We start from the raw sequence: 72,089 nt of genomic DNA on the forward strand, positions 1-72,089 counted from the left end.
TGGTTGGTTATGCCCTTCAAGTTGAAAAATGGCTCTGCTACTTTTATGAGGCTAATGGATGACATCTTGCATCCCTTCACCAACTTGTTCGTGGTGGTTTATCTGGATGACATCCTCATCTTCAACAAGAGTTGGGAAGAACACTTACAACACATTCGACAGGTCCTTCAAACCCTTCGACAACATAAACTGTGTACTAAATTGGAGAAATGTACCTTTGGCATGAGCCAGGTCCAATACTTGGGTTACATCATAGATGAGTATGGTGTGCATGTGGACCTGACCAAGATCCAAGTCATTCAGGATTGGATAGCCGTGACCACTCTGACGGAGTTTCACAGCTTTTTGGGCCTTGCAAATTTCTATTGGAGGTTTGTGTTGGGATTATCCCATATCACTTGGCCTTTGAGTTAGATTACTAAGGGTGGGGCGAAAGTAAAGTTTTCTTGGTCTGAATCCCAATAGAAGTCATTCGTTGAGTTGAAGCACTGCCTCTTCTCTGCACCAGTACTCACACTGCTAGACCTACAACAACCATTTGAAATCGAGACAAATGCCTTAGACTATGCAATTAGTGAAATCCTCACCCTGCACAGGAATCGAGTGGTCTATCATAGTGAGCCATTTTCCGATACAATTTTGAAAGTACCCCACCTATGATAAAGAGATGTATTCCATTGTGCAGGTTTGCTGATAATGGAAGAAATACTTTCTAGGGAAGGAGATGGTCATCCACAATGATCACTGACCTCTTCAGTTTATATAGACACAAGGGAAGTTGCAGAATGATCATCATTAGAAGTGGTCTACAAATCTACAACAATTCCACTTCAACATTGATACCAAAAATGTAGCACCAATTATGTTGCAGATTGCCCCAGTCGGCCCCCCGTTGCAACACTGCCTATTGTTCTCAATTCTTGTGGTCACGAGTCCTTTGAATGGCTAAAACTATACAAAAATGAACCATAGTTTGCCTCGACATACCAAATGCTAGTAATTGGCAAGCAAGTTCTTGATTTCCACCTCCAGGATGCATTATTATGCTACTTGGGCCACCTTTGCGTTCCTTCAAGTGAGCGTGCCAAGATGATTTTGGAGGCGCACTACAATTGGGTCAGTGTGGAGAAAATTTTGGTTGTCCTAAAAAGTACTTTTATTGACCCAAACTCCGACTGGATGTTGGGAATATATCAGATCCGGCTCTGCCTGCGTCATCGCCAGGCCAACCATCAAGAAGCAAGGCTTGTACACTCCTTTGCCTACTCCCAGCCAGCTGTCGGAATCAATCTCCATGGACTATATGTCTAGCCTCCCTTATACCAAGCATGGTAATGACTGTGTATTTGTGGTCGTGGACATATTTTCTAAGATGGCTATATTGGAAACCTGCAAGAAGAGTATCACAACTGAGGACACTGCCAAAGTATTATTTGAATGAGTATGGGCACATTTTGGGATCCCTTAGACCATTATATTAGACTGGGATAGCGGGTCCCTGAGCACATTCTGGTTAAGCCTCTGGGCATTATTGGACACCAAGCTCACCAAATCGATTGCCTTCCATTCTCAGACTGATGGCCAAACGAAGGTCTTCAATATGATGATAGACTTGCACATACTCTGCATGTACAACTCCAAGCATCCTCGAACCTGGGATGAGAGTCTTCCATATGTACAACATAGTCATAATGGAGCTCTCCATAGCTCGACTGATCGCAGTCCCTTTCAAGTGGGTCTAGTATTTCAACCATTGTGTCTGATTGATGTTATCATGCCTCATGGGACTATGCAAAAGTAATCCACACATGTACTGTCTAAGGTTGATAAAGAGACCCGATTTATTGAATGCATCCAACACATTTGCTAGCAGGTTCACGATATCCTGGAGAGGTCAAATCCAAGTACAAGCGACGACATGATCAACATTGGGTGTCACACAAGTTTCAGGTGGCCGACAAAGTCTAATTACATTTGTAGAAAGAACGCCTTACAGAATCCCATCAGAAGCTATGGTCCTTACACCATTACCAAAGTTGTGGGAGACAATTCTTTTGAGCTTAGCATTCCCCCATTCCTTGGCATGCACCCAGTGTTCAATGTGGATCGCCTTCGACCATACTTCCCACCATTGTTGGACCCATCAAACATTGCAAAACAACTCGCACCAAGAGAGTTAAACCCAGACTGCATGGAACAGGCCACAAATAATTGGATTATGGACATACAGGTCAAGAACACTCGCCAACAAAAGATCCAACTAGATTGGGTTGTTAAAGTTGGCCAACTTCTGCACCAAGGCAAATGGCTCACTAATGACCAAGTTCAACAAAAGTTTCCCCATCTCGTGGAGGCACTCAACGCAATGGGGACCATTGCTTCCTAAGGGCGGAGGACTAATCCTGGGTGGATATTGGTGGCCACTGCCCTATTCCACTTGGACTCCCAATATTGTCTCTTTCAATTTCCTTAATTGTAGCACAGTTTACTATTTTTGGCAGTTTTTAGGGTCGTGAACTTCCGAAGTTGTTTTGAAGCCATAAACGACGTTTTTAGGGAAAATGGAGAGATCGGAAAAGTAATAATTAAGGTGTCCTACTTTTTTTCGGCCTACTCTTTGATATCTTCAAAATGAGGTATTGTGATAGCCAAACAAAGATCGTATGCCAAAGTTATGACCCTGGGAAATTGATGTACCAATTTATCCAAACGGGGCCCACAATTTTGGTGCTTCATCTCTAGGGTTAGGTTTCTGGATGTTTAGGGTTTTACATTGTTTCTCAATAATAAATAGGCCTTAGATCCTAATTATAACACTGTTCAGAGGCATGTAGCCACCACATCTATTCTTAGAGATAAGCTACCATCGCCCGAGCTAGCCTTATTTCCATTATGTTTGTAAGCATATTTTAGTAATTGATATTAATGAAATGAAATTTTATTTCTGCTGCATATTTGTATTTATGGTTATATCTTTAATTTGGTGCGTTCCTGTTAAAATTCAGATCATAACACCAACACCTAACTGAGTTATTAAACCCTCTAGCTATACGAGAGTGGAAATGGGAGGTGATCTATTTAGAATTTATCACTAGATTACCACGAACTTGGAAGCAACATGACTCCATTATGGTAGTGATAGACAAAATATGAAGGAAATTTTCAAACTTCATGGTGTGCCAAAGACGATTATATCATATGGAGATCCGAAATTAACTTTAAACTTTTGGAGGTTGTTGTTTACTGGGATGTGTACTCAACTAAAATTTAGCATTGCATACCATCCATTGACTGATGGGAAAATATAAAAGGTTTATCAAATTCTTGAGGACATGTTACGCACATATGTGATGAACTAGCGTACAAAATGGGAAGACTATCTACATTTTTTTGAGTTTGCCTATAACAATAGTTATCAAGTGTCACTCAAGATGAGTCCCTTTGAAACTGTGTATGGGAGGAAGTGTCATGTTCCTCTGAGTTGGAGTTAACCTGAGGATAGGCTAATGTTAGGGCCAGATTTGTTATAGTAAATGGAACAAATAATGAGAAAAATCATACAAAATTTGAAAGAGGCGCAATATAGATAGAAAACGTACGTTGTCTTCAAAAGAACTCATAAAAAATTCCAAGTGGGTGAACATGTTTATTTGAAAACATGAAAAAAAGGAGTTCTTTGATGTTGGGAATTTATTCTAAACTAGATCCTAAGTTTTGTGGGCCATTCGAGATACTAGCTAGGGTAGGGCCAGTGGTCTATTGGGTGGCATTACCAACACATATTAGAATTCATAACGTATTTTGTGCGTCTCTATTAAACAAATATATACCTGAGCCTACTCATATAATTGATTAGCATGTTGTATAGGTCAAACCAGAAGGAGAATTCTAGGTTGATCCTCTAAAAATTCTTGATCGAAGGGAAACCACTCTCTGGAATATGACAATTTGCCAGGTTAAAGTGTAATGGAAGCACTTTAGGTCCAAGGAGGCCACCTGGGAAATATAATATGAAATAATGTATGCTTTTTCTATGTTTCTTCCAAATAAGAATGAAATCTGAAGCACTGAGGACAATGTCCCTTTTCAAGGGGAGGGGAGATGTGATACCCCTAGACAATTACTTTATGACTTTGCATTATTTATTGGCTAGAAAGAAAAATACTAATGATATGATACATTGATGTAAGTATTTATATTAATTAATATAATAACTTATTTTGATGTGTTAACATCCTTGAAAATGTTTTAAAGTTTGTCATGTGATATCTAACTCTTAAATGTCAGGAAAATAGTTAGAAAACAATTATACCTAAAAGGGAAAGAATGACCAAAAGAAGTAAAAAAAGTCGTTTCTTTTTCCAGAATTCACGATAATTTGGAAAGAGGTAGATCACCAAAAAAAATTCATGACTAGAGATAAATGTAATGAGGTGTAGTTTGTACAGGAGCATTGTGGGAGGGAAAGACAATTTGCTTCTGAGAATAGAACTAGTAGGAGAGAAACACTGGTTGAATCCATTTGCTAAAAGGGTTTAAGAGGTGAATTACCTGGAAATGATTCAAGTTGTTTTCCTGACAGAGAAGGGTGGCACTCGGGGGGTACTAGTTGTAAAATCTAGTTCATAGGTTGGGAGGAACGTGGAAGCCTTTGGCACATTTTCCAAGAATTATAGATAAGTAGATGAATGTTTAATTTTATATTGTCTAGTTAAATTTTTAGAAAGAAAAATATTAACAAAGAGTCTAAAGATTAGATTCAGAATTAGTTTTATAGTAACCAATTTATAGTGTTTATTGATGTGGTATGTGCAAGAAAAAGGATACATGTGTATGTAACTAACCATTCTGGAAAATGTTCTTTCTTTTTGTTCTAACCTATCATATATAATAGGGATGCTTATAAGTGTAGGGTGGTCCTCATGTTTTCTAGGCATATAGTAAGTGGGTAAAATAGGTATTTACCCTAATATTTCTGTTAAGAATGAGAAATATTATGGAGGACACAAAGGTAGATTTTAGTTAGGGGTATTAACCAGGAGATGAGGATAAGGGTTTATAAACTAAACCATGTCTGTATATTTCTTCCAATAGTGGAACAAGTCTTGAAGTAAACATTAAAAAAAGGGTTGGTTTTCTTATGAGTAAAACATACATATATACATAGATATTAGAGTATGCCAAGAAAAGAGTGCATTCTGGTTAGAAGTCCCAGGTCATGAATATGGAAAACCCTGTTCAATTAACTTATGAATATCAGTCGTAAACATTGAGGAGGTTAGGGCTTAGAGGAAACCGAATAGTTCCCATGACAGGATCCACAAGGTCTATAGCCTAGCATGACTATTAGGAAATAATAAAAAATAAAAACTCTATTTATAGTATTGATAAAGTATGTAAACCATTTAAAAAACCTTTAAAGTAAACACATACATAAAGCAAATGAGAAAAGACAGTAATTGTGTATGGCATCAATGGCTATAGAAAAAAATAAAATTAATTGTAAATATCATAGTATTGAGGGGCATAAAGTCCCTGTAGAATAAGGCCTAATATATGTTAGACATGAATATTTTGTTTTTTATTACATTAATAAGATTATTTATGTTCAACCAAGGAATTATGGAAAGGTGGAAATGTTAGATGAGGATTTACCTATCTGGTAGTTAATGGACAATTACTCCTCTCCCTAGGGATAAATATCTCAGTTGGGAAAAGAGAGCCAAAAAGGTTGGGAGGAACCTGAGGTCATCAAGAAACAAAAGAAGAGAACTAATTACCTCAGACAAGATGTTATTGAGGTAAGGCAGAACACTGCCATGGAGGAATTCTTGAGCTAGTTAGGGTAGTAGAATTTATATACAAACCTACGAGTTTGTGAAAGTTCTGAGTATAAATTCTTGACCTAGTTAGTGCTAGTGAAATTTCTGTGTAGAACTATGTGTTCTCTATCCAAAGACTATTTTGAAGTGAAATTGGCTCAAGGAGAGCTCTAATGTAATGTTTTGGGAGAAGCAGTGTTCCTTCCCTAGTGATTCTATTAGAAAGACAGATAAATTTTGTTATGTGATTCTATTATATTTTCTTTCCTCGATAATTATTTTGGATGTGAATCTTATGAAGTATTCTTTATTTGGACTGGTTATGTTCTATTAGAAGAATGCGACAATATATTCTCACAGAAATTGGTAAATCTTTGTAAGTGAATGCATTGTTCCCCACATAGGAGCAAGGGAGATTTATAAATAATATAATTAAGAAGGATTCAAGAATAATATAGTCAGAATCCATGAAATAAAAGGATTTAATAATAGCCTACATACGGTTATAGTTCCTATCTTTATTGTGGACCATATTAGTTCTTTGGGCCAAGCTGGATAATCTCTAGCAACCTAAGGACAGTTCTGGATCCCTATTAACGATTGATGGTGAGACGGGCCTGATAATGGGCACCATGATCTGCGTAAGAAATAAATGATTAATTACTATGACATATAATTACATAGCTTAACCATATAATTATTAAAAGAATAGACTATATAAATATAGGTCACGGATAAGCCTTAACAAGAAAATTCGGTTGAGAATCTGCATGAACCATTATGTTGATTTGAGCCAGATCAGATGCACAGCAAATTCAACTAAATACTCAGCAAATAAATCAAGCACATAAGACACAGAGGTTTAACGTGGTTCACCCAACCAATCTGGGCTACATCCACACAACATAGGCATCGGCAATCTTTATTAGTCAAATAGGAGATTACATAAATCAAATCCTCACAAACTCTCTCACCTCAAAAACAATCCGTATGGATACCTGTTTTATAGCAAGGAGAATCTAACTGCCTCATAAATCCTCTCAACTCAAGTTTAGGATGCATTAACTCCCTCCCAACAACCTAGAGCTAATCTAGCAACCGATTCCTATTGTTTTCACACATTAGAGATTTTTGCCTAATTTATGAAACAAAAAATCTCAACAATCTGCACCTTGACAACAATTAGCCTGATGCCCTGTTTCTTTATTACTTTATCTTTTCTGCAAGCCAAGAGAAGCCAAACACCAGCGTAGCTTCTCTAACAAAACTGGTTTCATGAACATGTCTACACAATTCTCCTTTGTATGCACCTTTTCAAGAGAGACTCCCCTATTAGTGATAATGTGTCTTACAAAATGGTACTTGATCGGTATATGCTTTGATTTACTATGATAGGCCAGATTCTTAGCCAAATGTATTGCAATTTGACTGTCACAAAATAACTTGATGTTGTCCTGCAACCTACCAAATTCACCAAACAAACCTTTCAACCAAACCGCTTCTTTGCAAGCATGAGAAGCAGCAATGTATTCTGCTTTAGTAGTGGACAAAGCGACAATGTTCTGTAGCTTTGACATCCAGCTGATAGCTCCACCTGCAAGAGTAAAGACATACCCTAAAGTTGACCTTCTCTTATCCAAATCACCTGCAAAATTGGAATCAACATATCCGCAAACAAATTCACTACTCTTATTGTAAGTAATACAATAACTACTTGTGCCTCTCAAATACCGAAGCACCCATTTCACTGCTGACCAGTGTTCTTTACCCGGATTTGCCATGTACCTGCTGACAACCCCAACTGCATGTGAAATATCTGGTCGCGTACACACCATCGCATACATTAAACATCCTACTACATTAGCATATGGAATTCGAGACATATAATCCTTTTCTTCATCTGAATTAGGATATAAACTCGAAGAAAGCTTGAAATGGGAAGCGAGAGGGACTGACACAGCTTCACATTATTCATACCAAATCTCAAAAGTATTTTCTCAATATACTTCTGTTGCGATAGCCATAGCTTACCATTGCTCTTGTCTCTGAAAATCTCCATGCCCAAAATCTGTCTTGCTGCTCCTAGATCTTTCATATCAAACATCCTTGCCATCTGAGCCTTCAACCTGTTGATTTCTTCTATGCTTTTGCTTGCTAAAAGCATATCGTCAACATACAATACCAAGATAATGAATATGCCATTATTTAACTATTTAAAATAAACACAATGATCATATTCACTTCTAACATATTTCTGACTCAACATGAAAGAATCAAACTTCTTATACCACTGCCGAGGCGACTGCTTCAAGCCATATAATGACTTCTTGAGCCTGCAGACAAATTTCTCATTGCAATGCTGAACAAACCCTTCCGGTTGTTCCATATATATTTCCTCATCTAAGTCTCCATGTAGAAATGCAGTCTTAACATCTAATTGCTGCAACTCTAAATCAAGCAAAGCCACTAATGATAATACAATTCTAATTGAAACAATTTTAACCACTGGTGAAAAAATCTCATGAAAGTCAATACCGGCTTTCTAAGAAAACCCTTTTGCAACCAGCCGCGCTTTGTACCTATCTTTCGTATCATTCACACCCCGTTTCAGCTTGAAAACCCATTTACACCCCACAGTTTTCTTGTCTTTCGGAAGCTCAACCAGATCCCATGTGCCGTTCTTACCCAAGGCCATCATTTCGTCCTTCATGGCTGCTTTCCACTTGTCACTTTTCGAACCTTCTATTGCTTCCTGATAGCATAGAGGTTCATCGTCATTAGCAGTAAATGCAACAGAAGTGACATAATCATCATACCTTCTCGGTGGCCGTTTGATTCTTGTCGACCTCCTTAAGGATGTTTCTGGCGCTTCCTCGATTGGCTGACTACCATCTGTAGGAACTTCTTGATGATCAGTATCTGAGACCTGTTCATGATCTAAACCTGAACCCTATTCATGTTCTGATTCTGAAACCTGTTCATGACTAGTATCTGAACTATGGTCATCATGACTATCATTAGAAATGCTATCAAACTAAATGTGCTGAAACTCAGATACATCATCCTATTTCAATCTACTATCTACATCTAACTGTACAAGAGAGGATTCATTAAACTTTACATCTCTGTTGATGATGATTTTGCGGGTAGTAGGATCCCACAATCTATATCCCTTTGTTCCAACACCATACCCAACAAAGATATACCTTTTAGACTTTGGATCTAATTTAGTTCGCTGATGTTTAGGCACTAGAGGATATGCATCACAACCAAACACTCTGAGTTTAGAATAGTCACAAGGGTGTCCTTTCCATACCTCTTGCGGTATCTTGCAGCCTATCGCCGTTGATGGAGATCGGTTTATCACATAACAAGCTGTTGCCACCGCTTCCGTCCACAACTCCTTTTGCAACCCAGCGTTACTCAACATACTCCTTGCTCTCTCTAGAAGAGTCCTATTCATGCGTTCAACAACTCCATTCTGCTGAGGAGTATAAACCGTGGTCTTATGTCTCTCGATCCCTGCATCCTTGCAATAACTGTCAAACTCCTTGGAAGTAAACTCACCACCATTGTCAGTTCTTAAACATTTTATTGTTCTACCAGTGTTGTTTTCTACCAATTCTCTAAACTGCTTGAAAAATGAAAAAACATCAGACTTTCTTTTCAACATGTAGACCCACACCTTCCTAGAAAAGTCATCAATGAATGATACAAAATAAGACGAACCACCATATGAGGTTGTAGGGGCTGGTCCCCAAACATCTGAATGGATATAATCAAGTATGCCTTTACTAGTATGTTTGCCTGTTTTAAAGTTTTGTTTACTTTGTTTTCCAAACAGTCAATGCTTACAGAAATCTAACTTTCCAGACTTTAGATTTGGAAGTAACTTTCGATCAGCCAAAATTTTCAACCCTCTTTCACTCATATGCCCCAATATTTGATGCCATAAGTGAATGGAACTACTGTCATGTTCAGACACCGTAGACACAAAATCGAACCTTGTACCTCCTTCTAACTGAAAAAGATTTCCTGCTTTCTTAGCTTTCATAACTAGTAAAATGCCTTTGTAAATTTTTATTACTCAACCTTGAATTACAGTTTTATATCCATTTGAATCAAGTGCTCCTAATGAAATCAAAATTTTCCTTAAATCTGGTACATGCCTCACATCAGTTAATATTCTTGTTGTCCCATCAAACATTTGTAGTTGTATGCTCCCAATCCCCACAATATTACATGTTACATCATTACCCATGTACACAACTCCATCATTAATTGATTTATATGTCGTAAACCAGTCTTTATGAATACACATGTGGTTTGATGCACCAGAATCTAACAACCAATGTTTACCATGATTTGACACATTAACTGATAATACTTCATCACTCATACCTGAACTAGATGTCGAACCTGTATCTGTCGTATTTGCCTCCTTCTTTTCTGTCGAAGAATCTGCTTTAGAAGTTTTCTGCTATCGCTTCCAACAGTCCTTCTTTAAATGCCCTAATTTGCCACAAAACCAACACTTTAGCTTACTCTTCTTCCCTTTTGACTTTGAACGTGAGTCGCTCGGCCTCCTGGAGTGTCTTTCTTTCGAACGACCTCTAACCATCATAGCTTCTGATGTAGAGGTTTCAGAATGCGACCTTCTCCTTGTTTCTTCCGATAATAAGGATGCAACTACATCATCAACCTCAATAGTTTATGATGAACTAAGACTTATAGAAGTAACAAAATGATCCCATGATTCAGGCAACGAGCACAATAAAGTAATAGCTTTATCCTCGGATTGAATATTTACTTCTATACTTTGTAATTGCACAAGAAGAGTATTAAAAGCATTTAAATGATCAAAAATCGATGTACCTTCCTTCATTCGCAAACTGTACAACTGTCGCTTCAGGAGAATCCTATTGGTTAAGGATTTGGTCATGTACAGTTTCTCCAGTTTCGTCGACAAACCAGCAGCTGTTGTCTCCGACACGATATTAAACAGGACATCATCAGCTATACACAGTCGAATAGCACTTATCGCTCTTTCATCCATCTCGGCCAACTCATTATCTGTGATGTTGTAAGGTTGTTTGGATTTTCCCAACAACGCCTTTGCCACACCATGTTGGACAAGCAAATCGTACATTTTCACCTTCCAGATCTCGAAATTATTCTTGCCATTAAACTTCTCAATTTCAAACCGGGCACTCTGAGTTTTCGCCATTTGTATCAACCAAAAAACCACAATAATCTCCAAAACCAATGTTTAAATACCAGCAATTAACAAAAAAACTTCCTATGCCTTATATGCCTTTGCTTTTAAAAACAAACAAATATCGGCCCTTTGTACTTCACATAAAAAATTTCTGCCATATGCACTTCTCATAATTTAAAAAATACGTTTAAAAAAAAAAACTCAATGCTCACAAAGTTCTGGGATATCGACCAACCTCAACAAACTAATTCAATAACACATACGCACCAGGTATATATATCACAACACATAAATCTTCACGCACCAGATATACATACCACTGAGATATATAGTATGACAGAGGCCGGTAACATATGAACTGCACCACCCAACGTAACGATGAAAGTAGCTTCTGAGGGAAACTCTGTTGTCATACGCCATGATTTACAGAATCTTCCATAGGCAATGCACCAGGTAAGTGTACACATCAGCAGTTCTGCGCACCAGAAATTCAACAAATAGACCAGCAATCTCCACGCAGGCTTTACTCAGCGCACCAGCAGTCACTCGGTCAATTATTTCTCAGGCAAGTTCACGATACCCCATTACAAATCGATGCTGCAGAGGGTAAAAGACAAGCTAAAAACACGACGGTGCTCGCCCGATTACAAATCGATGCTCCACGCACGCACCAGCAGGTTTTAATCCTCAGCGCCTCCAGCACGCACCTCAGCAATACACTTCACCTCCAGCATGGCTGTTGAAGAAAGTTAAAAAAAAAAACAAAAAACTCCGCGCTGTCATATATACGCAGGTAGGCGATCGCCCCCAACTACGCAGCAATCATGCGCTCCTTCACGCATCAGCATTCCAACAATGCTCTGATACCACTTGTTGGAGATCAGATGCACAGCAAATTCAACTAAATACTCAGCAAATAAATCAAGCACATAAGACACAGAGGTTTAACGTGGTTCACCCAACCAATCTGGGCTACGTCCACACAACATAGGCATCGGCAATCTTTATTAATCAAATAGGAGATTACATAAATCAAATCCTCACAAACTCTCTCACCTCAAAAACAATCTGTATGGATACCTGTTTTATAGCAAGGAGAATCTAACTGCCTCATAAATCCTCTCAACTCAAATTTAGGATGCATTAACTCCCTCCCAACAACCTGGAGCTAATCTAGCAACCAATTCCTATTGTTGTCACACATTAGAGATTTTTGCCTAATTTATGAAACAGAAAATCTCAACAGTTTTTTTAAAGAAATGGGTTCAGATAGTTTTGGGCCAAGGTCGACATGGGTTAGCTAGCCCAGAACCGTCCCATCCTCCAAGGAAACAATTTAACTGTGAAAGACAAATTTGTGTCGTTAATAGAAAATCCTGGAAAATAGTCTTCCGTAATTATAATCTATGCTACAAATAAACCAATAGGAGTTACAACTTTGGAAAACACAAAACAAAAATATAAGTATGTATATAGCTATTTGTTACCACAAGAATTTAGAACAGACAACTGGAGACTGGTAATACAAAAACAAAAGTAGAAGGTGCACAATAATGGAAAATCCTCCAAGATTTATCACTTTCAATGAAAGCTGACCAAGAAAGTTTTCACAAATCTATAATATGTATATAAACCATTAAATAAAGGTTTTAGAAGAAACCCCAATGTAAATTAAAATAAAATCCAACCTTAATAAAGAGTATTCATTCGGTTTAAACATGTTCAAAGCCAGAAGACCAAGTCTGGAAGTCTATTAGATACTTCAAAACAAACAAGTTTCAATTATCAAGATAGTCCATAAAAAAATCCTATATAGTTTCCATCCATTAGACCAATAAGTAACTCCACACCAAATTCTAATATCAATCAATTATTTCTAGTAAATGTTGAAATAAAGATAGGGTGTGGTCGTTGAAAGGGAACCTATGGAATTGAAATAAAATAAGGAATTAATAAAGAAGCCTCATAAAGTAGTGGGGCCATGATCATAAAAAAACTAGTTGTGAATCAAACTTGGAGGTGGAAAGGGAACCAATATTAGTAAGAGCTTTATATAAATAAAAGAAAACAATTAATAATTCCAGCAACTATAAGAATCGCTGAGTGAGTACTTTTAGGGTAAATTATGGATGAAGTTTCTAGAAACGTTTTGTAAAATAAATTGAGAAACTAAAAATATATCTCACTCCAAAAGAAAAGAGTAATAATTAGGGAAAATTTTAAGGTTGGAAGTTTATCTTAAAGTTTAGTAACTTTGGCAAATCTTGCTAGTCCCTTATATCCAGATTTTAAAATGTTTGATGATAATTTGTAAAATGGTTTAGATTTATAATTATTTTATATTAGACAATATACAATATTGGTGATTTTTAAGGTAAAATAATTTTATACTATAAAACTTTGAGAATTCATTTTTAGAAAAAATGGAAATTGGCAAATATTTTTTTGGAAAATGCATCGAATATTAGCCCCTAAAATTTTCCCCGGTATTAATTTTAGGTCAATGAAATTTACTTGCAAATAATGTCTGTTACGAAGCATTGAACTCCATCCTCATCCCTTGTTGTAGTTTGCAAAATTTAGCCAAGGAGAAAAAAAATTCAATGTATGCTTGAAGAATCCTATGGGTAAACAATAAGTGACCATAGTCATTTAGCAGAGGAATGGAAAGATTGAAAAAAGAAAAAGAAAAAAACACTTTCTCTAAGGGAAGAATAGGCTCAAATACTACCAACAAAAGCTTGATTTGCATCGTTGATCCTCTAGTTTGTGAGGGTTCGGATGAATAGAGTGAAGCGAGAGAGAGGAAGGAGGTGGTTACCCTATAACAAATCTAATGTAACCCTAACCGTCTGATAAAAAAACCTTAATATCTCGACGATGGAACTTATGACATATGTGAGCGATGGAGTCAACTTTGCTAACATAAGTGTGCGTAACAACTAGCCTTCAAGAAGTTTTGTAATAAAATTCATTTCAACATTATAGTTGACTGATGAACAAACACTAATTAGTGAAACATAGTTAAGCTAAGTTGAGAACCTTAATACAACATCTACATATTCATTAATAATCCTTTTCGCATTAGATTATACATCTATATTAAAATATGTGATCACAAATCGTTGTTATAAGCATTTTTTCCTTAGGATTTTCAAATACCAGACAAGATAATGGTAAACCCCAAATATAACTAATATGTTGGATTAAAGATAGGTCTCGGCTCAATTATATAATATGACAGTTGTTTGGTTACACCAACATGTGAATAAATTAACAAGGGATATGGATGACCTAAATACATTTGGTGTGCCAACCAATACATAGTATAATCAAGTGCTTAAATGATTATATGAACGATTAGAATACAATTAACCATTATTATTCTTTTTCCACAATTTAATATGACGAGGAATGCGCAAGAAAATGGGGAAGTATAATATAAAAAGGACCAAGGAAAGGCCTTGGTCAATAACATTCATTTGGTATAATAATATAAACCATGGGGTGATGCCAAGTGCCAAGTAAATGTAACATTATGTAATCGCCTCCGCCCACATTTACCCATTTTCACTTGTTTTCTCAGGGTAAACATGAGCTGAGATTTAATATGATAAGAAGAAACCTCCTATATGAACTTAAGGAAATGGAGTGACAGCTTAATACCTTGTTGACTTCCCTCAGGTGTTACAGGACCTCCAAAAGCTTATACCCAACGCCTCCAGGTGTCCAATCCCTTAGCTAACTCTCTTTTTCATTGACCTTAGCTCTTAGCCTCTCCCTTGATAAGGCGTCCAAGCAACTGTAACCCTCTAGTTGCACCCACAGGCCTGGTTCCCAATGACCATGGAATTTTCTAGTCAGTTCTGTGTTAGCAACCCCAAATTCTAAGCCAATTTTTCAGGGCTAGGACTCAAGCCTCTTCCCAAATCTCATTGAAACTTCCAAAAATGATGAATAACATAGAAATAAAGCTTCTAAACCAAGAAATTGAGCAAGGAATTGACCTGACCCCTCCCAATGAGGACAAGTGTTCTATCAAACACATGGTAAGCATGCAACCTACAGGTCATGAATGCGTATCTGAACATAGGTATATAAAAATTATTTAAGGTTTAAGAAGAAGGACCAATTCCTTCTCACAATAGTTGTCATAACATCAATTAGGTCAGGCATTCATTAATTAAAATGGGATAAGATCCATATTAAATATGTCATATAACCATGCTTATAACCACCATATAACCAGGTAGATAACAGTGGTAAAACAACCATTAAATCCAAATAATACAAGTACAATTACTCATTAAAGAAAAAATAAACTTATCTCTTATTAACCATATGAAAAAGTCAACTATGTGAGGGAATTTCACGTACCACCCAACCATAGATTAGACTAAACAAAATATTCCATTTAGTCAATCACCCCCATGCAACACTCTAAGCATGAACGTGGGATCTCATGGGATAAGCTAATCTATAAACAACAAAGCGAATCCAGAGGTTAAACCACCTCCACCCCCACCATGTCGTGATCTCACCTAAACAATCTTGAAGATTACCAAACCAAATCGACATTGGATGCCTCAGAATTCCTTCACCATCCCTTGAGGAAATTTCCTATCTCCACCCACCTGTTGAGGGTTTCCTAAGAAAACCATCTCCACTCCCAACCCTTGGGATTTTCCTGAGACCACCTCAACCAGATCCAAAACCTTCCAGCAATCCAAAGCTCAACCAAGAAAGAATTGCATCACACCATGATTATATGGAAATGGAAATGGAAGGCTAGAAAAATTATTGAAACCTAACAAAACCCATGCTAATGAAAACAAGAGAACCAAATACAAACATGCACAAACCATGAATGCCAAAACTAGCTAGGAAATCATACATGCAACATGTTACCTACAAATATTCCCACTGAAGCTTCATGATCCAATCTTTCCTTGCTTGATCCTTTCCTTCCTTTTCTCTCATTGTCCATCCTTTGCTTTCTTGATTTCCTTCTCCTCTTGGTGCTCTTCTCCTCTTTGAAAGCAATTCCAAAACTCAACTCAAAAAAGTCCCCAAACTAATGCTCTGATGTATTTTTATTATTAATACCTATAAATTCTTCATTTTCCTTATTTTTCCTTCAATTTCCTCCACACATGCAACCTATGAACTTTCACACCCCTTCTCCTATTTTACTTTATTTTCATAAATAAAATGCCAATTACCGCTTCTTTGCATTTTCAAAGCCTTTGCCAATTTTTCCTTAGCCATAATACACAACAAGTAATGCCCACTAGTATGTTTTTCCCAGCATTCATCTTGGAATACGCGTCCCATGCCTTTGGTCTTATTTTGCCTTTATTAACTTTATTACATGAACGTTTAACCCGGGGTTGTTATAGACCCCTCCCCTTAGGGGAACCCCGTCCTCGGTGTTCTATGACACCTATAACCAACAAAACCGCTGAAAACCAAAACATAATGCCCATGGAGCTTTATAACCCAACTCGTTATAATATTTACAATGAACAACCTACTCAGAAGAAAAGCCATCATGAAAAGCATGATAAAATGAAAACCATATCGCTTATTGGAGATTTATAACACAACTCAATGTGGTATTTACAATAGTAACCATACATAAATATGTACAAATGTCAAAAACTCATTCACAATCATCGACAAATAATGAAGGATACGTAGCCTGCATTTGATCATCCATCTCCCATGTAGCTTCATTGGGCCCAAAGTGCTTCCACTGCACTTTAACCTACCTGATTTCTTTGTTATGGAGCATGAGATATTTTCATTGCAATATGCACTAAGGTTCTGAATGGAATTCTCCTTTCAGTTCCACCTGCAATACATACCAATAAATAACATGATTAACATATTTCATAGATCTTTTAAGTAATGAAACATTGAAAACATCATGGACTTTCACTGTCAGAGGAAGTGCAAGTCTATAAGCCATTGGTCCAATCCTCTCAAGGATATCGAAAGGCTCACAATACCGTGGTGCCAACTTGGCACATGATCCAATCCTCAAGGAGATCTTCTTGGGCTTGATGCACAAATACACATGATCCCAACCTAAAACTCCTTAAATTCACTATGCGGGTCTTCATAACTCTTCTATTAGTCCTATCCTTCCTTTAGATTCTTATTTATAACCTGCATTTCTTGTTCCATTTCTACCAACATATCTAGTCCAATTGTTGGAAGTGATGCTTCCATGTGTTGTTGTGAATTGTCATTGTCAGTCCCTAGGTGTCATTCTAGAAGTAGTCATTTCCCTATATGTGTGAGTTGTCTATGAGTGATAGATCCACCTTCTTCTGATATTATCATCTAGAAGTTGGTGATCTAATCCTTATATATGTAATTGTCTTATGTGATCAATAAACAAAGTGTTTGATTTGTTGTGTGTATAATTTGATCTCAATGTAAAGTTGAAGATTTTTTAAACAATTTTACAAGTGTAAATTATATGTGTTTTGGGTAGAGGATCAATTTAATAAACACATAAAATATGATTTTTATCTCATTTTTGTAGAAAATAAAGAATACATCAGTACCATAACATCATACACAAGACAAAAAATCATAAAGGAGTTCACCCCTCCTGGGATACATCTCTTGGTCCAGCTTCCAATGTTGGGCCTCTTTCATTATGCTCAAAAATATGTGTTTAAATCAAGTTACAATGGTGATAATACTAAAAACGTGTCTCCAAACCCCCATTTTGGTTCTTTTTGCACCTCATTTGGCCAAAAACTGAGAAAGTTATGCTTCTTTCTTCATTTTCCCAAATTTTCTAGCTAAGCATCCTCCAATTTGGCCTCAACCTAGCTTGAGCACCCCAAACACGGAATTAGCACATAAACCTAGCCTACATTCTTGCTAAATGGGAAAATTTGTAGGACCGTTAAGGGATCCATTAATCCCCCAATCCTGAAATTCCTGCTTGCATGGCGGCCATATGACCATGAAAAGTGTTGAAATTTGGGGGTAGTGTCTAGCCCTTGTCTCCACATGCGCCCCTAGTCTTATGGTGCATGTGATGACCATGGGTTGGCCCCTCCTTCGTGCATGTTGATGGTCACATTGAGGCCCCATAGGGCTTGAGGCTGGCCCTCGTCTCTTTTGCGCTCACAACTATGGCTGTGAGCATACGACTATGGAAAGGGACATGAGGGCTAAGCTAGGCCCTAGCCCTTGCCCCCCCGCTTGTTGTCCTATGGCGTAGGGGTGGCCAGGGGTTAGGGCTTATCCCAACTCCTTCCCCAATGGCTTGTTTATACACTTTAAATAAAACCATTCAACCTTATTTAAATAAGGAACACGGTGGCATGGAGGTGCTAACCTTAGTTAATATGTGTGAGGTCTTGGTTTCGAACCCCATATAGGCAGCTTAGCCTCATAAATAAATTTTGGTCAGCCATGAGGAGGCCACATGGTAGCCACTAGTTGGTCCATGTGGCATTCCCTCATTGGGCCACCATAACAAGCAAACAACCAATAAAAATTAACCATGCCTCAACCAATCAGCTAATGCCAAGTGTCTACCATCGATTGGCTGATCAAGGACCTAGTCATCCTGCCAAGTCATGACACAATTAGCGTACAGACTGTTGATTGGGCATCTATGCAACCCAAATTTCATTTTTTTTTAATTGTTTCCCAAAACAAATAGAACGTGGTTTTGGGAGCACCCGATGTCAGATTTTAGTGGAACGAGTTGTGTTGGATTCAAGTCACCGAGATATATCTAGTTGTTCAAGTTTCAAGCTCTATCACACACTTTGAATTTTGAGTACTATTTTAATCCATTGGATCACTCCTCCCCATTGGAAGCTTTTGGAACTCCTAAAGCTCTTTATCAATCAACAAATAGATGAGGGTACAATTCCCTCACCTTTCCAGGCTCAATCCACTAAACTTTGCTTGAATTTTTTATTTGGAGCTTTTCATATAAATACATCATTTTCCTTGATTTTGGAGTCCTTTTTTTGTTGCCATAGATGATATCTTGCTGAAATTTCCCAGAATATGTAGAACAACAAACTGCCTTTGAAGGAATAAACACATTACCTCCTCAGTCTCCAATAAAATGAAACTTAAACAATCTCAAATTCTTATCACCTTGAACATTGTCATCATGATGTTGTTTACAATGTTTAGCCTTTTACTTGGCTCGAATCTTAACCAATTGTGATTGCCATTGCCATGCACCATCCCTTTTCAAAGCCAAGACATTATGAAACTCACAAGAAGAAATTTTGGAACCAATGTCCTCTTTGTCAATTTCATTTTCATTTTCTCTTTGACCTATGCATGCTTTAACACGGGCATCTTATTCACATCAATGTTCAACAATGATGGATCCTGCCGCAAATTTACTTCATTTTGTTTACCTCTTTTAGGAGGCAACATGTTAGACTCCTGAAACATCTTATCACATGAATTAGAAACATCAATGAAATAAGATTTCAAACTTGATTCATATCCTTGAAAGGCTTTAGATTCTTCAACACCTTCATGTTTGATCATTAACAATGCAAAGTTTTGACTAGCATTAACAATCCTCTTAAGTTGTCCCACATTTATAAGAGATGTATTCAACTTCTTGCTATGTGATCTAACAATGTACTCAATCCCATTCTTGAAAACATGATATTTTTTCTCATGGCAATGAAAAATAGCTCTCCTATCATATATATATGGGCTTCCCAAAACAATACCACATATATCAATTGGAATTACATCAAGCTCTACCTCATCTAGAAAGTTTGCAGTGATTGCAAATTTCAGTTTACATCTTTTTTTCACATGCAATTTTTCATTGTCACATATCCAACCTAAAGGATAAGGTTTAGGATGAGGAATGGTTTCTAAATTCAACTTCTTGAAATTGTCTTATGAGATAAGATTTTCTTGTGAACCACTATCAAATAGAGTATCTATCTTGGTATGTTTTGAAATAACTCTAATGTGGAAAATATCTATTCTTGTTTTTTCATATTGGAATTATGTCCATATCATCAACAACATTTGATTGATTGAAAATCTCAGCATTAATATTATTCTAAGTATTTTTAAGAATAGTATCCTCTTGGAAAACCTCAACAGTAAACAAGGTTGTCCCTGTAGTCTTTGGAACCTGCTCTGTCTTTCTGTTGACTGCAACTTGTTCCGCTTGTATATCAGCCAAGACATCTGTAACCTGAGCTTCTTCTTTTGACAAAACATAACTCAACTCCTCCCATACTTCATCTAATTTGTTCTCCTCTTTGATTTCTCTTGTATGCTCAATAACTATAGTAGTTGTTTCGGAGTCTTGGGAAGCAACTGGAGCTTTTGAGGAGGTAGATGATGTGTTTGAAGTTTCTGATTTTTTTCGGAATTTCTTTAACAAGGACTTAGAAAAATGGGCTATTCTTCACTAGCGATATTGATTGAATCTAATAAATTCGTCAGGACTTAGACGGTTTGCTGCTATTTTTTCTACCGTATAATATTTTGGAACCATTTCAAACAAGTCATCAAATTTTTCAAGCTTGTTAAAAAGCGGTTTGAGATTAGCCTATTGTTGGGTGTAGCTTTTGTACCTATCTTCTATACTTTCTTTCCCCATTTTTGACCTTTTTCCCTCCAAACCTACAAAACTTTGCATATTAACTGCCTATTTCTTTATTATGGACAACATATTTTGCCATCATGTTATTTTTCCATTTTTGCTAGATATAATGATGAAATATTCCTTTTTATAACTAACTGGGGAAAACATCAGAGAATTATTTTGGTTCCTTTCCTCTTTTTCAGGAGCTACTCATGAGAACAAGGTTACGAAATGAACAATTGCACCAATTGATCTATGAGCATGATGAAACAGATTTTTGTTACACTCCATGTGCTGTCACAAACTTTGTTGCTACATCACGTTGCTGTCATAGACTTTGCTATTACAGATTTTCGTTGTTATATTTCGGGTGTCGTTACAAGTCATTTCTATTACCAAATGTTGTTGTGACATCCGAAACTGTTGTTTTACTGCAGGATACTATTACACCACAACTATCAAGCCGTGGGTACTATTCCATGTGACAGTTGTTGGAGAGTTATGAATTATCTATTTAGAAAGTGACAGATATAAGCGGTTATGATTCCAATTGATGTATTTGAACAGAACTTGTATTTAGGAATTTGTTATAACAATTTCTATTTTATTGATCATCATGAGAATCGTAAGATTCTCATGACTGATCTGTTCCTGATTTTGGGTATGTAATTTCTATAAGAGAAACTCAATCCCTCGGGCATGGGGAATGTCACGGAGAGCACTGCTAGTCTGATCCTATAATCCTTAATTATTTTTAATATCAAGACACTGTGGTGATGTTGTTACTATTATGAGTTGAATTCTTAACTAAGTTTGTGTTCATTCCTACACCCTGTTAAGGAGGAAGGCCCTCCTCTTTAGCAGGGACTACAGTGGTAGAGTAGTTGTATATTATTATTCTTTTTTCAGTATACGCATGATATTTGTTTTCTCTATATAATTTGTAGAATAGATCTGCTTCAATTCTAGATTTATGATACGTTGTTACATATATTTAGTTAGAAGTATGGTAGTTGACCAGCTGGTGTACTTATCAATACAGTGTGTGGCACACCTTTGTTCTGGTAGATGCAAAGTGTGATTCCATTCTTGTAGAGTGTTTTTTATTTCTGCATGAATGTTAATTTCTGCAATTGATTCAATGACATTCTTTACTGTTTTCCATTTTCATCCTTGGCTGTGGTGTATTGGCACAAATAACGTAGACTCCTTTGAAATAAGCAAACCTCGCCTAGGTAGAAAATTAAATGGTTTCATTCTTAGTCAACTAAAGGTGATTAATATAGCACAACATTTTGGTGTCATTTCTGGGGAAGGCAGTTGACGATATAGTCAGCCAAGCTATTTATTTGATGATAGAGTGTTCCTAGTCCACAGTTGCTGGGCGGTAAGACGAGAGGTAAGAACCTGCACATCGCTCTAACATACATGGGCGGGCTCACCACTATGATCACTAGGGAACTTAGGGTGTGGAATTTTGGTATTTTATGAAAACATGTCTTCAGCTCTTCAGTTGTTGGGAAGTAAGATGAGAGGTAAGAACCTGCACATCAATTTAACATATCTGGGCGGGCTTACAGTTGTTGAAATGGAGACACTTAGGGTATGAATCAATACACTTAGAGTCCATGTGAGGGATTGTAGGAATAATAGAGATACCAAAACACCCCCCACACTAATTAGTCGCAGGTAAAATAGGTCATAAAGAGGAAAAGAAGAGTGTAGATTTGGGGAGGAAAATAATTTTTGGGGAACTAATTTTAAAAGCAGAAAAAGAACAGTTCATTTCACACAGGGATACTAGGAAAACAGGTCCAAAGAAAGTTGCTACCATATCAAGTCCTGGAGTGTCTAGTCCCTCAGTCTCTGGATGTCATCATCTTGCAATCAGTATATCCACTCCTTAGATTGGGAATCCAAACCAAGAAAAATAGTGGGGAGATAGTGAACAAGGCTTGAGGCAAGAAGGCCAAGGGGAGATTGGTGGGGGACATCAAGGGACTAAACCAGAAAGGCATCTATTCAGCTACCATTATCTAGATTCAGGCAACCTGGTGAAACAACTGACCCTTGGGAATCTTGATCCATTAGTTCCTAACCCCTCACCTATAAGACAGTCCCCTGAGCAGTCTAAAGGAGATTCATCACACCAGGAATTAGGAGGATCAACCATGGGGGATGAAAATGCTCATATAGATGGAACTATTACTACTTTTGGGTTTCCGATATAAGAGACAAGAGCCGAAGCTCCTATGAAAAATGTTCCTTTATGGTCTCTTCCATATTTTCAAGGTATGGTTGTAGAAGACCTTGATACTTTTATGCTCGAATTTGATGTTCTATGTAGAAGTTATGATTACACCTCAGATGATCAAAAGCTGAAACTATTTCCTGCTACTATAAAAGGAGTAGGATTGAGATGGTTTATGGGACTGGGTGTTGGTATTGTTTGGACATGGAACGGGATGAAAGATACATGTCTTTATAAATATGAAGACTATTACCGAACCAGGTATTTGAGGGAAGAGATATTAAGGATAACACAGAAGGAGGATGAAATCTTGGAAGATTATGTGGAACGATTCCATTATAATCTACAAAGGTATAAATTTAATAATCTATATCGAGAAGTTTTGAAGACCATATTCATAAGGGGCATGAGAGATGACTGCCTAGAACACATGAATTTGCTAGGAAAAGGTGACATATCACAAGAAATGTTTGATGAAATAATAAGACTCTATCTGAGGAGTTCAAGAGGATCGACTAAAGGAAGAAGCTTAATACGGGAACCTTCAATCCGAATATAGAAATATGCAAGTGGAGGAGTAACCAGAGAAGAGATCAGGAATTTATTTGAAATTTTTAAAACCGACCCTGTCAGTACTTTATCTGTTCAAATAGCGACGACACAAATCAAGAAGACACAAGGGGAAGATGAAACAACTTTAGCTGTGTTCTATCTGAAGTGGAGAAAGAAACATCCTCTAAGGGATTGTGAAATGAACAACATCAACTTGTGCAATATTTTTGAACTAGAACATCCTACATGTCATTGTCCAGAGCTTCCCAGACTGAAGGTGGTGCTTAGAGAGTCGAGTGAAGAAGTTCAACCTTCCTATTTCATCGAACCTAGGAGACCATGGAAACCACAAACCCTAGGTATGTGTCAAGGTTTCTCTACTTTTAATTCATGGAATAATGCATATAACGCTCAGAAATATCCATGGAAATACTCTAATCCTTCTCCAACATAGTTTCCTTCACCCTAGAACCAATGGTCTCCCTCTCCATCTATTCAGTATCGTCCATCTCAACCATATCCTTGGAGTCAAAACTGGAGGGGGAATGCCCAAAGTCCAGCCCCCTCTGCATTGCCGATGCAGCAACAATTACAATTTCCTCCTCTCCACACTCTTGTTCCTACACCATCTGTGCAACCCCAATTACCTGTGCAATCTAACCATAACACAAATAATAAGGCAACCCAGAGCATAGAGGCTATGACTACCTTCCAGAATTATCTTATCACTCTCGCTGGAATTAATGAAATTCAAATACGGTCCAGTAAGGTGATTAAACCAAACCACTCCCTTATCCTCACCGAGGAGGAATTTGAGTCTTCCATAGAAGGTATGGTAGATCTTGAGGTGATTGTTACACCTGTAACAGCCGATGCAGGATGGATTGTTACACCTATAATAGCCAACCTGAGAAGAACTGTTTCTCCTATAACAACCAACTTGAGTAAAGTTGATACACATTTAACAACCGATTCGGTTGTTATGGCTCAGGATCCTCCGTATCCCCAAAGATTAATCAAGGCTAGAAAAACTTCACAAACTGAATCCGATTTTCTTAGGGAGTTTCAAAACTTGCATGTCCGAATTCCTCTGCTGGAAGATCTTAAAGAAGTTCCTATCTATGCTAAAATAGTACGAGACTTGTGCATTAAGAAACCTAGAAGAAAGCATAAGGACCTTGCTACTATACATGTGATGGGAAATTGTCCGAATTGATGACTGATCAGCCTCTCTTAACCAAGTATAATGATTTAGGTAACCCTACGATTATTGTTTATATTGATGACCAACCCATAACTAATACATTGATTGATCTAGGGGTGACCATTAACATAATGAAAAAGGACCTTTTTACCACCTTGGGGCTACATGGGCTTAGACATACGCATATCATGCTTGAATTAGCAGATAGGTCCTGTGTTAAACCCGAGTGGGTATTGGAGGACTAGAAATCACGGTAGCTTCCTAGAGGTATCTGACTAACTTTCTTATCTTGCAAACCAAATCGAACCTGGGGGAACATCCTTTGATTTTAGGGAGATCTTGGCTGGCCACTGTAGATGCATTTATAGGGTGTATATCTAGATCTATGATGATTTCAGATGGTCAGGCTACAAATAACCTTAATATTTACCCTCAACAAAACCAAATATGGATTTGAGCAATTCCTGGTGGGATTAATTTGAGCCCGAAATAGATATTTCCCTACCGCTCCTTACCCTTAGAAAAGCCCAGTATTTTAAGGATGAGACAAAGGATCATATCATTAATGGATTTATTAATAATATACTTTCTGTCACTTCTATTGAAGATTCAAGGGAGGAAGATGAGGTAGATGATATAAACTTTGAACAAATGAGAACCACTTTGCATACTCAAAGCAGTCCAATTGAAATAGACCCAGGGAAGTATTTGAATATCAATCCCGACTCGACTGGTGAGCAAAATAAATTGTTATTATAGTTGTTACGGAAATGCAAAAAGGCATTTGCATGGGACTACAAAGATATGAAAGGGATTCATCCTAGCCTATGCACTCACCACATTTATTTGAAAGATAGTTGCAATCCAATTAGACAACCACAACGCTGCATGAACCTTGCACTGAAGGAGGTAGTGAAAGAATAATTGCAGAAAATCCTAAATGCTAAATTCATTTATCCGATATCTGACAGTCAGTGGGTATCTTCGCTTGTCATCTTTCCTAAGAAGAATGGAAAGTGGAGAGTCTATGTGGATTATAGAGAACTTAACAAATCGTGGGTGCCTCCGCTTGTCATCTTTCCTAAGAAGAATGGCAAGTGGAGAGTCTATGTGGATTATAGAGAACTTAACAAATCCACTCAAAAGGACCATTTTCCTCTACCATTTATAGATCAGGTCCTTGACACCCTCTCTGGGAAGAAGTTTTTTTTTCATTCTTAGATGGGTTTAGTGGTTACAATTAGATACAGATTTCCCCATAGGATCAGGATAAAATGACCTTTACTTGCCCTTAGGGAACTTTCGCATACATAGTTCTCCCTTTTGGACTCTGCAATGCACCAACAACTTTCCAGAGGGAAATATATGGAATCTTCTTGGATCTATTGAATGACTGTCTTGAAATCTTGATGGACAACTTTGCACCTTATGGTGATGCCTTTGAAACAACATTACTTAATCTAGAAAAGATATTGGAACATTGTGTATAGACTAATATTGCTTTGAGCACCGAAAAGTGTCATATGATGATGAATGAAGGGATCATGCTGGGACACTTCATTTTTGCTGACGAGATCAAGGTAGACCCTGCTAAGATAGAGGTAATATTGAAAATCCAAACACCCAGGACCCAAAAAGAGATACATAGGTTCTTGGGGCATGCAGGGTATTATAGGAGGTTTATAGATAATTTTTCAAAAATTGCATCGCCTCTATTCTCCTTACTTATGAAAGATGTGGAATTTGTGTGGGAAAGAAAGTGTGAGAAGGCCTTTTTGAAGTTGAAATATTGTGTATTAGCAACCCCTATTTTGCATGGACCGAATTCGAAATTTTCATTTCACATAGCTACATATGCATCTAACATTGCTCTGGGTGTTGTTTTGGGCTAGCTGGAGGATAGGAAACCCTACACTATTTATTACATAAGAAAGAACTTAACTCCAACTGAGCTCAATTATACAGTGACCGAGAAATAATTCCTAGCAGTAGTGCATGCCATCAACAAGTTTCGACATTACATCACTGGGTATCAAGTATTTGTACACACTGACCAATTTGCCATTCATTTTTTAATGAATAAGACAATTACCAATGGTAGGATTACACACTGGTTATTGCTGTTACATGAATTTGATATCACAATCTTAGAGAAACCTGGAAAATATAATTTAGTATCTTATTTTCTTTGTAGGTTAACTATTGATGATGATTTCATTCCTACTCAGGATTCTTTTCCTGATGAGTATCTTTTTGCTATTTCTACTCACTCACCATAGTATGCAGACATAGCCAATTATCTTGCTGTAGGAAAGTTCCCACAATACTTATCCTCCAAGGAAAAGAAAAAGATCATACAACAAAGTGCTACTTATTCTTGGATAGAGAGGAATCTCTATCACATTGGACCATATTTTCAGATCAGACATTGTGTCAGGGAAGATGAGATTTTTGATATCCTTAAAGCTTGTCACGAGGAACCTTGTGGAGGGAACTTCGCAGACAAGCAGACAGGATACAAAGTCCTCTCAATAGGATATTATTGGCCAACAATATTTCAGGATGCTAAGAAGTTCGTGAAAGGGTGTGATAGCTTCTAGAGGATGGACCAACCACTGCAATAAGATGAGATGTCGTCACAACCTCAAATAGTCTTAGAGCCATTTGAGAAATGGGCCATAGATTTTGTGGGACCAATTAATCCTTCATCTCGACAAAAGTCCTACATCTTGGTCTGCATTGACTATGTCATAAAATGGGTCGAGGGAAAAGCACTAACCAGAGCCACGGAGAACGTTGTTTCAGACTTCTTGTTTGAAGACATCTTTGTCTATTTTGGGATACCTAGGGAGATAGTGACAGATGGAGGGCCCCAATTTACATCTCACTTGATCCAGAAGTTGGTTGAAAAGTATAAAATCCATCATAGAATCACTTCACCTTATCACCCACAAGAAAATGGCCAAGTGGAAAGCACCAACAAAGTCATTGAGGGGATTCTTACTAAGACTGTGGCTAGCCACCAAAGGAATTGGGCTGATAAACTTCCATAAGTGTTGTCGGCATATAAAACTACATGGAGGAATATTATGGGATTCTCACCATATGAACTTGTGTAGGGTAAAAATCCCTTATTCCCTTTAGAGTTCGAAATCAAGACATTGAGAATATCATTGCAGGTAAATCTGGATCTGGATACAACACAAAAACAATGGTTGAACCAGCTCAATGAATTGGAGGAGAAATGGGATGCTGCTATCCAGCAACAAAGAGCTAAGTGGCATGACATGTTTATCAAAAAGAAGAAATTTCATAAAGGAGATTGGGCTCTCTTATATGATTCGAGATTCAAGGATTTCAAGGGTAAGCTCTGCACCAGATGGCTAGGTCCCTATGAAGTTGATGCAGTCTTTGAAAATGGGACTGTGAATTTGGTTACCATTGATAGTGCAAGGACACCATTACTTGCTAATGGCCACTGTCTTCGGTTATATCATAAACCTACTTCAAGGCATTCATTTGTTAACATTTTCATGGATTTTGACCTTCAGATTACAGGAGCAAGGGAAAACTCCCCTGTGCTACAAAATTTTTAAATTTTCCAATAAGTGTAATCACTGAAAACCAACCTCGGTTGGTAGCTATTACACCTATTTCAATACTAATAATAATAATAATAATAATCTGACTGTGAAAACCTATTTTTAGGGTCGCAGACACACAATTTTTTGTGACAGTTGAAAACCACTTTGTGGCGGTTGTTACACACTTTCATTAAACAATTTGTCATTTCATACATATCTTACAATAATGTTGTTACAAGCCTATTTTTAGTTCCTTGTTTCTATTATTATTATTATTATTATTATTTATTTATTTATTTTTATTTTTATTTTTTATTTTTATCTTTGTGGAAACTAATAATAAATTTCTGGAAAGGAGTACATCAGTTGTCTTGGTTGTTACATCTGTAACAACCAACAACTTACAAACTGTGATCCAAGTGGATCTATCTGTTGCAATATACATCATTCATCACCATGATTCAGGAATAATTTCTATGATCGCCAGAATTAATTACGCGCACCTCTTCACCAATTTCTTCTCTCCACGTCATACCAAATACGTCATGGAACGGTAATATCGTTGTCCTCTTTTATCTAGAAATTATGGCAATTTAATATGATATCTTTTTTATGGCCAAGGACGATCATCACACTTAAGCCAAGGGGAGGGCAAATTACATCATAACCTGTGCATGATCTGCGAATTTTAAAACTGGAATTAAAGAATGACGATTTTGTAATAATTATCATTTATAACCACCATTGTAAACTTTTATGACCGATCATGTTGAAAAGGGAATTGTACCTCAGAACAAATCCTACATAACTCATCATTAATAGGGAAGTAATATTGCGCAGTATGAACCTTGATTTGAAATCCATTCCTTTAGCCTCACTGCATCACCCTACCATCACCCACTACTAAAGTGTTGTATTCTCATTCGGAAATTTGAGACAGAAGCGGAGGAGAACATTTTGCAGAGCTAGAACAACTGAGCATTGTGTCATTACTTTGCAATTTCTCAAAGAAAAGAAGAGAGAAGAACAACGTGTTGTAACAACGCAAAGATGGGTGGGCAAGGAGTTCGACATGAACCAGAGTCAACCAAGGCATTGGAAAATTGTCCTGAAGCATGCCAAATCTTCAAGGATTCAGGTTAGTTTGGATTTTTCCAAAGGCTAGAGGGATTAGATGAAGCAATTGCTATGGAATTTGCCAAGAATTTGAACGAGCATGAAATGAAGTTCAGGGGGTTGCAACTGGAAGTCACAGAGGAGGTAATTACTCCTGTGACAACATTTCCAACAGAAGGAAAGAGGTGGTTCAACAAAAGTATCAATTACCCCTCTTTGAAGGAGGACTTTCTCCAAGGGGAAGAACAATTGAAAAAGAAAATAAGATGAATTAATAGGTTATCGCTTCCCCATCCATGGGAAGATGTTTCCTTTTACCTCATTAAGTACATCACCTGTGAGGGAAGGGAGACAAATGTATTTAATTATCACTCTTGTTATTGAATCACCTCCAACATCAATAGATGATAAACCTACGGTATTCTCTACTCGGGAACATCGGGCATATGGCTGCGGTGGTGAAAGTAGTTGCACATCCGTTGAATCACAAACCACAATCTTATTAAGCTAATTTTGTTAGATGCCCTGAGTCAACAGGGAAAGAGTTGGGATGAGTTCATGAGGAAGAAGGCTAGAACTTCCTAAAGAAAGCAAGTCGATACTTCTGAGGAAGCTCCAGAGGAAACTTAGGAATAGGCCCAGCCTTCGAAAGTAAGGGGTTAAAAGAGACAAGTTGACAATCCGATAGGTGATAAGCAGCCGAAGAAGAGAGTGAAGGTTAGTGGATGTCCAAAACCCCCATCCACATATGAGAAGAGCGAGGAAGTGACAAAGCAAAAAGAAGAAGAGTAGGCTTGGCCAGAGGGACCCTGCTGATCCAGATTTAAACAGGAATGCAACAAATTACAGATATAACCATAAATACAGAGATGCAATAGAAATAACACTTCCTTTCATTAATATCAAATACTGAAATATGCTTACAAACATAATGGAAACAAGACTAGTCAGACGGTGGTAGCTTATCTCTCAGAAGAGATGTGGCAACTACATGCCTCTGAACTGTGTTAAAATGAGCCTCAAAGGCCTATTTATTATTGAGAAACAATGGAAAACCCTAAACATACAAAAACCACCCTAGGAGATGAAGCGCCAAACTATGGGCCCCGTTTGGATAAAGTAGTACATCAACTTCTTGGGGTTGTAACTTTGGCATACGACCTCTGTTTGACATGCAAAATACCTCGCTAGAAAGATCTATCCGAGGACTACAACTTTTTAATGACCAACATCAATCTATGATCCATGTTGGTTCCAGTTTTCCCAAAAAAACATCGTTTAGGGCCTCAAAACGGCTCCAGAAGTTTAGGACCCAAAAAACTGCCAAAAATAGTAAGTTGTGCTACAAATAAGGAAACTGAAAAATTGAAAGAAACAATGGTGGGGGTCCAAGTGGAATAGGTGGGTGGCCACCAATATCCACCTAGATCACCCCCTCACCAGGCAAGGACGAGACCCAATTCTTGTTGCTTAAAATTGAAAACTTAGAGAGAGAAAATGAAAAGTTAAGACAACAGTTAGTAGAGAGTAAGGTGGAAGAAAGGGTCTTAGGGTTAGATACCTTGGTGGAAGCCATAACAGGGTTAGGGAGGAAAATGTCTTAGGTCTTGTGTGCATGGCCTATGCTAAAGAACTAGCAGCAACAGGGTACAGAGTCTGTGCAGTGAGCACCTTTTCTAGGGAAACACAAACTGAGTCCTGGGAAGTTGACACACAAGAACCCTTTGAAGAAGTTGCTGATACACAAGAACCAATAGCTGAAATGGAGCATCCCACAAAGATTAACTTGGAATATGATACACAAGAACTTGTGGATGACACTGTTGTTACACAATAACTAGGAGTGGAAGCAAAAGCTAACCAAGGAGAAAAAGAAGAAGTTGTTACACAAGAACCCATTAATGGCGTTGCTGTGACACAAGAACCAATAGCTGAAATGAAGTGGCTCCACCCTCAGAAGGTTTTTATACCTTCAGTTTATATTTCATGTGAGAGAACACAAGGTCCTGATGAAGGATGGTATTCAGAAAGAGTTTTATTGATATCATAATTACAAAAATGGAAATAACAGGTACTCACTTTGCAAGAAGGAGCGATCTCACTTAGGGAACATTTGAAAATGATGAATTCACTTTGGGAGAAGTGGGAAGAGAAGGAGATTGTGAAAGGATGGGAAGAATGGAGAAGTAAAGAAGCTATGAAGAAGAAAGAAGAACAACTCCAACTACTATAGTGACAGGTTCTAGACCTAATAGACGATAAGAAAAAGCTTTATGAGCTTGCCCTGAACCTTTTAGGGTGCAAGAGGCCTTCCCCATTATATCCATTTTTCCGATGGGAATGATATTATTTATTTCAATTAAGAGCAGTTCTTGAAAACAAACCATATCTGGGTACTTCTACCCGCGCTTTCCTAGAATTTTTTTGTGCCTGTAACTTTGATGAACAAATCTTACTCTGTGAGTTTTTTTTACATAATATGATTTATGAATATGCTAGTATAAAGATGGTGGCAACTATTTTCTCTTACATGGGGGATTTGCAGTTGCATGCCTTTATTTCTCTTATGAAAAATCAAATTGAATGTCACTTAGCCATGAAGTCGGCTGAAACTAATGAGGAAAAAGTAGCATTATGGATTAGGGAAGAACCAGGAATGGCCACTCAATTGAGATGTGAGTTCAAATTATTCTTAAGTACTTTGGACGTTAGGGAGTAGGAAACCTGCCTACAGAAGGAGGTTTGTGGGATTTTTCCTTAATCTTTATGAACAAATGAAAATCTGAGCACTAACAGGGTGCCTCAAGCACACAAAATCTAGCAGTGTTGGATTACAAGAAGGGGATCCTTTCGGGTTCCAGAATTTTGTGACCGTTGTTACACGAGTACCAGAATATGCCCAGGTGGTGAAAACACTAGGAGCCTTCTGGATCGGGCTTAGGTTCAGATACCCTCTGATTTGGTTTCCAGTGTAGGAATACTAGTCCTATTACCACTTGTGTGATTATGAAGAGGAGTCTTGGCCATGACAGTTGATGGCTACTTAGGGATACAGGTGTGCTAATGAAGACACTACCAGTGCTTATAACTTTACATATTTGCATCAGAGATATAACAGTGGCAACTGAGGTTTTGCATAAGGACATGCAATTGCTTCAGTTGGGGGGAGATGTTGGGTGTATCTTTTGTACCTATCTTCTATACTTTCTTTCCATGTTTTTTACCCTTTTCCCTCTGAACCTATAGAACTATGCATATTATCCGCCTCTTTCTTTTTTATGAACAACATATTTTTCCATCATGTTATTTTTCCATTTTTTCTAGATATAATGATGCAATATTCCTTTTTATGTCTAACTGGGGAAAACGTCGGAGAAGTCTTTTGGTTCCTTTCCTCTTTTTCAGGTGCTACCCGTGACAAAAAGGTTATGAAATGAACAATTGTGTCAATTGATCTATGAGCATGATGAAACAGATTGTTGTTACACTTTGTGTTGTCACAAACTTTGATGTTACAACACATTGTTGTCATAGACTTTGCTATTACACCCCGTTGTTATTACAAATTGTTGTTGTTATACTCCGGGTGTTGTTACACCAAAGTTATTAGGCTGTGGGTACTATTCCATGCGATAACTGTTGGAGGATTACTCATTATCTATTTATAAGGTGACATATCTAAGAAGTTATGATTCCAACTAATGTATTTGAACATAACTTGTATTTAGGAAATTATTATAACAATTTCTATTTTATTGATCAACATGAGAATTGTAAGATTCTCATTATTGATATGTTCCTCATTTTTGGGTATGTAATTTCTATAAGAGAAACTCAATCCCTCGGGCACGGGGGATGCCACGGAGAGCATTGCTACTTTGATCCTGTAATTCTTAATTATTTTTAATATCAAGACATTGAGGTGATGATGTTACTGTTCCGAGTTTAATTCTTAACTAAGTTCATGTTCATTCCTGTGCCCTAGTAGGGAGGAAGGGCCCTCCTCTTTAGCAGGGACTACAATGGTAGAGTACTTGTATATTATTATTTCTTTCTTTTAGTATATGCATGGTTTTTACTGTCGCTGTATAATTTGTAGAATAGATCTGCTTCAATTCCATATTTATGATACGTTGTTACATAGATTTGGTTAGAAGTATGGTAGTTGACCACATGGTGTTTTTATTAGTACAGTGTGTGGCGTGCCTTTATTCTGGTAGAAACAAAGTGTGATTCTATTCCTATAGAGTGTTTTTTTTATTTTTGCATGAATGTTAATTTCTGCAATTGATTCAGTGGCATTCTCTACTATTTTCCATTTTCATCCTTGGATGTGGTGTATCAACACAGATAGTGTAGACTCCTTTGAAATAAATAGACCTACCCTGGGTCGACAATTAAATGGTTGCAATCTTAGTCAATTAAAGGTGATTAATACAACACAACACCTATGTTGTAACATATTTTGCTACACCTTGCAGGTCATATGGTCTATTTAATATGGTTGGAAAATTAAAGGCTCTTAATTGGTCAATCTCAATTGAAGAATGCTTGGAATTTTCTTAGGCATATATAGCACAAGAAATAGGAAAACATGGCCAGGTGAATTTCTTGGCATATTTAAGTACTTTAGTTAAGCCCTTACCAACTATTTGATAAGCGACTTCTTTGGCCAACAACTTATCTGGGACAAAAGGGGAAAAACATGAGGATGGGCAAGGCTACCAAAAACACGAATGTAGGTAAATGATTCTTCCCCAAACCACTTTCCTATAGGCTTTAGGTCTTTATTGGCTTCTGTAGTAAGTATAAGGGATTTTCGACCAAAGACTCCTTGATGTATGGGGAACATGACTTCATGACATAATTTGTAGAAGTGAGCATGGTATTTCGATTCCCAAAGGATATCAAGATAAACATAAATAGGGCTAGGAAATTGGTCTGTCCATTTCCATCCAAGAGATGGAAAATCATAAGAGAAACAAATTGCGTCCATGACATAGGCACTCAAAAAGAAAGGAGGAGTTGTTCTTTAGAGAACATTGTGCTTTTGTCTATAATTGTGAATTTGGGTGGTCAAATTTTTGGATAATATAGTCATCCAATCCATGATATATCCATCAGTAGATGCTTCTATCAATGACACCCATTCTTCAGAGAATTTATGTGTATTTGGATAACCATAGAGGTGACATAACATAGCAACAATATGAGAGAAAGGTCGAACAATGGATGATAATGAATACATACCCATGTCCTCTTGCTTATGTTTGTTCAGGTTCCTTCTCCATTCTCTGATAAGGTCTGCAAGGTTCGGATTCTCTTGCATGAATTTTCGGAAGAATTGTGTATAATACCTCTTCTGAGGCAGAGGTAGATGATACATTTTCCTTAAATCCTCAGCTTTAAAAGGCCCAACAATTACCTTCCTTAGTGTTATAAATGTTTTGTCTGTAGTGTCCAACTGGTCGACAACCCATTTCACCATATCTGTGTATGGTAGGATTTTAGGGAGAGCAACAATTCTATGATGAAATGAATTGGCCACATCATTCCATGCATTGTCGTTACTCCGAGGAGAATCATCAACAATAGCAGTTTGTTTCACAATTACTCTTGGATTTTCATCCTCGAATAGTTTGTATATCACTTCTCGGGACGCAGAACCTACGTTTGGAGTGCATGTAGTATCCTTAAACAATGGAGACATTTCAGACAATTCTTCAGGTGGAAAGACTGGTTCTTGTTGTGTTAGGAACTTCCTCCTTACCTTGATTATTCTTGACATGTCCTTTAACTTCTCTTTATTAGAATTTACCTACAAGTAAACCAACCAAGATAAGCATCAAGAGATTCGAAGGATGAAAATGGTCATATCAATTCAATGTGAGCTATATGGAAATCCCTTCAAATTAACTAAAACTTATTACCAGTTAATAAAAACCTCAAAATCAGAACTACACAGAGTGGTCATTAAATTTCCAAACATTTTTTCACATTATACTGACACTTTTCATGAGATTGGAAAATATTTTATCGGTGTGGTATTGGGAGACATTACATAGCTCAACAATCTGCGAAAGACCAGAATTTAGCAAATCGTGATATCGACATTCATCAATTGACGGAATGCAATATCGGCTCTTGATGGGAGGCAATATCGGCTTAGCATTTAGCAATTCAACCTATTGAAATTTCGCATTTCGCAATATCGCAATTTCACATTTCGCAATTTCACAATCGGTGTTTGTATTTGGCTTATCGGCTTATCACGATTTCACAAGTTCGCATTTTGGCTTTTCATAGTTTTAGATTTGCAATTGTTCTTTGAAATTGCTGATACTATGTGTATTATTTAATAAGACCTATTATTTTATAGTCTTTTCATTAATTTCAAGATTGGTTTAGACTTGTAATTCGTGTTTTTTAAAACTGCAAAAGGATTGCTAAAAGGTTTTATGACCTTATTCATAGACGTTTTTGTTTTATTAAAAAATTAAAGAGTAAAAATAAAACTTATCCTATTTATCTAAAAAAAGAAGGATTTTATCCTAAAAATTTTAAAGGGTCTCCATTATTCTTTCTCCTAAGTCTAAAGATAATGTGGGGTTATTGAGTACCACAACAATTGGTGACACACTGGACGAAACAATTAATATCTGTAAAATGTTAACCTTTATCAAGAATTTTTTTTAGAAAGCTTACAAACAATTGAAATCTAGATCGATTTAGATAACTTTGAAATGAAATAATTCGTCTCATTGTAAAAATTATCAAGGTTTGTGATAGATGAAAATATTTTTTGTGTAAATCAGTAGCTAATAGGTTGAAAAGATAAAGTAAAAAATATTAGAAGCTTAGTGTATTGAATAAACTTATAAGTCATTGGTAGAGCCATTGCTGCGAGTAGGAATTCATAGCCTCGACATGGTTACCATTTAACCAAAATGAACCAGTATCCCACCCATATTATAGTAACATTCTTTAGAGGAAATGAAGATCCTTTTTTCTTTTTTATTATTTTTTTACATTAAAGTCATTATCCTGGTTTGGTAGCTAGAAAATGATAATTCCATTCACAAGTTGTAACAAAATTGAACAAGCCGACTCCTGATGAGATCTCTTGTCTCAAAGTCTAGTGACTAAGAGCCACTATATTCGTTTGATTATCGATCACATAAGCCTGAATACAAAAAATAATGATAATCTCAATTTTATTAGTTTCCTCTGATCATGGTAAGCAAGCTCGTGATGAGACCTCTTAACTTTTAAGTTTTTTATATTTTTGAATTACACTTTGAATTTTTTTTAAATAAATGGATGGAGAGGTTTCATTTACTCTTTACGAGTCTTGGATGGCCTCTTTAAGTAAAATATGCTAAAGACTTCATAGATGTTTCTACTTTTATAAAGATAACTTTTCAAAGCCAATTCACAACAAATAGATTTTTTAAAGAGTTTCAAAACAAAAGATTTCATAACTAAATGATTATGTTGTTTCAAAACTTTAAAATAGATTCAATAATTAGATTCCAACTTAAAGTTTTTCTTTCTAAATTGTTCCTTAAATAAATTTAACAATTAAAAAATAAAGAGAAACTTCCAATGTGTTTTTCAAAAGTATAGTACTTTTAATAACAAAAGGAAATGATATATAAAAATATTTACATAGTGTACAAAAGAACTTACGTTCCTTCAAGAAAAATATTTTTTGAGTATAAGTCCATTAACAGGAAGAATTTCCTTCTTCCCTTGTAAATCTTGCAAAATGAAGGTTGATGGACCTATCTTCTCAAAAATCTGAAAGGGACCAAGCCAAAGTTTTTGAAATTTTGTATGTTTTCCTTTGTCCTCATGCACTTTATCCCATTTCAAAACTAAGTCTCTGATTTCAAAATTTTTATCTTTGACTGAATTGACATCAAATGAAGCTTTGACCAATTGTTGATGGTGAGCATGGACTAGCTTAGCTTTATTTCTTTCTTCTTCTAGCTTTAGGATTTGAGACATTCGTAATTGCAAAGCGGAAGAAGGTTGTTCTTCAATAAATTGAACCAGGGTTGATGAAGGGATAGCTATATTTGGAGGTAGAATAGCTTCTTTCCCATATACCAAATGAAAAGGAGAAGTACCTATTGAGGTTTTCTTGGTTATTATATCAGCCCATAAAGCAAATATTAAATATTTGTACTAGTTCTTTTGATTTTGGTTGATAGTTTGTTTGATGATCCTTATAAGATTTTTATTTGTGGATTATGCTAAGTCATTTCCCTGAGGGTAATAATTTGCGGAATATCTAAGTTTAAATCCTTTCTTTAAAGCAAATTTAGTCATTGCATTTCTAGAAAAATAAGAAGCATTGTAAAAAATAAGAGCATGAGGGGTACCAAACCTAGTAATAATAAATTAATCAATGAATTCAATAATATTCTCAGAATTGGCTAGCTTCAGGGATATTGCCTCTACCCATTTTGTAAAATAATCTATTGCAATCAAAATTTACCTATGTTGTTTGGAAGTATGAGGAACGATCTCACCTATTATATCAAGTTCCCATTGCTCAAAATTTTGTTCGATTTTGATTGGTTGCAAGGGCATGGAAGGTCTCCTTTGTCTTCTTGAAGTGGTTTGACAAATTTTTCATCTTCTTACATACATGTGTGTGTCTTTGAATAAATTTGGCTAGTAATATCCAGAATGTAGAATTTTGTGAGCCGTTGTATCTCCACTATCATGTCCACCTGCTGGTCCATCATGCATTTCCTATAAGACCTTTTTTTCTTCAGTTTTTTCTAAACATCTTAATAAAACAGAATCATATTTTTTTCTAAATAATACATCGTTGATGAGTTGATATTGATTAGATCTCAACCTCAAGGCTCTCTTTTTCTTAACATCCATTTAAAGTGGAGCATAACCATTTTTTAAATAAATGATTAAGTCAGCATATTGAGATTGAGTACCAACAGGGAGTACCTTTGTGATTTGTTCAATATTACCTGTTTCTTCATCCATTGATGTATCATTCATTCCTGTGACTAACCTGCAAAAACCTTGACCTTTTACAATTTTAGCGAGTTTGATTTCTAGATCATATTCGTATAATGAAGTCACCCAGTTGGCTCTCTTTTCTCCTAACTCCTTTTGAATAAGTAATTGCATGACTGCTAAGAAAGGAACAATAACTTTAACATGAGTTTTTAGAAGAAAAGGTCTAAAATACTTGATAGCTTTGTAAACTGCAAAGGCTTTCTTTTCTACTCCTGAATAATTTAATTCAGCTCCTTGAAAATTTGAGCTGAAAAAAGCTATAGGAGCTTCGACTTTTTGTTCATTTGGTTGTGTTAAGACTACTTCATATGATAACTCAAAGGCAAAAGTATACAAAATAAATTGATTAGAAAAATTGGGGGTTGATAGAGAAGGAGCATCAATAACAACTTGTTTGATTGCTTTAAATGCAGATCTTTCATGATCACCCCATTTAAAATCTGAATATTTTTTTATCATTGTTTGTAATGGTAAGACAATTTGAGAAAATTCAAGGAAAAATATTTTAACAAAATTGATTTGGCCAAGAAAAGACTACATTGATATTTTGGTATGAGGTAATGGAATTTCATAAATGGCTTTAATTCTTTTTGGATTAATACAAATTCCATGTCTAGATACAATAAAACCAAGGAGTTTACAATCACTCAGAGAAAAAAATGATTTCTTGGGGTTTAGAGAAATTCCATATCTTCTACACCTTTCAAAGATCTACTTTAAATCATGCAAATGATTATTTCTCTTCTTTGAATATATGGTAATATCATCAACATATACCACAACAATTTTATTAATCAATCCTTTGAAAGAAATGTCCATAGCTCTATGGAACGTATCTCCTACATTCATTAATCCAAAAGGCATCTTATGATATGCATATGTTCCCCCACTTTGTTCTAAATGTAGTTTTTAAGCCGTCTTCTGGATGAACAAGGATATAATTGTATCCTGAAAATCCATCTAAAAAGGAAATTAATTCAAAACCAACAACTGATTGCATAACTTGTTCCTTTGATGGGAGAGGAAAATTGTCCTTTTCACATGCCTTATTTAGATTCCTGAAATCAATAAAAATGCGAATATCAGCATTTCTATTTCTAAACGGTACAAGATTGGAAACCCATTTAGAATGTCTTACTGGAAAGATGATTTTAGCTTTTAAAAGTTTATTCAACTTTCTCTTAATCCGAGTTTCCAAATTCGGATGTATCTTTCTAATTTTTTGTTGAATGGGTTTAACATTTGGTACCATTTGGATGATATCTTGAAAGATGGAGGCATCATATTTTTTCAGATCTTGATAATTCTAAGCAAAGATATCTCTATATTTTTTCAACAGATGAATAACTGCATTTATTTCTTCAGATAAGAGACCAATACCTAAGTTAATGTTTTGGAGTTTTGTATCAGATTCTAGGTTAACTAATTCAAATCTCAAAGTTGAGCTTTGAAGTTTGTAGTTGTTGACCTTTTTAAATTTGTCTTTAAGATCATAAAGATCCTCAAGCTTAACTACATGTTTTGGTAGAGAATTTTTATCTTTTGATTCATTCAATTGAGAATCATGTTTGACCTCATCAATTACTTAGTCAATATAGGATTCTTCGGATGTTAAAAAATCTAGGATATCTCTATCATCATTGAATACTCACCAATTGGTGACATTATTGGGAATGGATGGGCGAAAAATCAATTCTATAGAAAATCTGTCTAGACTAAAATCTTCAGAAGGGATTAATTTGGATGCAACGTTGGCCAAAAGATTAGCACTGGCATTCTGTATTATTGGTATTGGGGAAATATTGAATGCCACAAAATGTGAGGTAAGTTTTTGAATTAAGGATTGATAATGTCTAACGTGGTTTGAAACATAATGAATATTGTTCCTGACTTGTTTTATAACAATTTCAGAATCACCAAAGACCTGAAGATACCAATATTTATCGTTTTATACAATCCTTGTACTAATGCTTCATATTCTGCAATATTATTAGTACATTAGTTTCATGCTTAAAGAAGGTTATAGGTGAGAAGATCCGAGTTCAAACAATATTTATAGAACTTGACAAGGAAGGAAAAATCGTATTAGAACCTAAATCAGTCACAAAAACAAGAAATCGATAGCGACGTAATAAATCAATTTTAGAGTGTCTCATCATGTGGAATAACTTAACCACTGAAGATTCCACATGAGAGGATGAGAATTTTATACAAAAGAATTAAGAACTACTCAAGCATTGAGGAAAACACTTTTTGAAGGAGAGGAGCATGTTAGGTCCCTATACTACTAGTTTAACCCCTTATTGTTATTAGTGCAACTACCTTATTGTATTATTGTGCCCATATAGTCCCCATGTTTTTATTATTATGCCCCATAGAATCCCACTACTATTATTGTTGTGCCCCAAGAATATTATTGTTATGTAGGCTCTGATTGTATTGGGACCCCTTAGACTCCTATATATAGAAAGGAGGTCTTGTCATTTGTATCATCCAAGAATTTTTCATTTGTGTAATGTAAAGGAGGTTACCCCCTCGAAGAGGATGATTTTGAAGTCATTGATATATCTTTTCTATATTTTTGTGAGCTGGCTTCATAACAAGGTATTATTCCAGAGTATGATAGTTCCAAAAGATAAACTATAATCTAGTAGTAAATCCTTAGGTCCAAACTCTTTATTTTATATACCTTGGTGAAGAGATTTATAATTTATTGCTTAAAAAATTACTCCAAATGCCTGAACAGAGATACCTGTTAGTTTTCACCTTGCTGCTTCTTATCTCCATTGAACCAAACTTTGTACTTCCCTTTGACTGCATTCTTATTTTGTTTTCCTTAGTCGAATTCAGTGAGAAAATGAATTAGGAGTCATTTTATATTCATTCAATACCTAAACATACACGTCTATTGGGGGGACAACATGAGCCTGGATAGGTCGACCTGTCATCATTTGTTTAGATTTATTTTAAGATTACAAGGATACTATTTCTCTAAATTTGGACAACCTAGGGTTATTTCCAGTCACATTTATTAAGTGTCTTTTATGGTAAATATGTCTCCAAGGAATATTATTTGGTTAGAAAAAATTTATATATAATTGATATAAGCATGTTTTCTAGGTCATAGCGCAGGACTAGTTCAAATTTTTGTTGATTAGAAGCAGTGCATGCTCATGTGAAATTATTGGAAACGTAGCAATTATCCTTAGATTATCAAGGCATTCATGAGTAGAGTCTAGTTTTCCTAGCTCTCGAAAGGTTGTGCCTTTTCTTTCATTGCACACTCATGTTGAGCTCCTCACTAGAACACTCAAATCCTTCATACAATGATTCATTCCTAATGGTAATCTGAGCAGTTAAAGAGAATGCTCTTTTTCCCTTTCATAATAACTCCTTGTTCAACCATGCCTTGTCCTTACATCAATGGTAATATCTCATATAATCTCTCCCGTGCTTTGACATTAGTGACAATATTATCCAACAATCTCCACCTTTTTCATTAATGACAATACACCTATCACAACTCCCTTTGTTTCTGTGCTTCTTTTATTTTACTCCCCCTTTGAAATCATTGGAAAATGGGATGCACTATCAGCTACTCCTTCTGTCAATAATTCTTCTCCTATCATATTTCTTCTTTATATTGCTTCTCCTTTCAATATTTTTTCCTTCTATAACTGCATTTTACTTCCTTTGTCAGTTTGTCCCCCTATCTTCATTAAGGTCACTAGAAGCTGCTTGATGATCTTGAACTTATTCACCAATATCATCTACATTTACACTTATAACATGATCACCAAGTGGTTAATTTATCTTTAAAACATCCAACAAAATTGCTAAACTTGAAGTGAAGCTCTGCCACTTAGGAAGACTATGAATCATTATAGTAGGATTGCAAAATTATTCCTATAAACCCCAAAATGTCTTGGAAATGCTTTGCTAAGAACATCCTACTCGTTTTCAATGTACCCAAAAACCTTTTTTCATTCCTTTATTGTTGACATCTCAATCAAATATTCAAATAACTAAAATATGAGGCCTTCTTCTACATTAGTCATTTGGCAAAGATAAAGCACAATATCCGAGTCCTAGCTACAAAATGTATTCCATACTTTTTTTCTTTGGTCATGGATAGAAATGGGAACATGGTTTCTTTCCTTAGGAGACTAATGTTGATAGAGTTGAACTCTTAAATAAGGAACAAGAGGGGTGATGTCTTCTATCATTTTCTAAACCCTATTGTTAACTGCTCCTTTTCTCCTAATGGACTCTTCAATTTCGTTATGTTTTTTCATTTCAGTAAGGAATGTCAAATGGAAGTGCATGTATGTCGTGAACTAACGTTTTTGACTTAGAATTCCTTTTTCAACATTCATTACAACCTTAGGATTTGATTGGAGATGATTGTTATCAGATAACAAGCCTTGATCTTCATTGCATAATGTATGCAAGTTGGAGATGTGAAAAAAATTTAATAAACTATAAATGTAATCAATAGCATTTTGCCAGTTTTATTGATTAATTTAAAAAGAATAAAGGATCTTGTAAGGATTTGGTTTTGTAGTGATAGCTGAACATTTAGCTTCCAAAATAATTTTGTTTCCACTTTTACTAATAGGCCCACAATAGGAAACTTATGATCACAAATAATCAGTCAATATATAGAAAATTTTAACCTATTGAGTTTCCTTTCGTTCATAAATGACTATTATGCATAATAGCTTCTCTATATTGATCAAGATCCCACTAAAAAAAGAATTTTGAAAGTAGTTGTTGAGACAAGACCTGAATGTAAGCCTATTTGTAATGCCTACTTATGCTTCTTCATATTCTCCATCTGCAAATACATTATTTCCTTGAGCTTTTGTCTTATTTGCTTGAATCAAGGACTTTTGTTTTTTTTCTTTGTTTGTTATGGTATATTCATAACTATATTTAGCTTTCAAATGTGTAAAGAGAGTGGGGGTATCTTCTTGTTTTCTTTTCCAAACTTTGGTAGGATTCTTAGATAAATTTTGTTCTTTGATTTGTTTAGGAACACATTTCATGCCAATTCTGCAATCTCGCGCCATGTGTCCAAAATTGTGACATTGATAATATTATACATTGAACCTGAATATTAGAGTAGTTGAAATGCTATTGGGGATTCTATCTTGTCTACTTGGAATATTCCTTCTAGGGTTTTAATGATAACCTTTCCTATCATCCTTGTACTATGCTTTACAATCTCTAGCTTTATGACTGAAATTGGTGCAAGAATTACAATAACCAGATAAAATTATTATGTACCTAGATCAGTAGCATTCTCTTGACCTTTTGAAGTTTCTCTACCTTGGAGGAGCCTCAAAAAATTTCAATCATTATTGTTTCCTCCATTGGGTATGAATTCCTTGAAATCATCTACATGGCTTCTTGGTGAAGTGGTTCTTCTAGACTCATCTTGATTCCTTTTCTTGCTTTCACTGGGACTAGAGCTCTGAATAATATGGCTCTCAAGTTTTACTTTGATTTTTCTTTTAGGTGACTTAGGTCTTTCATCATCTTTTCATGAGGTCTCACATGTATAGCCAAAAAATTATTTGTCAAATGGTGACCTTTGGAAACTAACAATGTTATCTAATGCTTGTGTCCTCTTCATATTCTTATATAGCTTGTCAAATTCATTTCTCAAAGAGACAATCTCTTCTTCAAGTTTCTCACATTCTTCCTTTTCTTTCATCACTTGGGTCTTCATTAATTCTTTTTCTTTCTTTTCTTCTTCTATTTTAACTTTTATGGAGTTGACTTCTTGTTCATATCTCCTTTTTCTAATGCAATTTTGTTTCAATATTTCTAAATTCCTTAGATATTTCTTCTTCATGGAGCCTTAGGAGAACAATTTCTTCCTTTGTGTGGTCAAGGTCTTGATTTTTTTCTTCAATGTCTTATACATGCTTCTTAAGTTCTTGATTTCCTTTTTTCAATCTAATTATTTCTTCTAGAGAATACATAAGTTTTTCTTTAAGGTCTATTTCAACTTCTACTTCAAAAGTTTCTTCATCTTCATTGTATTTACGCTCTTGGTTCGTTCATCTATTTCCTTTGACTCTTGATCATTTTCTTGTTTAACACATTCTGGTTTTGGCTTAGCTGTCACAAGGGAAAATTCCTTTGCATAAAGCTTTTGCATCTTTTCTGAAAGAATTTTTGCTGAAGAACATTAAACCATCTTAATTTTTACAGAGTCTGATAGGCAACTAATATTTATTTCATAACTTTTGCATTATATTCTTTTGAATCCTCTGTAGTTGTCCTTCTAGTAACCACTGATTCTCATACTTCACAACCAAGAGCCATAAAAAAGAACTGCATTTTGGAGCTCCATAATACACAATTTGTTTCATTAAACAAGGGAGCTTTGAGAACCTAATTCACTTTTGATTTCATGATTGAGGAGGAGATATCTTCAGAGGGTTTGGATGATTTCTTCCTTGACTTTTCCATTTTTGTTCCTAGGATCTACCTTCTAACTGTTAGGTTGTGATTGAAGGTACTTCCTTTGATACCAATTGTTGGAAATACTGGGGGGGGGTGAAGTAGTATTTCTTTGCAATTGTTATATTATGCTAGTTAAGATCACTAGTTAAGCCAGAACACAAGATGTAGAGCAATAAAATAATTTCATTAATGAAAATAATGAGGACTCCAATCCTCTTATACAAAAATTCAAGCTTCAATTTTTACAACAAGAACTTTAACTCCTTCAAGGCTCCAACCTTGAATGAGGACTCCAATCCTCAATTACAAATCTAGGCTCCAACTTGGTCTCTCACAAGGCTCCAATCTTGTATGACGACTCCAATCCTAAATTATAGATTTAGGATCTAACCTGATATTATCTCAAGGCTCCAAATGATATGCTCCAAAGGATCTTCAAAAGGTGTTCAACATTTTTCAGTAATCTTCTCCAAAATTTCTTTCACTGGCCACCTTATGATCTCTTCAAAGACAATTTTAGGGTTTTATTCAACAGTTACTTCAAAATTGGTTTTTTCACACTTTGAGTTCTAGCCAAAGCTCTGCTTCAAAAGACACTTTTCACTCTTCAAGGTCTTGTTCAAAGATCTACTCTATGAAAACATTCCTTTACCTTTTTAGGATCTTCTTCAAAAGACAGTTCCTTATTCTTTAAAGTCTATTGTAACGATGACTGCGAGTTTGTTTAATAATTGTATTCAATTAGCTCCCAAGTGCACTTTAGTAAAAACATATTCCCTATTCTAAATTACTTAAAGGAGCTCGGACAAAGATATTACAGATATTCCCTAGCATAGGGACAAGAATTTTCTCCACAGGAGGAGGTATATAGATCCAAAGGACTAATCAAAAGTTTTCTTTAACTGTACATAAAGTTCTTCTCAAGCCATATTTACATCACTTCAAGATCCTATATTGACAATATCAACCCTTCTTCTAGAAATATGCCCTTTTATGACATGGTGTTAAGTCCAACCTCTTCCCTTTATCCACAACATGTCTACCTTGAGAAACTAGGTTACGATATGCAAAGAAGGTTGAATTTCATCCTACAAAAATCCAAGACTATATCATCGTCAAACCTCAAAAGATCTTGTCTTGATCAAAACATATTACCTTGGCCTTCACTCTTCAGGTTATAGACTTCTCTTTATAAGGATCCCGGGCTAGATATCTCAGACTATACCTCTAAAATATTTCATAGAAAGGATTTGTCTTAGGAGTATACTTCGAATCTGTCTTAGGAATATGTCACAGTAACTTCAATTTTTTTTACCCACAAAATACTTCGGATCTGTATTTTTTCTTCAAAATGGTTACTCTGACATCGTCGAGTCTTCTGCTTCCAAGATGGTCGAGATTCCTAGTTTGATATGGACGTGTCCTTTATTCAAAGAGGTTAGAAACTTTTGTTTCGAGAGGCAACAACGAAGGTATTTTCCAGTGCATAATAGTTCCAAAAGATAAAATGTAATCTAGTAGTAAATCCTCAGGTTCGAACTCTTTATTTCATGTTTCTTGGTCAATATTTGTGCAATATATTCTTTCAAAAATTATTCTCCAAATTCCTGAAGAGAGATACCCATGTATTGTTGACCTTGTTGTTTCTTATCTCCACTGATCTGAGGTTTGTAATTCCCTTTGAATTCATTCTTATCTTGTTTTCCTTGATTGAATTCAATGAGAAAATGAAGGAGGAGTCACTTTATTTATATTCATTCAATACTTGAACAAACACGCCTATTGGTGGGCCGACATGAGCCTAGATAGGCTGACCTATCATAATTTATTTAGATTTATTTTAAGATGACAGGGCCACTATTTCCCTAAATTTAGATAGCCTCAGGTTATTTCCAGTCAAATTTGTTAAGGGTCTTTTATGGTAAATATGTCTCGAAGGAATATTATTTGGTTAGAGAATATATATATATATATATATATATATATATATATATATATATATATATATATATATATATATATATATATAGATATATATATATATATATATATATATATATATATATATATATATATATATATATATATAGATATATATATATATATATCTATATATATATATATATATATATATATATATAATATATATATATATATATATATATATATATATATATATCTATATATATATATATATATATATATATATATATATATATATATATATATATATAACCATGACTTCCAGGTCACAACGCAAGACTTGTTCAAAAATTTGTGGATTAGAAGCAATGCACGCTCATGTGCAATTATTGGAAACATATCAACTTTCCTTAGTCTATCAAGGAATTCATGAGTAGAGTCTAGTTTTCCTAGCTCTCGAAAGGCTACAAGACTTTGATCACATTGCACACTTATGTTGAACTCCTCACTCACACACTCAAATCCTTCATACAATGAATCAATATTAATGGTAGTTTGAGCAGTTAAAGACAACATTTTTTTTTCACTTTCATAATCACTCCTTGTTCAACCATGCCTTGTCCTTACATCAATGGTAATATCACAAATAATCTCTCTCACACTTTGACATCAATGACAATATATCTAACAATTGAAATTTTGATCGTGACACCTACTTTATATTTTTCATCTATTATTTATTTTTTCATAGGTAGTTCTTTAGGTGCATTAGGGTATTTCATGCTCCACTCATATATGAGATCAAATCTTGAGGATGATAATTTAATTAACATTCCTCTTTTTTTAACTCCCTTAGCATGTTGGGAAATGGAGCCATTACTTGATGTATGACCAAAATTTCATTATAGACAAGACCCATAGCTTACTCTAACACCTTAACTTCTTCAAGAATAGATGCCTACAAACCCTCACCTCGAGAGTGTGTGATAAAAAAAGTTTGGTTCTCATTTTGTAACTAGAGATTCTTTTGCTAAGAAATGGCCAAATTTTCTTTTATATCTTTGACCTCCTTTGACAATCAATCTATGTGCCTCTCTGTGGCAGCTACAAAGGTAGTTCTAGAAGAGGTTATTACTCTAGGATTCATCGTAGTGTCCATCATTATCTCTCTTTCTATAGTGACTGATATGGATTTTCTTGGATCCTTGGCCCAACATCTATGACTTTCCTGTTTGATTTTACACTTAAGTTGATCACAAGTGAGTCTCTTGAGATCCAATACTACTTCCTCTTCTTCCCTTGTGATGCCTTGTTCGTGCCTAGGTTGTATCTCTTCATTTTGCTAGATAATATAAAAGGAAGGACTAGTTGTTTCTTTGTGGACGTAGCCCAAATTGGGTGAACCATGTATATATGTGTCTCTCTTGTTCTATGCATTTCTTTATTTATGTTTCTACAATATTTTGTGTATTTCATTGCTCCATTAATTAATTTCTAACATGTTATGCCTTTGATTATTTTTCTTTCCCTTGTTTTCCTTTAAGATTAACTACTCTTGCTTCCAATCTCAAGCTCTCTTGAGTTTCATGCTATGACTTCTACCCTTGTTCAACTTTCAAAACTAATTTCAGTGCCTTATAACAATTGTCAAAAAAATTTCACCTTTTCCTCCTCCCCTTCAGTGGCTGAAGTATATATCCAATTATATCCAATAAATTTTCAATGTCCCATGGCGATGCCTCTTGGATCAGATCTATGGAAATTCATTTTGCCAAATCTAAATGATTGTAATTCTTTGACATCTGCTTCTACTATTTTGAAATTATTGAGGGAGTAGGTTCCAATATCAAGTGGGAAGATAGGCCACAAAGCTATCTTTTCTTTGACCAAGGTCTTGTACAATCCTATAGTGAGTTGGTAAGCTACCTCTTGTGACACAACTTTGTTTGTAATAAATGTAGGCAGAGCATGTGGAGGTTTGTATGCATTTCATACTTTAATTAAAGTTCAATCGACAAGGGGAAATCAATCCACAATATCATGTAGAGAAGCTTTGGCTCTGTTGGACATGCATGGAGGCTCTACACAAAAGAGTATATGATACATGGGAGAGATGAAATATTCAACTATCTTCTCATGCATTCCCCTATATCCAGTATTCCACAAACTCTTAAAATAAATGTGCACAGGTTGTTCTTGATCAAAAATCCATTTTAAACCCAACCCTTCAAAGTCACATTTTGCACACATGACATTCAATAGGTAAGATTCCATATAGAATTTCAACTGCTACCCTTCTAATGGATTCTTTGTTGCATGGAAATTAGATCTATTTGATGTGAACATGTTTTACCAATTGAAGGTTGTTCCTTTAGTGGTGCATGCATGAATTAATCAAACCCAACTCTCCTGAAAGGTCTCTTTGCTTGATTTTCAATAAAGCCTGCTTATCATAACCGCTAGCATTTGATAAACCTTCATGTGTGATTTAATCTTATAAATCCCATTTGATTTGTGCCTAAAATTACTTGGCCCTTACTACCAGGACATCAATACATCTTTAGTTGATCCATCAAAGCTAGCAAACCACATGGTATTGAAAGTCTCTTGAGGATTGGGAAGCTTTTAATAATTTTCTATATCGACTACTATGAATGATGCCACTAATTCTCCTTGATCACTTTTGATTATAAATTTTTTCCTCATATGTACATTGAATATTCCATTCTAAAGTCTCTGCATGAGGGAAGACTAGGGGGTGTGTGGCAACTGTGTGCAACAAAGATTTCTTCACATTAATGTAAACCTAAAAATATTCCTCATCCTATGGAATATACTTCCTAGAGAACTTTGAGTAGATTTCACCCCAAGTAAGTTTTGTTGTCTTGTCAATATAACAAGCAATATCACCATATAGTGTCAATTTAGGAGGGTTGTCCACAACTCCTTCTATGTTTCTTTCCATGCTACCAAAACTTCTGTCAGATCCTCTTATGATTGTTGGAACCATTTCTCCAGAAGAACAAGATATGATGAGGCAATCCAAATTAATTGTACCTAACATCTCAGAAATATTCAGTGTAGACATAAAATGTTAGATTACTTATTGCAAGTCTGGAAAGAAAAAATTTAGTGGTTTAGGTTGTAATTTTGAGACAACAGGGTTAGGTTGCATATTGCATTAGTAATGGACAAGATAGGATAGTTTCAGATCATGTTTATAGGAAAGTCGCATATTTAAATTCTATGTCATTCGCAAATCCAAATTCCACTGTCAATGAGGACTAGAAGTGCAATTTGTGACTTGAGGAATAAAGGAATTTTACTCAAGATGTAGACACAAATCCTAGTATCATTGCTGTTTGAGAATGTAATTTGTGACTTTGAGAAAGGGAGGATGCCTAGTCCAGTCACATATCTAGATCTTCACATCATTAAGGCTTGTAAATGCGATTTGCAACTTAAGAGAAGGAAGATGCCTAGGCGAGTCACCAATCACATTTATAGATTATTGAGGCTCTAAGTATACACTGGAATCACGATTTGTGATTTAGTGGAAATGAGTATTCTCTATAAATAAAAAAATCAAGTATTGATTGTGCTATGTAATGAGCTATATGATTCAATTAGGATTTCAACTAATGGACCATATGAATTCGACCAATAAACATATATGATTTCCCCCAAACGAATTATATTATTTAAGCCAACTGAACACATACGATTTCATCAAATAGACTTATACAATTTCATCAATAAACTCATACCATTTTATCAATAAACTCACACGATTTGACCAGTAAACTCATACAATTTCATGCTTCATAGTTGGGAAATCAAAATGAAACTTAGCCGATGAAATGTGGGTTAGATTCAAAGTAGAAACCCTTGCAAAAGATATGATGGGTGAGGGTTTGAAAAGATGGAGGTTAATTCTTGAGAATCGAGTAGGGATTCAAGTGTTTATGAAGGGGCACAATTTAGATATTTAAGGGAGAGAGTGAGAGGATTCTTATGTCATGACTCAGCATTAAGAAAAACAAAGGAGACACATCTTAAGAGTATAAATATTCATGAGAAGGGGTAGATAAACTGCTTAGATGCCCCATGAGTAAGACAAAATTAATGATGGTAGGGGGTGCGTTACTTACCAGGCAAAATTGCAGTCGGTGGCATGTTGTTGAGAGTTATAGAATAACTATGTCTAAGATTGGGAAGAACACCCTTAGTTAGAAACCAGATAATGATTTCACAAAGATATGTATTTTCATCTTTATGAATACCTTAATGTGCTTTAGTATGTGTAATTTGTATTTAGTATTTTATGTTGTTATTATGGTAAATGCGATGCATAATATGTTTTTGTTAGTTATACCTTAACTACACATGTTGATAACCGATGCCAAGCTTGCATATTTGTTTATATGCAGAGAATAATTATTAATTGGTATAAAAGTTTCTTAATTACAGAATTAAGAACCAAGTACAATGGAAATTTGGAAGTTTGAAGTGTTGGAGTTAGAAGAACAATCGCATGCCTTTGCCTAGGGTGGTTAGAGGACATGACATTCAACTATATAAATATTTTGAATCATGATAAAAGAACAATCATGTGCCTTTGCATGGGGTGGCTAGAGGATATGACATCCAACTATACACACATCTTGAATCATGCTAAAACTTCGTTGACGTTTGGAATTTATACGAATTTCTTAGTAAATTTATGGTCAAATAAAAAAATATGTCTACTAAAAAATTAACTCATAAAGTTACAAAATTAACTTAATCCTTTCAAACTTATAAATTTAAGTCAATCCTTAAAAAACTTTATATAATTAATTAATTAATAATAATAATCTAATTTTAAGGTTACAGTTAAGCCACAAACCAAATTGTTATATAAAATCCATTTATTCCTAAAACAAAGATAGTTTAACCTTTAAAATTTATGTAGATATACATACTATGCCAATTTGAAGTTGAACCTATAACCTTGTGTGATATATCTAAATAAATAATTTATAGTATAATAATATAATATACAATTTCTTATGAAATTTATAATGAAATAACACTATAATATTATAATATACCATTTATTATCAAATTTATAACCAAATAATGCAACAAAATGAATTTGATAACCAAATAACACAACAAAATGGGGCCATTTTTTCAAGAATCACATAATTAAATAATCATCTAAATCCACTAATTTGTAAAATAGATACACGACAGAAAATTTGTGACCTAGAGTGTGACATTCCAATTCAATATCAAAGAGAAAACAACAACAAATACTAGATTTTCCATTCCATTCCTTCGTGGGTTAGTTGGAAATCATGATTGTCCCTCCAAAAATTAGTGTTGTGTTTTCTTAAGCCGTAGTATTTAGCATCAAAATTATTTGATTTGCCAAGCAACCACAATGATCATGGATTCTTAACCAAACTTGCAGACCAACAAATGTGGGAAGTTGCCAGGTAGGTAAACGACAGAGGCGAGGAATAAGGGTATTTAAGGGAGTGGTCGTTGGAATCTCTAACACTGCTTAAAGAAAATAGGTGGATGCACCAGGTTTCAGGTTCAAATTTTGTGTACGGGATATTCTAACTTGTTGGGTTAGTAAAAAAGCCATCTACCCAAATGGAGATCCATGTAACAATTAATTTTTCTCACCTCACTTTGTGGTTTTGTTCATTACAAACTCATTAATGTAGGGTTTGAAACTTTGAATGAAAAATATATAATGAAGAAAGAATTCCTATTTTGTGATTTTTTCATCTATTTTCCATTCAACTATTACAAAATCATTAATGCAAGGTTTGAAACCTTGAATGAAATATATATAATGAAGAAAGAATACTTGTTTTGTGAGTTTTTCCCCTATTTTCCATTCAAATACAAAGGGAATGATGTTTGGGGTTTTTAATGGAAAGTTATTGAATTTTTTGATCCGGTATCGATGATTAATTAACCCATTTAGATATGAGGGCGAGGGATGTTTGGGCTTTTGATGGGGAAACAATTGAATTTTTTGAACTAGAATCAATGACCAGTTGACCCTTTTGAGGATTAAGATTATGCACATACGATAAAATGTAGAATAAAACCAAGAGGATATGCATGGTAGAGAATGGGGGTGACAAAGGGGAGGAATTGGCCTTAGCCTCTACATCAGTAATGGAGAGGATTTGGCTTCAATCATTAGACAATAATTTGAGGTTGGGAAACCAGAATCTCTATTGCATCAACTCAAATATTTTGTCAAGAAAAAGGAGATTGAAATAGAGGACTTATGTAAAATTCATTATGAGGAATTCACCCTTGATAACAAAAAATATGAGCGTATGGTGATGAAAAAGGAGTATGAGTACAACATGAATGTGTTGTCATTCCATTTGCAGACATTAGATATCATTTCTTCTTTCACTTACATTGCACTATTTTCTTCTATGGTGCTTGATTGTTGTCGCATTGTGAGGTCTTTCATAGAGGATTTTGTGAGCTATCTGTCCTATGGAGGTCACATGGACTTCTATTTTTTTGTGAATAAGTATCTAGATAATATTTTGGTCAATGTTATGAAGAGGCTTTACTCAAATTGATCAACATTTCCATGCTGGGGGTATCTCATGCCATGCATATTGTTGCCAATATGATAGTTTTGGAGCGAGCTCGTGACTTTTTTATGCAGCATGCTACCCAATTTTTTGGCATTCCTACGTGCGTGGTAGAAAGGCTGCATGTTGCATTGTTAGCTGAAATTATCTTAAAGAACTCTCAAGATGCTGCACATGAAGCGATGTTGAGACTAGTTAAGTCTAAGGTGGATGAGTTTATGTTGGTAACTGACAACATCAATTGGAACCTAGATAAAGTTCCACAAAATGGAAGTGAGTATCCAAATATGGTGGTAATTTACTTGGAGACATTGGTTTCTACATCACAACAAATATTACCATTGGATGCTTTAGAGAAAGTAGAAAGGGGAGTGTTGAAGCACATATCAGACTACTTCATGGTGACACTTATGAGTGACAATGTCAAAAGATTCAATACCAATGCTATAATGGGTATTGATAATGATTTGAGAGTGCTAGAGTCCTTTGTTGAGGAGAATTCCAAAACATTGGATTGAGTGAGATTCACGGCGCTACAACTTTAAACGACTGCTTGGCAAAAGTGCGACAGCTGGTTAATATTTTATTGAGCAACCAACCAGAGAAATTCGTGAACCTTGTTATAAGGGAGAAACACTACAATGCTTTTGATTATAGAAAGGTTGCAATGATTTCTGGAAAATTCAGAGATGCACCTGAAAGGCTATTTGGAAGCTTGGGGGTAGGAGTTTAAAGCAAAATTCCAGAAAAAGGTCCATGGATACATTAGTAAGGAGATTGAAAGATTTCAACTAATGGATTCAATGGTATGTTTCAAGTCACTACTGGAAACACTGGATGTTTAATTTCTATTCATGCTCTTGTGTCATTAGATTAAAGTTTGTTTACATGTTACAGGTTTATAGCAATATGCTTTTTGTTTCTCAGAGCATTTAGGAAAAATACAATTTGTTGTATGGAGTATTTGTCTAGCTACAAAAGTTAAAAGCCTCAGTAAAATCAATAGATTAGCCCATGAGACTCTATGAATTATATCATTAATAAAATATTCTTTCTGATCTACTATGTAATGTGCAATATTGTTTTGCCCCTTTCCCTTTATGTTTTTACTTCCCATTTTATATTTATTTGTCTTACATGCATAGGAACCTCCTTGCTTATGACAACCCTTTGAATATGGTCCTGAATCAATTTCTGTAGGGTTGATCTATAAAGTGCAGTCAACAAGTATCTTCAATAAAACTGAGCATCAAGAATGCCTTTAATTTGTTAAAATATGTGTAAACTTGGAAAAATTAACCATTTTATGATTTAAAATGAAATAAGGTGCATAAATACAAAAGATACTCTAGAAACCTTTGACCAAAGAGGAGGCAATGGTTCTTGAATAAGGCTTGAATGGACACAAAATTTGGGATGATTGAAATCTATATTTATAATTTTGAAGGGAAAGGTGGGGAGTTTTTATTGGTAGAACATGGATATTGAAGCTATATCACTTCCAAGCACAATATTTTCAAATTAGTTAAGTGTTGAACATAATTATCGAAGCTTCTCTCTTTAGGATTCTTGCTTTTCCTAGCTTTACCTAACCAACATTATTATTTGTGAGGTATCTTTCAGAGTTGGATTCTATTGCGTCTTAACATTCTAAGTTTGTATTTAATACCTTGTAATATAATTGGTATTTGAGATAATATAAAAAGGATAGAAAATTAAATTGTAATGATGATGTTGTTATATGTATAAGGTCATGATTGCCGGAAAAGGGCTATAATGACTACATATACAGTCCCCTGGACTGTGGTAAATCACCATCCAACTTACAAATATCAAATAGTCTATAAAAACAATGTCCAATGTGGACACTTGTAGGATAAAATGATGTATGAAAGTGTTATCAAAATGAAGGTTGTGATTTTGAAATTTCTGGGGTGATGCAATAAAACACCATCTGCTATCTAATCCACACTACTCCCAATATCACATCTCTTCCTTCTGAGTCTTAAACTGTACAGATTTACTTGTATCCTTTTCACTCTCACCCATCCTTACTTTTCTCCATTCCAACCAACTTGTGCTTCCCATCTATGCCTCGTTGCACCTCTATTGTCTTTGCCTTCATGTCCCTGTTGCAGATATCCCATCCCCACTTAATACTAATAAGCTAAATATTGACCCCTCTAGCTCAAGATTAGGAAACTACCTTTGGAAAATATCATCAAAATATTCTTTCAAGCAGCACCTACTGGTACATGATTGTTTCTTTCTATTCCTTGTTTCACTGCTCTCCCTTACTATAACCACCTTTCTCCATTCTTTTTTGAGATGGCCCAGGTTATCACTTATTAGTAGGCCTTCTCATGCCACACTCGAAGATGGGTTTGTGGGTTCTGATAAGAATAGAACACCTCCTCCTCCACTAGGCCTGGATTTCCTGGAAGCCCCATTGGAAAATTCACATTGGAAAATATACTATAATAATTTGTTCAAAGTATGCTTCTCTGTTTTCATGGCATTTTCCATTACATCAATCTTCCCATTTGGATGGTGAATATTTACTTGACAACCTCATGCTATCCATCACTATCAACAAAATAGAAAGTTTAGTTTTTACACGAGAATCACATGCTTACTATAGTTAAAAGATTCAGTGGAATCCCCTGATTTAGTGGTTCCAACTTCCTACTACAACAAGGCATATCTAGCTCCTTCGTTAATTTCAAATTTCAATTCCATGAATCCATAGTCTAGTTTCATAAATCTCAAGTAACTTTCCTTTTCCATGGTTCACTATTTTATAGAGATTGTTTTCCATCTTCTTTAACTCCACTGTTTCACTCAATTGACCCTCTTTGATTAAGTTTGAATAGTTATGTGTATTGCTCAATGTTATCATCTTCACAAATAATCCTGTAAACAAATCTTGATTCTCCTCTCTTGCCCCGTTTTATTTGAATATGTTTTATACTATTGATTGCATGGAAATGACAAACTCAAAATTAAACATAAAGGATGATCACTGCAAGGCATCGATACCCAAAAACCTAAAATGTGAAAATTGTAACCTCTTTGCAGGGAAATAACTACTACAAAATTGAGATAGCTTGGCTAGAGATGAATATTTGTATAATTATGCATTTAATACTTTAGGTTCTCACTATACACTTACTTATTTGTTAAACGCAACCATTTATTTGTGATTATCCCACCAGAGCAAGTTGATGAAGGTGACTTGACATGGAATCGTGTTTGGACTAAATTTCTTTTCTACAGTTTGTGGGTGAGGAGAGAGGGTGAAAGGTTTGTCAATGGCTTGCACTAGAGGTCTGTGAATGACTTGGACTAGAAACTATGGGCACAAAACCATGCCCTCCCAACATGGGAACAATAAAATGAAACTTCATGTAGTGATTGATGTTCGATTGATGGCATTGAAGGGCTCATGTCACACAAATGCTTTCAGAAGGATTGAGTGCTTAGAATTGCATTTGTAGATGACCTCCTATGCATGGAAGTTCACATTTCATTAGATAATTTCTCACCCAAGGTTACAATGACAAGTCACAAAGATTGCAAACCAATATTGAGTGATGACATACATGTAGGGCATGCAAGTGAACATGGACATCACAAACCCTAAAGCAAGGAAGATGGGTGTCAATTCTCAGAAATATAACTCAAACCCAGTGAAAAACCAAGTTTGCTAGTTGGTGACAAGGGTTAGTTAAGTGGTTTGGGTAAGTTTTCTAAGGTTTATAAAGATTTTAAACATTGATCAAGTGTAGGGTTCTATGTAATTGGTTTTATGACATTATGATTCTTTACTTCCTAAAAATGCAAGTTCATTGTTCATTTTTAGAGGCATTCTTTTCAGCAGCATTGTACCAGCAATGTAACTGTGGGATCTTGGTAGGACTCAATGGTTCAAGCAACACCTTGTTTATCATGCACAAGAGAGGTAGTGATGGAGATCCATGCAATTATATTTATTTTTCCATGTTGATTTTTTCTCATGTACTTGGAGGTGTGTTTCATTGTTGCATTCACATATTTGGAGGCACTATGGCACATGTGGCAACACTTAATCATTTGTGGAATTTGTGGCAAAATATTTTGATGCATGTTTCTCCATTGAATAATGCCTTTGGGGAATATTTATAGTTGTGAGGCATAATTTACATATATGGAGGAAATATGGACCCAATGGCATGGTCAAATAGCAATATTATAGACATGAAGAGGAGTTCCCTACCCTATTAGGTGTTGGATGGTTTTATGGCATAATTAAATTTCAAATGCACAAGAGAAGAGGTGTGCTCCAATTAAAAAAAGCATCTGAGTCACTTTCAAGGAAAATATGGCACATAATCCTATGGTGTTCCAATTTGAGAGGAGCTATGGCATATTTCATGAAGAAATGGTCAAAGATGCTTCCAGGACCTCCTCTACACCTTTGTTCGAAGCATACACTCCAAGAGAAGAACTTTTTGCATATAATGGCATAAAAGAAAGAAGAAGGGCCCATACCAAGAGAATTTTTTTATTTGAGAGAACATATTCTATGGGAAATCATGGCCCAAGGCACATGAAACAAGGGTAAACATACTTATCTAGAAGAATTTCCTTCCATGGAAGAGTACATATTGACTTGATAACCATCCTAGAAGCCCTAAATCTAGATATAGCTTAAGAGTAGAGGTGTGCTCCACAACCTAAGGGAGTTAATTATATTTTATTGGCATATTTGATGAAGAATTAGCCTAATTAATAAGGGTGTCTTAGCTTCAAGGGCTTGAATGAAGACCATAACCCACTCATGCACATGTACCAAGGGTGCATCACCTCTTTAAGAGGTCTATTAATATTTTATTTGGTCAAAGTGGTTAAGTTGGAGGGTACCTTGGCTATGAAGGTGTCATGTGGAAATGTGGACCACTTCAAACCTCTCATCCAATAAAAATAGGGAAGATCCCTACTTGAAAGGGTTTCTAGAACATTCCATGAATATTCTGTTCATGAGCTAGTTAGGAGTGAATCCTATAAAAGAGAGGCTTCATCTCATTTGTGAAGGATGGTTTTCAGGTGGAGGAAAATACCTTAGATCATGGTATGGTTGTTACAATTCTTTGGGTTAGATTTGGAAGCAGTAGTCAAAGGAGGTGACTTTTTTTCCCTTTTCCGAGTCTAGTTGATTTTGCCTGAAATCTGGCTAGAAATTAGGAAAATTGTAGTTTTAAGATGTTGAGTCTACACAATCCAAGTTCCCCTAGGGATTTTTATTATGTTGAATCCATTTTTGCATTCAAAATTTCATTTTAAATAAAAAAATATTGCAATATGGCCAAGAATCATGTCACTAGATTTCAACCAAAAAACCAAGAAGTTGCCTAGTTAGACTATGCTGATTTGGAGCTTCCAGTTGTCCAAGGGCTGAAATAGTTTTGTACGCTTGCCATTTCATGATTTTATTCACTTTTAATGTTGAGGAATTGTGTTTTCTATTATAGGGGTATCGTTTCTTACATAAGAGGGTTGTTAAGAGAGATATGTTCATCCTCGTATAGATGATATGATTTCAGATTTGTTTTGTATTGATTGTCATGGTTTCTTTTCAATAGAAGGATCATATTTCAACTTCATTCTCTCATATTTGATTCCATATCCTCATATAAATATTTTTTGGAAGTCTTGATGTATTTTTTGAACATTTGCATGTGCATGTTGCCTGTATTTCAGAACTATTAAGGGTTGTTAATCATCATTGTTAGTGAGTTTTCTAACTTCTCTTTTGCTTCTTGGTTAAGATTTAAATCTTATTTATAATTCATGACTACATGGCCCTTGGATAAGGTGCAAATCTATTGAAACCCACCACTCAATACATTGAAATTCCAAAAAACATCATGCAACAAGCGTGCAATGAAATCAGAGGCAAATGTGACACTTGCAGTTTAGCTTGAATCTGTCAAATTCCATCCTATAGAATTCTTCAAGTGTGTTCAACCAAATTCCTATTTGGAATTTATGTTGATTTGTGTGCATATTCTTAGACCAACTTGAATCCTAGTAATAGTTTCTACCTCCAACTTGGGATGTTATATTCTTCCACTATCTCAAATTTCGAAAGTGTCCACAAGCCTACTCACCTTCTCATAAATTAATTTTCCATGTAAATTAATATTTGACTAATATTAATATAATTATAGTTAGATTGTGAAGGTATTCAATCCCAATTAATTATGAAGGATAAAACGGGAAGAGTACTACTTTCATATCTTTGATTAATTAGGATTATGTGTCTAAAATTACTCTACAAACTTGTGATTCTGATATGCAATGAAATAAGAGGCAAATAAGAAACTTTTTCATTTTGGTTCGAATCTATCAAAATCCATCCCCATAAATCTCTAAGCATGTTGATCCAAATTTCTCATTGGATTTTATGTTGATACAAATGCATATGCTTTATACCAACTGGAATCCTAGTAACAATTGTTGTCTTCAACTTAGGGTGTTATATTCTTCCACTATCTCAAATTATGGAAGCTTTCACAACCCTCTTCACCTTTTCATTCATTTACTTGGGCATGTGAATTAATATTTGGCTAATCTAAATGAAACTATAGTTAGATTGTGAAGGTATTCAATCGTAATTCATGATGGAAGTCAAAAGGTGAATAATAATAACTTCTTTTCTATGTACAATTGAAATTACTTGTCTAAAATTACTTTCGAAACATCTGGTTTTGTTATGCATTGAAATCAGAGGCAAACAAGTCACTATTTCTTTTTGGCTCAAATCTGTCAATTTCCATCCCCTGGAATTCTCCAAGTGCGTTAAGCCAAATTTCTGGGTGTATTTTATGTTGATGTGTGCATCCTATCAAGAATTGTTGCCTCCAACATAGGGTGTTATATTATTCCATTATCTCAAATTCAAGTAGCCTTAACAACTTTCTTCAACTTTTCATTCATTTACTCGGGTACGTGAATTAATGTCTAGATGATATAAATTAATGCCAAACTAATGTCTATCATATCAACTTAGGTATTAGGGATAAACATGTAGTGTTAAGTGGCACAAAAAATTTACCCACGATTCTTACTTCCTCCACCACTTGGAGTAGATCACTGCCAAGAATATTAAAAAAGCCACTAAAAAACTCCATAGTCTGGTCACTAGACCCAAGACTCTTTTCCTTCTCGAATTTAGAAAGTACAACCAATAGTTCCCTGAAGGAGCTTTCCTCATAAATATCCCTATTGCCTCCGCATTATTTAATCTGGGGAAATACAAAGCAAGTTTGATGAACTCAGCTATATTAGTACTTCTTGGCTTCTGAAAAATCTCATCAAAGTGATTCACCCCTAGACCAACTAGTTCATTAGAACTTCTGACAATATTACCCTCCCCATTCTCCATTTCCCAAATAGTGTTAGTACTCTTCTTAGAATTTGCAAAGTGATGAAAATACTTGGTATTTTCATCTCCAAGTTTCAACCAAATGGCTTCCTTTTTTTCTTTTTAGGGAATGAATCTAGTGTGGGAAACTTATAGTTGAGCACAATTTATCCCTTTCTATATTTTTTTTCCTAGATGACACCAGAGGACTATCATAAAATTAGTCATGATGTTGCTCACTATTCTGTCTTATTTAAAAACAAATAAGACAGAATCCCAAACTACTGCTATATGGATCTTTAACAATACAAATATGTATATTTTATGACTGGGTAAATGGTTTTCGTTTGCATGATTTAGGGAGTGCAACCATGTTTTAGGATAGTTGGCCATTTTTTTGTCATATATTTGTCAAAATCCACTATCAAAAAGTTTCGTTCTATTGTTTCTGAGTGTAGTGCCAAATGTCAAATGCTTTGACAGTTTTGATCCCCACAATTCTTCCAACGTTTTGTGGCTTCCCTTGTAGTAACTGCCAGATAAAGGTTGCCAAACCATTATTTCCAGAAGTAAATAGTGCATGAAATTAGGCCACCCATTGCCTCTAATATTGTTGATATATAGTGGGTTTTACATGTATCCTTCCTTACTCTCAATAAGGCAGCTAACACACCAAATTTACTTTCCATAATCCAAAAAGGCACTGTCCAGATTTTGTGACACGACAATAGTGTAATTTTCAAGGTGTTAGACCCATTGTCAATGCATTGTAAGGATTAGGAACCTTTCTACCATAAATTTGGTCAGAATATGTTGCACAATATCCTCCAAATTCTGCCTCAAGTCAATTAGTTTGTGATTGTTATGGTTATGCATTAGAAACCCAACATTGTTGTTGGAAAAAGTGTACTGCAAACCATTTCATTTCGTCTCTGATGCTCTGCTCTACTTGTGACTGAATGTGGATTGACACTACCTTAAAAATTGTAGCTACAATTCCCTTTAGGTTGTACCAAAAAAAATTCTACTCTTGAAAATGTCATCCTTCAACAGTTGAGTCTTGTTGAGGCTAAATTCACTACTGTCAATGGAGATCATAGACTGGTTCAATGGGGCCACAAAACTAGCTTCTAATGTCATTTGCATTTGGGGAAACCAAGCTTGCTGTTTTTAAGGTCTGATTCAAATCATCAAGTGTCACGTTTCAGGTGCAACATTTCTTATTTCAAGGCTTCAAGAGCTGTCATAAATCTGATTGTTATTATTGCTAAAAGTATCCTTACTTCAGTCACATTTTTCCCATGGCCAACATATAATATTTTTTCAAGGCATACTCACATTAGCGATATGGATTGATTTTTCTATGGACCAACATTTGTTCCAACTAGGGCCATTCACTGACTTATGCATTTTACTCAAAAAATTCAGGGTTACCCCTTTTTTGGGGTCAATAGGCACTATGCATGTGTGTTGTCAAAGATGCATCAACAAGGTAAGTAATGTGAAGAGTAACCAAAAATACCTTAAGGTCACTGAAGTAAAGTGGGCACTAGGTTATCCAAGTGAATGATTCATGAGATATTGTTATCTTATGTGGCTTTAAAAGCCTTCAAAACTGGTTTCCACTTCTAAAGGTCATAGATCCATGAAAAAGGGCTCCAAGTGGGGTGAAAGGTGAAGAGATACCTTGACGAACCCCCCAAACCAAGCCAAGATCCATAAAAATGGTGGGTGCATAGGTCTCCAAATCAACAATACATGTGTGGTCACCTCAAGATCTATGCCAACTCCATGATCTAAACCTCCAAAGGTGGGCACTAGCTCCAATACCACGAGCCAATAAAACAATGGGCTAGCCCTGAAGTAGGGCACTAGGTTAGAGAACTCCTCATATCACAGGTAACCCTTCAATATACATTTGATAATTCTAGTATAGTGTATGAGAGATCATAGGCTGGTACACAATTAGAGGATGGGTCAAAACCCCAAAAGCTAAGCCATCTCCCCAACTCCATGTGTATATGTGTTGATGCTGAGCTGAAAGTGACTTTTTGTTGGAGCACTTTGTTTGCAGCCCAAAAATGAGACATATTCTTAACCCTCAGTCAATATCGCTTTTTATTCTACTATAATGTTTTGTGAGGTATTTCATTCCACACAAATGCCCTCAAAATGCTGCTATAAGTACTTCTTTGTTGTTTCCCATAATACAGTCCCTTTAACACTGAAAAGTGGTCTAATTCACACATTTTTTTCAAGTTGTGTTTATATGGTTTGAAGGAAGATTGCTATAGCTATCAAAATTTCTTAGAAAATTACTGTGGATGTTGCAATGAATGGGTACTATGGTCACCTCAGGGTTGTCAGTATACAAAGGTTTGTTTACTAGTTAAAATATCTCCAAAACTTCTCTATAATAGCCTTCCAAATCTGTCTATCGGTTGAATGCTCTTATGCTGGTATAAGTTTCTCCTTGGCTTGCAAACATAAAGCACATTGACTAATTTTTTATGGATATTTGCCCAACATTCTGGAACATACTCTTAGTTGTGTTGCCACCAAACTAAGGCTACTTGTCATGTTGAAAAAGGTTTCTTGATTGCCTCTATAGATTGGTTGAATCAACTAGGAATGTCACAGATTTGTTGACCCCTTACCTCATTGTTCCTTCCCAGGAAAATATAACACACTGCGTTTAGCAAGTTACACTTATCCATGGTGGATTTCAGACTCTAAAATGTGTTAGATACACTTTGCAATGTAGAAGTTCTCATATATATATATATCTATAGAGAGAGAGAGAGAGAGAGAGAGAGAGAGATACATAAATTCTTTTGTTGATGGATCATTTACAAGGTATACTTTGATGTGCTTGACATGCTGGTATAGAAGGTAAATGCATTGCTACAGATTACATAAGAGACATACAAGAGTGCCCAAGGTATAAAAATTTTTTGCATTCCCCTTTTATAATCCTTTCACAGAAATTTCCTTTAAGGGAGGCTCTATCAAAATCAAAACTAAATGAGGTAGCACAATCAAACACAAGTTATGCATAAGGAAGCTCAATATCCTCATGGTACATTTTCGCATACAACTATAGCTTATCTTGTCCATGATGAAATTAGTGGGAAGAGTTGTTGATTTTAATGAAGCATTGAACAATATAATTCTGCCATGCTATGCACCAGCATGATACCTATCCCTCTCTGGACCACATGCCTTTAACCTTGTCTCTCACACCTGCTAGGGTTGAATCTCTAAGTCTAGACTCTAAGTTGTGTTGAGTCTTAGAGTTGTAATATTCTTTGATTACCACTACTTCTTTTCTCATCTTCTGAAAGTGAGATGCTATATTAGTTACTCACAATCATGGATGGATTCAGAATAGTTTTGCCCTTATTCCCTTGTGGATAATATTTTTTGTTCTGATATACTTTGTGATGCCAATCATAAGATAGAAAGTTCACAAATTTTCCCATGCAAATTTGGTGGTAATAGGTCCTTCTTCCCCGATTATTGACAACATCACAGTGAAGGGAAAGTGACCATTAGTGATATTGATGAAGTTCTTACTTTCATTCTCCCATGATCTATGTCTATCGTGGATTGAACAAAGGAAAATTGCTAAAGGAAACATGTTGTCATCAAAGTCCGCAAGATGTTCTTAAAGGAATGAAACTATAATAAAGGCATATTTTTGACAAATATTTGAAAGATCATGCAATAGGTTATGCATATCTTAGTTTAACATTGTAATTTTACTAGCCTTTTAAGGTCTAATAGATCAATAGGCTTCAGTGGATAACAAGAAAAACCTAAGGCATTCTAAGTAGACTAGTTTGGGTGCATGGTTTGGTGGTTGCATTTGTAAACCAAAGATCATAAGATGGTTAACATGTGTACAAAAAATACAATATCCAAATACAAAGACAGAGTATACCTAAATGTAGTAGACCAAATCTGTCCTTTCCAAATTTTATAGAGTACTAGCATGTTTATGAATCTTTTGGTTGAAGCATTTTGACAAACACTTGTCACACTTGTTGATTTTTGTTAGTGTATGCAGTTTATGTGGTTGAAATTATGGATTGGAGTTTGGTCGTGCATAAATGCTCACATAAAATAGTACCATGCAAAAGAATAAATCCAATAGAAAATTGATACTTTCAAATGTATTTCAACAATCATGAAGAAAATTACATTAATCAACCAACAATGACTCTAACCTCTTGTAAGTATAGATCTGGAATAATGTGTTGTAGATAATTGTTTATGCTCTAGAATGAAGACTTGTGGCTGCAATAGATTTCAAAATTGATTATATGCTTCAGAATGTACTACAAAACCTTTGTAAGGCTTGAATTTGGAAGAATAATGCCCAATCTCTATCACCCACTGGTCTGAAATGCATAAAGATTGTAAATGAGTGTCATTGTTCCAAAAAGGATGGGATTTGGTGCTGAAATAAATATCAGATCTAATTAAAAGCTTTTGTAGGTCACATTCATCCTTGAACTGGTCCTTCCACTTGAGTATGGCATTCCACACCTCCTAGAATGCACCCAGATTTCTATTTTATGGTCACAACAATGAATTAATTGGTTTGAGAAGGCTTCTACAACTCTTAAAAAAGCCTTTATATCTGCTTCAATGGTTTGTCCTTCCATAAAGATCCTATATGCGCCTTAAGGAGAATGGATGCTTGCCCTCAGGCATACTTATCAACAAAGATTGTATCTTAGGGATAATGCACCCCTATATAAAAATTCAACCTTCTAAATCACAATTAATACCAACCATATAGAATGGGGATAGGAGTCTTTCTATTTTGGAAGATAACTATATATCTCTACTAAATAATATTTGAGCAATGGGGATCAACTTGAGTCCTTGAGACAACATGGAGCTAGGGTTTTTTCTCTCCAAAAATGAGGGTTTGGATGTGGATGACGTGCTTTGTTCTTAGCATGGTTCGAATGGAGGCCATGGGGGTATGGATTCATGGCGGAGATGGAGGATTACATCCCATGCAGTTTCATCATTTTCGAATTGGCTGCCTGACTTCTTTTCACCCCATGGGCTTTTGATGGTCCATTCTTAGAGGTCGATTCGAGTGATGTGGTCGGCTTTTTGCTGCTCAATGAACTAGAAGGATCTAGAGATCCGACGGCTGATGTGGGTTACCCTCCCCAACCTACTGTGCATTTTGGAAGTAGACCAAGATTGGTTAGCAGCCTTGGCAGCCCGAGGATTGATCTCTGGACCTATGCTTCCTAAGAGAATTTGTAGGGGGTCTCGTCGGAGATTCTTGGTGGTTTGTTGGCTCCATGGTGAGCACTGGCCAAATTTCAAGGTTTCTATGGAATCCTGACATTTCATGCTACAATTTTTTCCTTCCCTAGTAGGTTCTGGTCTCCTGGATTTCAGCGGCGGTGGTGCCATGCCTCTGTTCAGTACAGATCCTCTGTTTTTTGGAGTTTCCCTCCAGGCATTGGTTCCCCAAGTCGTCGCAGACTCCTTCTTTGGCTCAAGCTACTAATGTGTTGGCCTGGGCCCTTCGAGACCAGCCCATGGTGGCTCTTGAACCTCCCCCTGTCATGCAGCTCGAGGGATTTCTGTGGGAGGTTGGCTCTCAGTTTTGGGTAAAACCTTCCAGCTTTCAAATTTTTATAAAACTTCCAGAGGTGTTTTTCCTTTCAATTTGGTTTTTCGATGTAGATAATGTGTTTCTCCTGAAGCTCTCCATTATGTAGAAAGCTGGTTATCCAGAACACATGTAAAACCTTATTCATGGAGGCAGAGTCTTACAGGACTACAGGTTCCTGCAAGATTACAACTTACAAACAACATCCACAATAGTCCTCAATCTGAGATTTGGGGGGGGGGGGGGGGGGTAGGGCCTGTCAAAATACCCTCTAATGTAGGTAAGGGATTAGGGACTAATACATTAAAAAACCCATATGTCACTATGAACCAAATGAACAGAGGCCCCTCATTTTAAAATATACTTCAAGGGAAAAGAACAAGGACAAAAAAAAAACCAAGAAGGTTCAGTCTCTAGTCCATTCATATTGAAGCTCATGAACTCAATCCCATAACTAAATATAGAGGACACAGAAGTAGACGTGCAATGTGCCTCTTTCAAATCACAAGCTGTAATTTGTCGATTTAATTGTTTTTGTCCAAAACCTAAGGAACTTTTTCACTAGATTTTGACCAATCGGTTGCTCGATTGTGAAATACATCTTTGTTCTAAAGGATTTTTCATAGTAAAATTCCCTTCTCCAGAGGCCAAAGACTGTATTCTGTAGGAGGGGCCATGGTTCTGGGGAACAACGGGTCTCTTTATCACTCCTTGGTTCCCAGCTTTCGATGCAAACACCATGGTCATCTCCAGAATGCCGGTGTGGATTCGCTTGCACAACCTCCCTCTTCATTTCTGGGATGAGCACATACTTTTAGGCATTGGGAACAACATTGGGAAATATCTAAAGATGGATTCCCAAATATTGGAGGAAAGGATCTATACACATGCCAAGATTTGTGTGGACGTAGACCTCAACAAAGGCTTGCCGGACCATATTCATCTAATCCACAAGCAGATGAATTGGACTTAGACACTTGACTATGAAAACACAACCTTCAGATGTAGAATCTGTAGATAAATAGGGCATCTTCAAAATCTATGCCTGGAGGCCAAAAACGACAACATCAGAAGGAAGAAAAATGGGAAGCTACCAAAAGGGTAGAACTTCCATCCAGGCCCATAGGAAGTGGAGGAAGATGAAGTTGAGAAGGATTCCACACATCTCGGGAACAACCAGACATCACAAGTACCAGAAAAATAGGAGGAGTTAGTTCCAGTTCCCATGGTATCTCAGGACAATCACTACAATCTGCACCCATCTCAAAAGCTATGGAAACCAGTGGTTATAAATGTACCCACACATCAGACACTTCAGATTTAGACAAGGACGATGCAGGGCCTAGTCTAAACAACCAGCTTGCACTTGTCTCTTCTTCTCCATCCCAAGGGGAATGGCGCAAGGTGGAAAAAAAGAAAGGGAGAAAAGCCTAGGCTTTCCTCCCCATTTGTACATTAGTTTGCTTTTATTTCTGCATGTTTCATCCTATCATCAGTCATGGACTTGATGTTGTTATGAATCTTTGCAAATGTAACATGTGATTTTATTTTCACTAATAAAATTACGCCTTTTTCCTTGGAAAAAAATATTTGAGCAATGGAAATTTTCCCAGAAGTCAACAAAGACTATACCTCCAAAATATTTGATGATTACAAATGATTATCACCCTTAAGAAAAGTAGTTGGATTGGGGAAATTTTGACTCATTCTCTACTTTTCTACAGAGATTAGAAACACCTCTATTCCACCTCTGAATTGACCTTCGCCCCATATATTCATCTCAGTGCTACTTCCATGAAGTTTGTGAGCCATTTCTCCCCCCTTCTCAACCTTCCATGAACTGAGTTTTATATGAATTCACCCTCCCTTCCATAATTTTTTGTTGCAAACAATAAATATGAAGGATGTGCCCTTGATTCTCAGGGGCATTTTCTTGTGGTGACATTTTTCAACCCTCATTTTTCATAGGAGTTTTTTAACTAACAAAGTTATTATAAAGTGTCTTGTTTTTACATATTTTAGTGTTTTCTTTAAGTAGTTTAATTGTCCATTTAAATGAATACTTTGTACAAATTTTAATTCATTTTATGAGATTTATTTATTATAGTTAATGCAGAAATTTCAGGCAGTGCCAATTGGTCTCAAGTTTTTTTTTATCTAAAAGCTATACTGTCTTGTTAAAAGTAGGTTTCCTAAAGCAATATTTAGAATAGATAAATGTTTATGATGAAATTGATTTTCTCTGATATTCTTAAACCTTTGAAAAGTTAACAAAGAAGAAATATTTTGGTGATTGTGTAAAAGATTCATCTTGTTTTGCATTTACTGCTTGCTTACATGAGCAAGGAAATCTTATTAAACTAGCCTTGTTCTTGTAAAATAAGGCTAGTATCTATTTACAAGATCTAGAAATTTGGTATATGATAATTTAAATTACAAAGTTGAAAGAGGCTATAGACTGAGCACTAAGAATGGTTTGATCTTGTAGTCATCTTTATTGTGTCGAACAGCAAATTCTTCATTGTAGACATCGCACAAGCAGGGACCAGGAAGTTCTAGGTTTTACATATTTGGTCGTGATGACAACAATAGTGGGCATACTGTTTCAAAAACTGAAATTCAAGAAGATATGGTAAGCAAATTATCATTTTGGAGTTTGAGTTTCAGAAACATAGTTATATGACCTTTGGATTGGTTGTAGCAAGTGTTTCACAATAAATTGAAGTCGGTTCTTGGAAATTGTAGGATCAAAAAGAAAATAAACACTCCACAAATAATTTGAACAAAATTTCTTTGACCCAAAAGAAAGCTAAACAATATGAGCTAGGTAATAAGACTGCAAACAATACAACTGGTTCTAGCATGGCTCCATCCCTCTTTCAAATTATTTGGTGTTAGACTTCAGAAATAGAGAGGACTCTACAAAGCAGAGATATATATGGGAACCAAGATAATAAATATGCCTACAACATATCACACTTTGCAGCCTTTAAGTCCTCTAGATCAGTCAAAACTCTAAAAAGAACTCAATGAAATTTGGCATTGGTGAAGTGGTGTTTAGTTTGTAACTTTATCTTTTAGCATATCACACTTTGCAACCTTTAAGTCCTCTAGATCAGTCAAAACTCTAAAAAGAACTGGATGAAATTTGGCATTGGTGAAGTGGTGTTTGGTTTGTAACTTTATCTTTTGACATTGGGAGGCTACAAGATTGCCATCATTCAAATGGATATTTGATGCATTTAATATGTGTTTCATTTGCAGGGATTGGGAATTACAAATATTCTTAGTTCTTGGAAATGGTATGGCTCCTTTTTCAAATTATAATTTCTACTGATATGCCTATCCATACTCTCTTTTCAAATTAGAACGGTTTGAAACATTATGCCTATCCATACTCGTTTTTTTTAATATAGAAATTTTATTTCTATTTATACCTTTTTAATATATATTAAGCGACCAATCTCATTTAATAATTCAACTATGTTTCATATGTCATACATTAAATCTATTGGAACTAGGTCATGCAACTAACAATTATTATTTTCACTAGTGTATGGTTTGACCATGCATACAATAAGATCTTTCATTTCTCATCTATGATTCCAATGAACATTTCAAGTATCATTCATTTCCTTAGAACTACTTACTTGTAGTAGGGACATTGCCACCTCGTGGATTTTGTTAATTAATGTAATTGTATATAGATGTTAATATTATATAATGAGTATTAGGATGGGACAATAGATATTTTTATTTTTATTTTTTTCTTTTGTGGTTGTGCTAGTTTAGTAAAAGATTCACCAAGACTTTACAAATTTTAATAATTTAATTAAAGTTTTAGAATGTAGAATTTATAAAGTTTCTAGGTCTAATTCTTTGAAGGGCTCTAGCTCAATGGAAGAGCACTTTATTTATAAGCATGTGGTTGGTGGTTTGATTCCATCGCGCCCTAATATTCATAAGGAATGGTGATGTTCACTATTCATCCCTATATATGTATCAATAGTGACGGTCGTTAAAGGGCCATCATCAAAAGTCATTTTTTATATATAAAATGGTGACAGTTAATGAATGTCACCATATATATGCATCAATAGTGAGGGTCATGAAAGGTCCATCACCATAAATCATTATTGTTCATATGAAATCATGATGGTAACTATCCACCATTATAATTATTATTCGTGATAGACCTTGAATTTAATGGTGATGACCAATGAACATCACCATATATATGCATCAATAGTGACAACCATGAAAGTTCCATCACAATAAATCATTGCTGTTCATATGAAATGGTGATGGTCACTATCTGTCATTGTAATCATTATTCATGACAGACCTTGAATTTCACCACAAAACCTATAATTTTGGCAATTCCACCTTTGGTGATGTGTAGTTTTTCTATGACGGAGGCTAAGATTCATCACCATTCGTTATATGAAATGGCGACAGTAAATATCCATCATTATAAATCGGTATTTGTGACATACCTTGAATGTCACCACAACACCAATATCCATCATTATAAATCGTTATTTGTGACATACCTTGAATGTCACCACAACACCTATACTTTTGGCGACGACACCATTAGTGATGTTCAGTTTTTGGTGACGAAGGCTCCTTTGACCATCACTAATGAGCTTATGGTGACATTTTCCAACCCTCACCAATGTCCTTTTTTCTTGTAGTGTTGTGCTTACATTTAATGCCTAATCCTACCATAGCCATTATATGTATTAATCCAAGAACCTATTAAGTCTCTTCAGGGTCTTCTAGCTATGAAATAATCAAATATGATATGTTTATATGTTTCTATGCCACCCAAACATTTTGGAAAAGGCTAGTTTAACACAATGAGGTCATAGGACTTTGTGTGGATGAGCTATCACAAGATAAATGATGGTCATGTGTTAGGGTTGGGTTTGATGGTGGAGAGGTTGTGTGTTTAGTTATGAGGTAAGTACCCCTCTCCAACCACGTTGCATTACACTTAGTTGCGCTCCCCTACCTCTAGGGAAATCTCTACAGTTCCTCGTCTTACCAAGTCCAGTCTATTCACCACCCTATGATCAACAACCATCCTATAGTTGTTAATCTCATTGAATTTTTGGGTCATCAATGTGACAAGGTATGGGTGTACCTTTTTGTTGTCGAGATTCTCCATTTCATAGGGTAATTTCGTCATGATTGATATCTTGGTGCAAACGTTTCTAAGTTTCCACGATATCAGTGTATGTATGTCATTACGTTTTTTTAGCTCGAGTTGGAATTCCAAACATATCCAAATAGAAGCACATTCAATAAGCATCATTTGGGTCACATAGCTACTACATATGGTAATTTCTTATGTAAATCATACATTTGTAAAACCATAAGTTATTTTTTAATTAGCGTTTAAATTTCTCTAGTGATTTCTCAGATCATTCATTGTTTCATGTAGGGTCATAGGAATTATGGCTCATTCTAGGTCCTCTGATAACAAGTAAAATTTTATTTTCAATTTAAACATTGATATCTCCTTCCAATCATACCACATATGTTACCAAATTCCCTTTTTCTTTCTTTTGGTGATTTCATAGGTTTAATTT

The 72,089-nt window shown here is 35.6% G+C and overlaps 1 pseudogene; it reads left to right on the forward strand.

Moving 5' to 3' along the window:
* Nucleotides 1-29,300: 29,300 nt before the first annotated feature.
* LOC149186542 (exocyst complex component SEC15A pseudogene) lies at nucleotides 29,301-54,235 on the forward strand (annotated as a pseudogene).
* Nucleotides 54,236-72,089: the final 17,854 nt, after the last annotated feature.

This window comes from Pinus tabuliformis, chromosome 3_1 (assembly GCF_031772625.1).
Source record: "Pinus tabuliformis cultivar Carrire ecotype Pingquan chromosome 3_1, CPIR1, whole genome shotgun sequence".
In the NCBI taxonomy this organism is placed as follows: Eukaryota; Viridiplantae; Streptophyta; class Pinopsida; order Pinales; family Pinaceae; genus Pinus; species Pinus tabuliformis.